Here is a 69176-nt window from a genome sequence, read left to right as displayed (position 1 = left end):
CGAGCTCCAAGTCTGTGTACTCGGTGGAAAGCCACCCTGTTTACAGTCTCTATAGGAAGTTTCAATGCGGATTTCATGAATTCTCTGATCGCGCCCTCTTGATTATTGGATGCGTCCTCAGGAATACCAGGGGAAAAATTATATTTTCACGCATGCTACGACTTTGTATGTCTAGTAGCGTCTCCTTCATCACCCTGTTTTCCCTGAGTAGACAATCCACGTTGGAATCGTGTATTTTTACCTTGGCTGTGAGTGCCTTGTTTTCTCTTTGGAGCTTGAGAATTTCACTCTGGCTGAACTCCAAACTCCCCCTCAAGTCCTGCTACCTCCTCACACAACTTTTCCACTGTTGCATGGATTCCAGCCAGAGCACTAGCCTCTACCTCAATGGTAAGTAAAATCGTCCGTGTCTGTAGATGAGTCTGTTATTATTTTTTTGTCAGGTTAAAGCTATTTTGTGAGGTGGTCAGATCTTTCCACGAAGGAGTATGTTGTTCCTGCATACATAGCTTAAAACTGTTGGTATGTCTATTTCCCTCAGGATCTGATTGGTATCCAGATTGGCTCTATACTGCAACCAGTTGTTTTACGAGAAGATAACAATGAGTCTTTCCCACGACGACGACAGGTGTCTGTAGTACTGCCAGCTAGCACTCGCAGAATTGACGCCAAAAGAAAAAGGAACACAAACTTGCAGTCTCATCCGTAAAGGCTAACCGCATTGTGGAATCCTTAGTAACAAAACTTTAGTTGGGATTAAAATCGATTTAATAAAAAATGTTTTAATGTAAACAAACCGAGTGTAGCAGTACAGTGTCCTGTTGTGCTCTCTGATGACATCTCTCTCTTGTAATGTAAAGTCTCTCTCTTGTAACGTAATCACTCCAGTGTTCCATCCACCGCTTCCGAGTATATTACTCGGTAATGTTCAATCTCTAGATAATAAAGTAGACGTGCTCAGGGCGAGGATCTCCTTCCAGAGAGACAAAAGGGATTGTAAACATACTCTGTTACATGGAAACATGGCTGCCTCTGGATATTCTTTCCCCGTCTATTCAGCTATCTGGGTTCTCAGTACATCGTGCAGACAGGAATAAAGAACTCATGCGTGCTCATGTATTGACGTACACACGTGTGTATGTGCCTATCTCCTAATTTCAATGTTATCCAATACAATGAGATCTGTAGATTCTCTGTCTTTATCAACATAAGGGCTCAAATGCAGTTATTTATCTACAGTTGTCGGAAGTTAACATACACTTAGGTTGGAGTCATTAAAACTCATTTTTCAACCACTCCACAAATTTCTTGTTAACAAACTATAGTTTTGGCATGTCGGTTAGGATATCTACTTTGTGCATGACACAAGTAATTGTTCCAACAATTCCAGTTGGTCAGAAGTTTACATACACTATGTTGACTGTGCCTTTAAACAGCTTGGAAAATTCCAGAAAATGATGTCATGGCTTTAGATGCTTCTGATAGGCTAATTGACATACTTTGAGTCAATTGGAGGTGTACCTATGGATGTATTTCAAGGCCTACCTTCAAACTCAGTTCCTCTTTGCTTAACATCATGGGAAAATAAAAAAAATCTGCCAATACCTCATAAAAATAATTGTAGACCTCCACAAGTCTGGTTCATTCTCTCGAGCAATTTCCAAATGCCTGAAGGTACCACATTCATCTGTACAAACAATAGTACGCAAGTAGTAAACACCATGGGACCACGCAGCCGTCATACCGCTCAGGAAGGAGGCGCGTTCGGTCTCCTAGAGATGAGCGTACTTTGGTGCGAAAAGTGCAATTTTTTCAGAGAAAACACATTATTTTAAAGAAATCACAGTGTTATTGTAATTTTGAGTGTGCATCTAAATATACACACCATCTCAGAGGTACACAAAATACACTCTATTTGTGGAATGACCCTCTTCACAGATGTGAGTCAGATCTGTAATCTGTGTGTGGAGAGTCAGCGAGCAAGATCTACCTAACTGCTTACAATTGTGAAATGTGATGTTATGAGACTGAAGTGGGAACAGAGAACAGTGTGCTTTCTTCATTGTTGTTCAGCAGATTCACGAGATGTCTGGTCATGAGCAGGCATGGGCTGTCTTCCTGTTGCTAGCAAGAGTGCAGCTTTTACCGTATCCTATAATCATTGGGTTATTGTGACGACACAGGAGGCGTGCCCTTTCATGACAACTTGACATTTTTTTAAAATTATATGTTAAGCGTATCTCTGCTCTCCTCCAGTTTAATGTTTAGACCTGTGAGGTGTGCCATGTGTATAAAGTCATGCTAGCCATTAATGACTTGCCTTGCTGTAACTATGAAAGTACATGTACACAGCTGTCTACGTATACATAATTAATTTAACTCTGCAAAATACTGGCATCTTTAGAGTGAGAGCAACCTTAGTGTGTGGATCTACAGTATATTGTAATAATAATTACATTATTACTTTTTAATATTACTTATTGTTGCATTATTATTTTACACATTGTAAATATGATTGTTTGTTATAATATATAGTGACAATTCTAAATCATTTGTCTAGCATTGTGTCTGATGTTGATTTTGTGAGGATGGGTTTGTTGCTCACTGGGGTGTTGCTTGGTTAAAAAACTCACAACCTGGTGGTGTGAAAGGATGTGGTGAGAAAGGTGAAAGCTGCATGGTAGGACGTACAGTTGAAGTCGGAAGTTTACATACACTTAGGTTGGAGTCATTAAAACCTGTTTTTCAACCACTCCACAAGTGTCTTGTTATGAAACTATACTTTTGGCAAGTCGGTTAGGACATCTACTTTGTGCATGACACAAGTAATTTTTCCAACAATTGTTTACAGACAGATTATTTCACTTATAATTCACTGTATCACAATTCCAGTGGGTCAGAAGTTAACATACACTAAATTGACTGTGCCTTTAAACAGCTTGGAAAATTCCCGAAAATGATGTCAATGCTTTAGAAGCTTCTGATAGGCTAATTGACATTATTTGAGTCAATTGGAGGTGTACCTGTGGATCTATTTCAAGGCCTACCTTCAAACTCAGTGGGAAAATGTGAAAATGAAAAGAAATTAGCCAAGACCTCAGAAAATAAATTGTAGACCTCCAAAAGTCTGGTTCAACTTTGGGAGCAATTTCCAAACGCCTGAAGGTACCATGTTCATCTGTACAAACAATAGTACGCAAGTTGTAAACACCTGGGGACCACACAGCCGTCATACCGCTCAGGAAGGAGACGCATTCTGTCTCTTAGAGATGAACGTACTTTGGTGCGAAAAGTGCAAATCAATCCCAGAAGAACAGCAAAGGACCTTGTGAAGATGCTGGAAGAAACAGGTACAAAAGTATCTATATCCACAGTAAAACGAGTCCTGTATAGACATAACCTTAAAGGCAGCTCAGCCAGGAAGAAGCCACTGCCCCAAAACTGCCATAAAAAAGCCAGACTACAGTTTGCAACTGCACATGGGGACAAAGATCGTACTTTTTAGAGAAATGTCCTCTGGTCTGATGAAACAGAAATAGAACTGTTTGGCCATAATGACCATCGCTATGTTTGGAGGAAAAGGGGGACGCTTGCAAGCCGAAGAACACCATCCCAACCGTGAAGCACAGGGGTGGCATTATCATGTTGTGGGGGTGCTTTGCTGCAGGAGGGGCTGGTGCACTTCACAAAATAGATGGCATCATGAGGGAAGAAAATGATGTGGATATATTGAAGCAACATCTCAAGACAGGAAGTTACAGCTTGGTCGCAAATGGGTCTTCCAAATGGACAATGACCCAAAGCATACTTCCAAAGTTGTGGCAAAATGGCTTAAGGAAAACAAAGTCAAGGTATTGGAGTGGCCATCACCAAGCCCTGACCTCAATCCTATCGACATTTTGAGGGCAGAATTGAAAAAGTGTGGGTGTGCACGGAGGCCTACAAACCTGACCCATTTACACCAGCTCTGTCAGGAGGAATGGGCCAAAATTCACCCAACTTATTGTGGGAAGCTTGTGGAAGGCTACCCAAAACATTTGACCAAGTCAAACAATTTAAAGGCAAAGCTACCAAATACTAATTGAGTGTATGTAAATCCTGACCCACTGGGAATGTGATGAAAGAAATAAAGGCTGAAATAAATAATTCTCTCTACTATTATTCTGACATTTCACATTCTTAAAATAAAGTGGTGATCCTAACTGACCTAAGACAGGGAATACTTACTAGGATTAAATGTCAGGAATTGTGAAAAACTGAGTTTAAATGTAGTTGGCCAAGGTGTATGTAAATGTCCGACTTCAACTGTATGTTAATATGCATGTTCATGTATTGATCTGCACATGTGTGTATCTCCCAATTTCAATGTTGTCCAACCCAATGAGGTCTGTAGATTCTTCTTTCTCTGTCTTTGTCACCATAAGGGCTCAAATGCAGGTCTCTATTTACCTCTCTGGGAAGAAGTTAGACTTCTAGCTTGTCATTAATATTTGTTTGTTAATGGAGAAGACCTAAATTGTTAACTAACTCAGGATATTTAACTACACTTTGGGGAAGTATTTTCCTGTATATACACATATCATAAGAAATATTTAGACAATAGCTGCCCAAATGTTAGGGATTTGCAATGTTGTCGGCAGCCATTTTTTTCTAGGTCGTTATTATAAAGGAGAATGTGTACTCAATCAATTTACCTAATAAAGGAAATGCAAATACCAAACACAAACAGAGTGCACTATGTAAACCTTGTTTATTAGTGTTACCTGCCGATGGTAGCAAAATAGTTGGATATGAAGATATTACGCACCTCCCCTTTTCTACAGTAAATTGCAACTATTTCTGACCCTCTACAGTACCAATACATCCATCCCCCAACCGCCCTTATCTGATTCGAGTATGTGTATTCTCAGACTTAAGTACTGCTCTGTCTCTTTTGCTATATCTGGGCCATATCCATTTGGTGATACATTGCTCCTGGGTCATTCTGCGAATAGTGTGCCTTATGGGTAGTGTAATTTTGCCCAAAATAACAATTTATTTCATGAATTGTAACATTGTTTCATAAAGAACACATGTTCAACTTCATAACAAACATCCCATCTCAAGAGTTAAAATGAAGAGAAATGTATATAAAAGTGAGTGATTGTGGACTGTGAAAGGGTTGACAGTTTCATCTTAAATCAACCAATATTTGAACTTGTTACAAAATGTCTAGCCTGTCTATTTATGGGTAACAGTGTTGACATGTTATTCTTGACGTGCTCAGTTTTTCACTACAAAACACAAATAGAAAATGTCCGAAAGAGTAAAACCAGCTTACCTGCTTTTACTCAATGATTTGACTATTAATTTTATGATTTGACTTTTTTTTTTATTGTGAAAATCGTGTGGTTCAATGGATAAAACATTTCCCAGAAGTTTGACATTTTCAGAGAATTATATATATATATATTTTTGAAAGAAAACAGTGCTTTGAGTGTTTCATCAGTGTTTCATCAAAATGCACACACAATCTTAGACGTACACAAAAGGCACTCTATTTGTGGAATGACCTTCTTCACAGACGTGTCAGATATGTAATCTGTGTGTGGAGAGTTGGCGAGCAAGATCTAGCTAACTGCTTACAACTGTGAAATGTGATGTTATGAGACTGAAGTGGGAACAGAGAACAGTGTGGTTTCTTCATTGTTGTTCACCAGATTCACGAGATGCCTGCTCATGGGCAGGCATGGGCTGTCTTCCTGTTGATAGCAAGAGTTCAGCTTTTACTGTATCCTATAATCATGGGGTTATTGTGACAACACAAGAAGAGTGACCTTTCATGACAACTTTAAGATGTTTGGTAAATATCTTTTATAATGTGTTAAGTATATCTCTGTTCTCCCAAGATTTCTACATGGTTCTCTTTTCATTCATAGTGTTTTTATCCACTCCTCCAGTTCAATGTTTAGACCTGTGTGCTGTCCCGTGTGTATAAAGTCATGCTAGTCATCAATTACATGCCTCACTGTAACTGGGAAAGTACATGTGTGCAGCTGTCTACTGATACATAGTTAATTTAACTCTGCAAAATACCGGCATCTTTAGAGTGAGAGCGACCTTACTTTTGAACTCTATATTGTAATAATGTTTATTACATTATTACTTATTATTTGTACTACTTGTTATTATATTATTATTTTATATACTGTAAATATAATTGTTTGTTAATATATAGTGACATTATTTCTAAATATCTTGGCTAGCATTGATGTTGTGAGGATGGGTTTGTTGCTCACTGGTCTATTGCTTGGTTAAGTCATTGACAGGCTGGAGGTGTGTTCACCCCGCTCCCATCTAGAAGGCGGTGACAGTACAGTTGTGTCAAAGCTTGGACACATGAGACTGATAAATAGATTATATCTCCAGGCCATGAGACTGTTAAACAGTCACCACAGTCCGGCCTCCACCCAATTGATAATATGCATGTCAATCTCTCCTGGCTCAGGGTGGAGGAGAGCTTGATTGCATCACTGCTTGTCTTTGTGAGAGGTATTGACATGTTGAAATCACAGAGGTGCCTGTTTAAGCAACTACCACACAGCTCAGACACCCATACCTACACCACAAGACATGCCACCAAAGGTCTCTTCACAGTCCAGAACAGACTACAGGAAACACACAGTACTACATAGAGCCATAACTACATGGAATGCTATTCCACATCATGTAACTCAGTCAAGCAGTAAAATCAGTTTTTTTTTTAGACTGATGAGTTTCAGAAGAAAGCTCTTTTGAGCCTGTAATCGAACCCATAAATGTTGGGTTTTTTTAACTGCTAAAACTGCACCTTATGGAACAGCGTGGACTGTGAAGAGACACACACACACAGCATTCGCAAACACATAGACTCTACACACATACTCTACCATTCAAAAGTTTGAAGTCATTTAGAAATGTCCTTGTTTGTGAAAGAAAAGCTCATTTTTGTACCTTAAAATAACATCAAATTGTTCAGAAATACAGTGTAGACTGTTAAAGTTGTAAATGACTATTGTAGCTGGAAATGGCAGGTATTTTTAAGGAATATCTACATAGGCATACAGAGGCCCATTATCATCACTCCTGTGTTCTAATGGCACGTCGTGTTAGCTAATCCAAGTTTATCATTTTAAAGGCTAATTTATCATTAGAAAACCATTTTTCAATTATGTTACCACAGCAGAAAACTATTGTTCTGATTAAAGAAGCAATAAAACTGGCCTTACTTAGACTAGTTGAGTATCTGGAGCATCAACATTTATGGGTTCGATTACAGGCTCAAAAGAGCTTTCTTCTGAAACTCATCAGTCTATTCTTGTTCTGAGAAATGAAGGCTATTCCATGGGAGAAATTGTCAAGAAACTGAAGATAAAATACAACGCAGTTTACTACTCCCATTCACAGAACAGCGCAAACTGTCTCTAACCAGAATAGAAACAGGAGTGGGAGGCTCCGGTGCACAACTGAGCTAGAGGGCAAGTACATGAGTGTCTAGTTTGAGAAACAGACGCCTCACAAGTCCCCAACTGCCAGCTTCATTAAATAGTACCCGAAAAACACCAGTCTCAACGTTAACAGTGAAGAGGCGACTCCGGGATGCTGGCTTTCTAGGCGGAGTAAAGAAAAATCCATATCTCAGACTGGCTAATAAAAATAAAAATGAAGATGGGCAAAAGAACACAGACACTGGACAGAGGAACTCTGCCTAGAAGGCCAGCATCCCTGAGTCACCTCTTCAATGTTGACGTTGAGACTGGTGTTTTGCGGGTACTATTTAATGAAACTGCCATTTGAGGACTTGTGAGGCGTCTGGATATGGAACTGGGCCGACATTCTGATTTTCTCGTAGAAATAAGCCCGATCTCAATACAGTTTTCTGTTCCCAAAACTACAATCTGTTATGAACACAGTGCACTAAGTTTTGTGGAAGTAACCTTTTGGCATTAAAATTAGTCCTATAAAAAAGAAATGGCGTGCAAGAGCGAATTTAATTATTGCACACGCACACTTTTTTTCCAGGTCGTTGTTGTAATGAGAATGTATCCTGAATCAATTTACCTAAAATAAAAGGAAAGCAAATACCAAACAGAAACAGAGTGCACATACATTATTACACACATTATTTTTCCTGCCTATGGCAGTTGGATATGAAGACATGACGCACTTCCCTTATTCGACAGTAACGTGCACCCGTTTCCTGAATGGTACAGTACAATGCATCCATCCCCCAACCGCCCCTCTCTGAATCAAGTCTGTGTATTCACAGAGGTAAGTACTGCTCTGTCTCTTTGCTTTACACTTTTTAAATTTTTAATTGTAACCTTTATTTAACTAGGCAAGTCAGTTAAGAACAAATTCTTATTTGAAATGACGGCCTACACTGGCCAAACCTGGATGACGCTGGGCCAACTGTGTGTCGCCCTATGGGACTCCCATTCACGACCAGTTGTGATACAGCCTGGATTCATCCAGACCACTGCGCCACTCGGGAGCCCTTAATACAAAGATACTTCAATTTGAACTGTTAATGTCCAAAATCTGAATTCGAGATTGATAAAGATTTAGCCTAAAATATGTCATTGTTCTTTGTTTCAATTCAGAGTACCTTGTCTCAGAAATAGGGATAATGTTCAGATATATTACGTTCTATATTTGAAGTTAGAATGAAGGCATTCTGTTTAGATGTATACAGTACCTGTGCTATTTACCTTTGGCAAAGCTTGTGTTTTGGTTAAATAATATAAGGTTAGAGTGCCACTTCACTTGCACATGGAGGGGGATTTACTGTGCAAGAGCCAAGATGCACTGTTGGAATTTCATGCACTTTTGGAATTTCATATTTTGTACAACACTGGAAATGTGTTCTATAGTATATAGAAAGCGCCAGCAGACACAGTCACATTTGGTATGTGGTTATTAACACCCTCAATATGTTTGGGTGAAAGTGTATTTAGTCCTTGTGGTGTGTGCTAGTGTTGTAGTATTTTACAGTGGGAAGTTCACTCCAGAGCCAAAAACACATTATTGTCACCACAAGAATAGAAAAATATCACACTCAATGCAAGAAAAACTGATTTTATAGACAATATTTTTATTCTAACAGCTATAATACATGATACAGTTCATCATACACAATAGTTGTTGTTGCCTAAAGCCCTATTTGCACAGGACTAGTATTACAAGAGATTCTCAGTTATATTATTTCACAGAATTAATGTGGTTCCAGAGGACTATTAGCACAGGCTTAGTTTTTAACTGTCCCCTTTAATACTTTTTTCACGAAGAATTGACTTTCGGGTGGAAGGCTGTTCTAGACGTGATGATATTTCAACTTATCGATGGTATAGCCTAACATTGGCTTTCAGTAAGAGAAAGTTTAAATAGTAATGCACTTCAATGAAGAAACAAACTGTATGCAGTCACATACATACATTACATACATACATACATACATACATACATACATACATACATACATTGCATTTTAGGCTTAATTTGCATGTTTGCAACTACTTATACATTTAGAGACTTTGGGTTATTTTGGTCCTTTAAAGGTGCAATATGCAGAAATCGCTCCCCCATTTCCTGGTTGCTATAATTGGAAAGGTTTGCCTTATTTCAGTTTATGTGATAAAATAAGCAATAGATGGAGTAGAGAATCATTGTACCATCTAAACCACTGTGAAATATATTTTAATTACATCAAAATATTGTATTTTTAAAGGTTTGAAACTGGTGTACAAAACCAAAAGTAAAAGACACAAAATTAAAATTAAGAACTGGAAGCATAAAAATAGAGCACATAGAACAGATTTACCACTTCTTAGACTTGCTTTCAAAAAGAATGACAATTCTATAACTTACATTTTTATGTGAATTTGGTCGTCACCAAAAAAGTTACATATTGCAAATGTAATAATAATACTTTAAAAAAGCAAACAAACATTTCAACAATTAGCTGTAAATGTATATTTTCTTTTGTTTATCATACTGCCATCATCAAAATTTAATGACTTTTTACCACATTCAAATGGACATTCATCTATAATTTCAAAGCTTACAGCATGTAATCATACATAACTTTTAAAAAAAGCCCATTTCATAGAGAATGTTAAAACGGGACTATATGGAATAACTTGCTCTGAAGAGATTGTGATTGGGTCTAAATCAGAGTTTCCCAAACTCTGTCCTGGGGCCCCCCTTGTGTGCACATTTTGTTTTTAGCCCTGGCATTACACAGGTGATTCAAATAACGAACTCATCATCAAGCTTCCCCCCAGCTGTGTTGGGGGGATGCACAGGACAGAGTTTGGGAAACCCCGGCCTAAATAAGCGTTTGGTGGACAACATTTATTGTTCTTCTCTTTGACTGCCATTTACAGAAAGTCAGACTTTTTCCGCATGCCCACACATTTTTCTCAGCTTCAGAAGCATCTGCATTCACCGATTTTGTTTGTGGTTATCCCTAGATATACAGTTCATTCTGAAATTTTCAGACCCCTTGACCTTTTCAACATTTTGTTACGTTAGAGCATTGTTCTAAAATTGATTAAATCATTTTTTCTACTCAATCTTCACACAATACACCATAATGACAAAGCAAAAACAGGTTTTAGAAATGTTTTCTAATACAGTTGAAGTCGGAAGTTTACATACACTTCGGTTGAAGTCAATAAAACTTGTTTTTCAACCACTCCACACATTTCTTGTAAACAAACTATAGTTTTAGCAAGTTGGTTCGAACAGCTATTTTGTGCATGACACAAGTAATTTTTCCAACAATTGTTTACAGACAGATTATTTCACTTATAATTCACTGTATCACAATTCCAGTGAGTCAGAAGATTACAAACACTAAGTTGACTGTGCCTTTAAACAGCTTGGAAAATTCCAGAAAATTATGTCATGGCATTAGAAGCTTCTGGTAGGCTAATTGACATCATTTGAGTCAATTGGAGGTGTACCTGTGAATGTATTTCAAGGCCTACCTTCAAACTCAGTGCCCCTTTGCTAGACATAATGGGAAAATCAAAAGAAATCAGCCAAGACCTCAGACAAAACGCCTGAAGGTCCCAAGTTCATCTGTACAAACAATAGTACGCAAGTATAAACACCATGGGACCAGGCAGCCATCATCCTGTTCAGGAAAGAGACGTGTTCTGTCTCCTAGAGATGAGCGTACTTTGGTGTGAAAAGTGAAAATCAATCCCAGGACCTTGTGAAGATGCTGGAGGAAAAAGGTACAAAAGTATCTATATCCACAGTAAAATGAGTCCTATATCGACATAACCTGAAAGGCCGCTCAGCAAGGAAGAAGCCACTACTCCCGCCATAAAAAAGCCAGACTATGGTTTGCAACTGCACATGGGACAAAGGTCATACTTTTTGGAGAAATGTCCTCTGGTCTGATGAAACAAAAATAGAACAGTTTGGCCATAAAGACCATCGTTATGTTTGGAGGAAAAAGGGGGACGCTTGCAAGCCGAAGAACACCATCCCAACCGTGAAGCACGGGGGTGGCAGCATCATGTTGTGGGGGTGCTTTGCTGCAGGAGGGACTGGTGCACTTCACAAAATAGATGGCATCATGAGGGAAGAAAATGATGTGGATATATTGAAGCAACATCTCAAGACATCAGTCAGGAAGTTAAAAGCTTGGTCGCAAATGGTTCTTCCAAATGGACAATTACCCCAAGCATACTTCCAAAGCTGTGGCAAAATGACTTACGGACAACAAAGTCAAGGTATTGGAGTGGCTATCACCAAGCCCTGACCTAAATCATATAGACATTTTGAGGGCAGAACTGAAAAAGTGTGGGCGAGCACGGAAGCCTACAAACCTGACTCAGTTACACCAGCTCTGTCAAGAGGAATGGGCCAAAATTCACCCAACTTATTGTGGGAAGCTTGTGGAAGGCTACCCAAAATGTTTAACCAAAGTTAAACAATTTAAAGGCGATGCTACCAAGAACTAATTGAGTGTATGTAAACTTCTGACCCACTGGGAATGTGAGGAAATAAATAAAAAGCTGAAATAAATCACTCTACTATTATTCTGACATTTCACATTCTTAAAATAAAGTGGTGATCCTAACTGACCTAAGATAGGGAATTTTTACTATGATTAAATGTCAGGACTTGTGAAAAACCGAGTTTGAATGTATTTGGCTAAGGTGTATGTAAACCTCTGACTTCAACCTTATATACACTACCGTTCAAAAGTCTGGGGTCACTTAGAAATGTTCTTGTTTTGAAAGAAAAGCAAATTTTTTGTCCATTTAAAAATAACATGAAATTCAGTGTAGACATTGGTAATGTCGTACATGACTATTGTAGCTGGACACAGCAGATTTTTGATGGAATATCTACATAGGCGTACAGAGGCCCTTTATCAGCAACCATCACTCCTGTGATCCAATGGCACGTTGTGTTAGCGAATACAAGTTTATCATTTTAAAAGGCTAATTGATCATTAGAAAACCCTTTTGCAATTATGTTAGCACAACTGAAAACTGTTGTCCTTATTAAAGAAGGAATAAATTACCCTATTAGGGTGTGGTGAATTTTTTTGTTGTTGTGATCTTTAATTCATTGGCACATTGTCTGCTAATTCTTGTTTTAAAAGAAAAGTTCAGATCCCACGTGACACTAGCTAGTACATTGGGCTACAGACAAGACAATTCTATCCTTTTACATAATCTAAATGTCTGTCTGATCATAGGTAGTCTGTGTGAAGCCATTGTCACCATGGCATGGAGTACCAACAGCACCAAACTGGACAACATCACATTGTCCCTGTTCCAGAACACGACAGCCAGCACTGCTATCTCCATCATCTACATCGTGGTCACCGTCATCAACCTGACAGGAAATGGCCTCTCCATGTGGCTTCTCCTCTTCCGTACCTCTCCCAAAACCCCCTCCATTATCTTCATGATAAACCTGACCCTGACTGACCTGGTCTTGGGCCTCGTCCTGCCGTTCCAGATCAAGTATCAGATGCAGGGGCATAATTGGAGCCTGGGCCCGGGCGTATGCAGGTATTCCTGTTTTTTTTTTTATCATCATTTATTTATCCTGATTAGTCTCATTGAGAAAGATGTCTTTTCCATACCCTGAGCCAACAACTTTCTTTTGTCACAGATGAATAACAATTAAATATATTCTGATCTTTCATAGGCTCCTGACCCTGGTGTTCTTTGCCAACATGTACTGCTCAATTCTAACTATGACCGCCATCAGTGGAGACCGCTACCTGGGCATCTGTTGGCCCATGCTCTTCCGTGAGACCAGGGAAAGGAAGTCATTCGCTGTTATCGGCTGTTTGGCCATGTGGACAGTCGTCCTATCTGTCCTGTACCCATTAATGACAACCGACCTGACTTTCCACGTTCCAGAACTCGGGATCACCACCTGCTTTGACGTTCTGAAGAGGGACATGCTTCCATCGATGGAGGCCTGGGCTGCTTTCCTCTTTACCCTGTTTGTCATCCTTTTCCTCATCCCGTTCTGCATCACTGTATTCTGCTACGTCGGCATCATCCGCAAGCTGGCCCGAGTTTCCAAGACCAACCAGAAAGAGAAAGCTATCCGTCTTGCCGTCACCGTCCTAACGGTCTTCACACTTTGCTTTGCTCCCAACAACATCCTCCTCCTGGCTCACACCATCCGGAGGCTCTTCTACGGAGACTCCCTCTACATGGCCTACAAGCTGACTCTTTCCCTCAGTTGCCTCAACAGCTGCCTCGACCCCTTCATCTACTACTTTGCCTCTAGGGAGTTCCGTCAAAAGCTGAGGCAGATGCTAAGGCTGAGAACACTGAGCAGTCTGGACACAGGGAAGACAGACCCGCACCGAGAGAGCCTGTACTCTGCCCAGTATGTGTCTGGGGGACAGGGCGGAGAAAACGGCAGAGTTTCGGTTAAACAACACTGTTAAAAAACTTTGCCTGTAAAGTGAAGAGAGAGGGCAGATGACAACCGAGATGACATGTCGCAATGTCTCGTGTTGGGTCAAATTACATTTCACAATAATTTCACAGGATGGAATGTTTTTGTGTGATGTATATAGATTAACAAACCAGGACAGATGGTGCTTCTGCATTTCCGAAGTTAGGGCTCTATTCAATCAGATCTGCTTTTGCCGACATCGGCATAGCTGTTGTTTTGATGCTGTCAGAGGTGGAACTGAGTTAGAGCTGACAAATCCACAAGTTGCTCCTGGCAGTAAACCTAAAGAGGACATTGCAAGTGATTTCGCATTAACATTGAAAGTGATTTCGCATTAACAGAAATCATTTGCAGCCTTGTTTAGAAGTTTGAACACTGGAATGTGAGATGTAATCGACACCTGGTTTAAGATGATAGAATTTAGTTGAATGATTTTTCAATTTGAAAGTAATTATTTATATAAAGCCTACACTCGCTCTGAACTTCTAACGGAAGTAGGGCTTGTGTGGCTTTCCTGACAGTGATTGCAAGAGCCGCTGCTCACTAATTTGACAACTCCAATGCAGTTCCACCTCCGACACTGCCAAAACCTCGGCTTAATATGATTGAATCTTGGCCTTAGTAAAAAAAAAAAAGGGTTTGTTTGTTGAATGTTTATTGATTCCCAGCAAATTATATCACCAGTAATGCATTTACTGTTAATCACCATAATTTCCCAGTAATCTAGACCGTTATGGTTTGGTTACATCGCTAATCTTTGTTCTTTCCTGAAATATATATGCATATGAATTTACCGTTCTAATTCTCAGAGGGGACACATTGTTTTCAGATCCCACAAACTATGCTACACTTGTCAGAAATACGTTTTGGTTTATTTCATGCGATGTAGAAGTTTCCAGTCATTTTCCCCAATGTCGTTAGTTTGGAGCACTCAAAGTTTGCATTTGTCTGGTTTCTTCATCCTTTCTAATGTTGAGAGCACACACATCTGAGCATGAATAGAAAGAGGCCTAGGGCTATATGGCCTCTGTGTTATGATTGAGGTCAAAACTGTGAGTTGAAAATTATGAAGTGTTCAAATTAGAAACTGTGATTAAATGTTATACTCAAGCCTTGATGGATATAGAAATTATCTTTGGAAGTGCATATGTATCTTTTTGAAGTCCTGTGATTCAGATTCGTTTTGGTTTCACAGCACAGCCGAAAGTACTTACCACCAGTCTAAACAGAGTGCCTGCTGTAATTTGCAAACCGATTTGGCAGTCAGACGCCCACTGGCGGGGTGGTCCCTAAAACACACCACGCAGTCAGCGAACGGCAGGCCATAATTCGGTGGATGTGTTTTCACCTTTAAGGGAAGGCTGTGTAGTCTTGCCCTACCTGTGTATGTTCAGATATGACAGGTTAAGCCTGATTCCTAGGTAATTTATTTTGGCTGTTGCCAGTGTATAATATATATTGAAAATCTAAACAACAATATCTAGAAAACAACTGGCTGCAACTAAACCACAAAATGGATCTTGATCCAGATGATCTGAAAAATTATAGGCCCATTTCAAACCTCCCGAGTGGCGCAGCGGTCTAAGGCACTGCATCTCAGTGCTTGAGGCATCACTACAGACACCCTGGTTCAATTCCAGGCTGTATGACAACCGGCCATGATTGGGAGTCCCATAGGGCGGTGCACAATTGGCCCAGCGTCGTCCCGTCCGGGTTTGGCCTCTGTAGGCCGTCATTGTAAATAAGAATTTGTTCTTAACTGACTTGCCTAATTAAATAAATGTTAAATAAATACAAATAATAACAAATTTTCCTTTCAAAGATTCTAGTGAAAACTGTTGCTCACCTTCTTCCAACAGCGCCACCATGAGGCCAAACACAACCATACTCTACAGGTTAGCTATACTCACATCCCTGAGCATGTGTGCCAAATTCCATGACTCTGTCAAACAGATAGATATTGTGTTCCGCTTATAGCGCCACCATGTGGTTGATCTAAGTATGTTTGCATATGAGACTTGATAGTGTTTTGAAAATGTATATTAAGATTTGTTACAGTACGAGTAATCATGTCTGATTTACAGGGTTAGGTAGGTTACTTTCTAAATGTAATCTGTTACAGTTACTAGTTACCTGCCCAAAAATTGTAATCAGTAACGTAACATTTGGATTACCCAAACTCAGTAACGGAATCAGAAGACAGCCCGCTTGGAGTTTGCCAAAAGGCATCTGAAGGACTCAGACCATGAGAAACAAGATTCTTTGATCTGATGAAACCAAGATTGAACTATTTGGCCTGAATGCCAAATACCATGTCTGGAGGAAACTTGACACTATCCCGACGGTGAGGCATGGGGGGGGTGGGGATCATGCTGTGGGGATGTTTTTCAACGGCAGGTACTGGGAGACTAGAAAGGTACAGAGAGATCCTTGATGAAAACCTGCTCCAGAGTTCTCAGGACCTCAGACTGGGGCGAAGGTTCACCTTCCAACAGGACAACGACCCTAAACACACAGACAAGATAACTCCGGCGTAGCTTCGGGACAATTCTCTTAATGTTGTTGAGTGGCCCAGCCAGAGCCCGGAATTGAACTCTGGAGAGACCTGAAAATAGCTGTGCAGCAATGCTTCCCATCCAACCTTAGAGCTTGAGAGGATCTGCAGAGAAAAATGGGAGAAACTCCCCAAATACAGGTGTGCCAAGCTTGCAGCCTCATACCCAAGAAGACTCAAGGATGTAATCGCTACTAGGTGCTTCAACAAAGTACTGAGTAAAGGGTCTGAATAATTATGTAAATTATGATATCAGTTTTTTTTTTTATACATTTAAAAAAATCTCTAATCCTGCTTTTGCTTTGTCATTTTGGGGTATTTTGTGTAGATTGATATGGGGGGGAAAAATCTATTTAATTCATTTTAGAATACGGCTGTAACGTAACAAAATGTGCAATAAGTCAAGGGGTCTGAATACTTTCCAAATGAGCTGTATAGTGTATGTTTGGTAATTTATATTTACATTTCTGACGACCAACGTAATGAGTAACTTCAATAACACTGCAATTTTTTTTTAGGACACATGGAAATTAATTTCCTTAGGTGTTAATCATGCAAACCCACTTAAAAAAAAAATTGGGACACAGCAGTCGTGAGATTCAAACCTATAATCTCTGTTCTCTATCTATGGATTTAGTTCACTGCACCATCAGAATGGAGATAGAATGCAATGTTTTTTTATGCATACAAAGCTGTTAATTTTGGTCTATTCAAATAAGTGCTTGTTTCAAAGGAAACAAGCACTTATTAAGATCAGGCGTGGCCAATTATTGGGTGAATCCAACCAACCTGAACACACTTAACAGGATAGAGGGATAAGGGATAGAGAGAGTTTTGTTGATGCTGAGAACGGAAGGTATACGTTTTTAAATTATATTATTCAAATTATTAAATGAACATTATTAAAATGTTCTCTGAACGTTACAAGTTGTCTTGTGGTTTTCTTAACATTCTGAGAAAATATAACTTATCCTACAGGTTAATATTTTCTCATGGTTCTATTTAAAACCATGTTCTCAAATATGTTTCGAGAGCGTTAAGAAAACTTTACATCGTGTTCCAGTTACTGCCAGCATCCAGCAACTTTGCACAGCCATTGAAGAGAAGTGGGACAACATTCCATAGGCCACAATCAACAGCCTGATCAACTACGCGAAGGAGTCGCGCTGTATGAGGCAAATGGTTGTCACACCAGATACTGACTGGTTTTCTGATTCACGCCCCTACCTTTTAAAAAAAAAGATATCTGTGACCAACATATGTATATCTGTTTTCATAGTCATATGAAATCCATAAATTAAGACATTATTTATTTCAATTGACTGATTTCCTAAGATGAACTGTGACAGTAAAATCTTTGAAATTGTTGTATGTTGCGTTTATATATATTTTTTCAACTGAAATAAACCACCCACATGGCAGCTTCTTATCAATGCTGCAAGCTATCTGACAGTTCGGAATTGGAACAATTCATGCATGCATCATCCCCCCCCCCCCCCCCACCCTCTTCACTGGAGCAGAGTACGACAGCCACAGTAGAGATAGATACTTTGCTTTAGAGAGAACGAGAACAAGATCACTGCAAAAAAAAAAATAGAAAAAACAAACAAGATCACTGCACTCAAATACGACTCAAATACCCCCTCTACCCAAGGTCCCAAAACTTGACTGGATCAATCAATTGTTTGCAGACATTGATTAAGTCAGGGTATTGTGCAATGATAATCAAAAACTCATCCATAAGACTAGAGAAAATACCACCACTCAGCACTGTTTGATCCTGTGGGTCTTACACATCGTACCTTTCCCCAGCAGATGGCAGTGTTCTTCTTTGTCAGACTGTAGGCTCGTACAGTTCACTTCCTGTTCCTGTTAGAATTTATTCATGATACTACATAGCTAATGTATCTACACAGAGGTGGTGCTGGACTATAAATCAATTAATATTTTTATCCTCAAACCTGACCTAACAATTGACTTAAAATCCTGTAGGAAAGCCAATAATACACACGCAAGGCTACAAGTTCAAGAGGATATTAGTATTTGTTAGGTGATGTGTCTATGGACACTTTCTGTAGTTTTTGGATACATTTTTACGAGAGTCACTGATTCCACAGTAGGAAAGTTCTAAAATAAATATGGCTATATTTAAACAAGAAAAATGTAATGGATCAAAAGAAACTACATGCACAGCTTTATTCTCAGAGAATGTCTTTTATATTGGACATTTACTTTATGTTGCATTGTGTATTGATGGTGAAGAGGAGGTATTAATAATCAATGGTTTTTGATGATAGCTTTTGATGACAACAATCTGGAATAGTCCAGATATGTCAGTAACTGCACAAGAGGGGTTTTCACATATGTTCAAACAAATGCAATATGGGACTATTGGTTTGGAACATGTAATAAAGATCTATTGTTTTATTTTATTTACCTCATGGCCGTTATAGTATAGAGTAGTCACTTTTCTATTAGGTAGTGGATTGGTGATCAGACTCAGGGCAAAGGCGTTAAGTTATGAAACAACAATGTCTTTCCGTGAGAAAATACCATTCACTTTGGTTCACCTCTGAGAGTGTCTAATTGGCTCTGTGAAGGATTGAAGCGCTGAGGGGGCACAAAGTATGTGACGATGTCTTGGGGTTGGTCTGGAAGTTATACAATTTTGCATGCTTCAAACTCCTGAAACAGCCTTTTCCTGCAATCTAGAGCCATAATCGGTATGCTTAATTCTATGTAAAAAATGTATATATTTTTCTGCATATGTAAGCATACCTCTTGAGCTGTCTGTTTTCTGACTGGTGGTAATTTTTTAAAAGAAATGTAACATGCTTCTCTGCTAAGAGTCTGGGTAAAATTATAAAGGAATGTGAGTCTTATTCAGTACATTTAATTATTGCTAACCTTGCCAACAGGCATGCCAGCTAAGAAAACACTTCAGTAAATTAGGAATACAAAGTATATTGAAAGCAGATGCTTCCACACATGGATCCTGATTCAATTAAGCAATGCACATCCCATCGTGCTTCGTGTCAAGTATAAAAATGGTAGGCAGGCCATTATTTTGGCTACCATGGCTATGCCCCCATAGGATGGCAATGCCCCCATCCGCAGGGCACAGGTGGCCACTGAAATGGTTTGATGAGCATGAACACGATGTAAGACATATGCCATGGCGGTCTTAATAACCAAATCTTAACCAAATTCAACACTTATGGGAGATTCTAGAGCAGCACATGAGACAGGGTTTTCCACCACCATCAACAAAACAATATTGTGAAGAAATAGTGTCGCATCCCTTCAACAGAGTTACAGACACTTGTAGAATAAATGCCAAGGCGCATTGAAGCTGTTCTGGCTTGTGGTGGCCCAATGCCCTATTATGGCATTTTATGTTAGTGTTTCTTTTATTTTGGCAGTTACCTGTAGCCAGTGGGGATTTTAGCGTGTACATTTTGGTGGGGCAAACTCAAACATATTTTTTAGGATGCATTCCAGCAAAGCCACAACACAACACTAAACAATACATTAATTGCACTATAACGGTGACAAACGGTGGCCACAAACTGTCAGGGCCTACATAAAGCTGTCCCAACAGCAGATATTTATTTTCAGTAGCATGGAGTGAATCCTTACCACCGCTACACCTGGCTATCAGCGGAGCCTTGTCTGGCAGCAAAACAGTTCAATTCAGCCTCTTTTACTGGCTTTTAAAAAACATTGCTTATATGGCTGACTTGCTTAAACAAATGTGTTTCCTACTTACAATTGAGATTTACAAACTATGGCACAGGGGAACGATAAGAGGAATGATAAGAGTACGTTAAGAGGCAATCTGTAATTTTGATTAAGACATCAATGAGCGAGCTAGGACGGACATAGTCAATATAACTATTTGTTAAGCACTTTTGAAATGTACAGCGACAGAATTCAGAACATGGGCCATTCTTACAGTATTCTCTCTGTTCAGAAAGTCAGAACTGTAGGATAAATAAATGGGGCATATGAGCAGACAATGAAAGCTCTTTATTTATTTATTTAATTAGGCACGTCAGTGAAGACCAAATTCTTATTTACAATGACAGCCTACCAAAAGGAAAAAGGCCTCCTGCGGGGACGGGGCTGGGATTAAAAATAAAAAATATATATAAATATAGAACAAAACACACATTACGACAAGAGAGACAACATAACACTACATAAAGAGAGACCTAAGACAACAACATAGCAAGGCAGAAACACATGACAACACAGCATGGTAGCATCACAACAAGGTTATTCAATGATTACATTTCTCTAAAACTGGCTATAGGCTACATATGCACCACCAAGTCAGAACAGTAGGCTAAGTTATGAGGGGGAAAGGGACCAAATGATTAGTGTGAGGCACATGAGCTACTTACAGCTTACTACACAACCTACACTTAGGTATACTGTACCTAAGAAAGTAATACTATCTCCCTGGCATATTACACAATTTATGCAGCAGCATACTAGACATTTTTGGACTCACGCTGTGATCACTTGAATAAGAAGGTGGCGCGGCAGTCCTTTGGGGCAAATCAAACATTGTCATCAAAGTCTGGAATTCTCTGGATTTACGGTGCTTTAAATACAACTGGGAACTTGAAAAAAGAAGGTTGAATCATGACTTCAAGAATCTTTAGGTTAGAAAAATGCCTGAGTTCCCGACTTGGAATTCCAAGTTGGATGACCGTTCAAAACGTATTTTCCAAGTCGGAGCTCGTTTTTCTCTGAGCTCCCAGTTGTCTTATAATCACTGAAGTCAGAGATTTCCCAGTTCCGAGTTTCCAGTTCTTTTGAACGAGGCAGAAGTCATACTGGATTGACTGCATAGCCAAAGTATTCAACCTTTTCTTGCCCATGGTGTTGCATGTGAATATTTATCCTTTTAAGCTTGGAAAAGAGACCCTTAAACCCAGATTTGGACCAAACACCCACTGCACTGAAAAGCAGGCTAGTAATTGCTTTGCAACGCTTGCAGGTAGCCACTGATTCCTTACAAATCACTCATTGCCAAATTTGCGAATTTCTAACTTTTTGTGTAATGTTTATGTCCAATGGCCGACGAGCATCGATATGTTTTATCTTCATATGACAAGGATCGAAAAGGATTTGCCAGTAGATTGTCGACTTGATTCATGATGATGACTGCCAATGACGGCGCAACTAGAGAACATTACCAACCCCTACGCCTCATATTTTCTCCTGGCTCCCACACCACCACAGAAAGCACTGAGCTAGGCTGTTTGTATGCAGATTTATTAAATCAATTATTATATATATTTTTTTACATTGTTTGAAAACTGATATGTAACACGTACTAATGCCAAAATAAAATGCAAAACAGGCTAAACAGGTGTCGCTAAAAACAGAACGACGGGTCGCCACTGTCTGTAGTTCGACGAGCTAGCTACTATAACTTGATTTACAGCCTGAAATGGCTTCCTGGTACCAACAGTTAATTCGGAAAGTATTCAGATCCCTTGACTTTTCCACATTTTGTGACGTTACCACTGAGATCTGTATGGGATGAATGTAAGACATGTTTGAGATAGAGCATTTCATTGTTCATATCACATTGAAATCTTTAAGTACTACTCTCATTTATCTAGTAGCTGAGACTGAGAAAAGAGACACGTGTGACAGAGTTCAGAGAACTCATACAGTGATCACTGTGAGACAGATCCATGTCAACTTCTCAGGAGTGACAATTGAGATGTATGAGAAAATGCACAGCATCTCACTTTAGTATTGACTAGTGCTCTTTTTGTCTAGGAGATGGAAAGAGGTTATAAAGGAGCTCTCATCTTGGATTTAGCTTTCCTATGGGATGTGACCAATAACATTTGATTTGATACACTACCGTTCAAAAGTTTGGGGTCACTTAGAAAGCACATGTTTTGTCCATTAAAATAACATCAAATTGATCAGAAATACAGTGTAAGCATTGTAAATGTTGTAAATGACTAATGTAGCTGGAAACGGCAGATTTTTTATGGAATATCTACAGAGGCCCATTATCAGCAACCATCACCCCTGTGTTTCAATGGCACGTTGTGTTAGCTAATCCAAGTTTATAATTTTAAAAGGCTAATTGATCATTAGAAAACCCTTTTGCTATTGTGTTAGCACAGCTGAAAACTTTGGTCCTGATTAAAGAAGCAATAAAACTGTCCTTCTTTAGACTAGTTGAGTATCTGGAGCGTCAGCATTTGTGGATTCGATTACAGGCTCAAAGAACTTTCTTCTGAAACTCATCAGTCTATACTTGTTCTGAGAAATGAAGGCTATTCCATGCTGGAAATTGCCAAGATACTGAAGATCTGGTACAACGCTGTGTACTACGCCCTTCACAGAACAGCGCAACCTGGCTCTAAGCACAATAGAATGAGGAGTGGAAGGCCACGATGCACAACTGAGCAAGAGGACAAGTACATTAGAGTGTCTAGTTTGAGTAACAGACGCCTCACAAGTCCTCAACTGGCAGCTTCATTAAATAGTACCCGAAAACACCAGTCTCAACGTCAACAGTGAAGAGGCGACTCCGGGATGCTGGCCTTCTAGGCAGAGTTGCAAAGAAAAAGCCATGTGTCAGACTGGCCAATAAAAATAAAAGATTAAGATGGGCAAAATAACACAAACACTGGACAGAGGAACTCTGCCTAGAAGGCCAGCATCCCGGAGTCCCCACTTCACTGTTGACATTGAGACTGGTGTTTTGCTTGAGTGAAATTTCACCTTACAGTGAAATGCTTACTTACAAACTCTTAACCAATAATGCGGTTAAGAAATATTCCCCCCAAAAATAAATACAATTAACCAATATTTAAAGAGCACCAGTAAAATAAAAATAGCGAGGCTATATACAGGGGGTATCGGCACAGAGTCAATGTGCTGGGGCAACGGTTAGTCGAGTTAAGGCTGTAACATAAAATGTGGAAAATGTCAAGGGGTCTGAATACTTTCCGAATTAACTGTACATGCATACACACAGTATTATTAACTGGGTGGTTTGATCCCTGAATGGTGATTGGCTGAAAGCTGTGCTATATCAGACCATATACCATGGGTCTTTTTTTATACTGTTCTAATTACATTGGTCACCTGTTTATAATAGCAACCCTAAGGAGTTTGTGGTATATGGCAAATATACCATGGCTATTGGCTGTATCCAGGCACTCTGCGTTGCGTCATGCTTAAGAACAGCCCTTAGCCGTGGTATATTGGCCATATACCACACCTCCTCGGGCCTTATTGCTTAAGTAGTTCCCTAAGGTGCAATACACATGAAGGCCAGTAGATGGGGAACTAGTCCCACTAATGACTGTGGGAACACTGGGGTGATCCTCTGTGACATTAGGAATGGCTTTCACCTGTGACAAAATATGTGAGGGTCAGACTTGGCCATTATATGTGAATGGGCTCATGTTCTGTTGAAAACAGATGTGGGCAGTAGTCCCAAGTTTTTATATAGTTGTTTGTTTCATTGATATTTGTGCCTCCAAACACTGGTACATTATTCTCAAGAACAGGGGGATTCACTATCTGGTGTTGGATATCTTGTCTATTATAGTTTACAGTGCTTTTCACAACAAGAAACAAAGAAATTCAACATTTTATATATTTTTTTACCTTTATGGCATATTTTCACTCATAAGTGTCTCAACGTTTTTGTTGTTGTTAACATTATAGTTACTGTAGCTAAAAGTTTGCTGAATCCATAGACATAAAATACTTGATGTTGCCTATTACAGAAATGTCTGTAGAAGCCAAAATGTCAAGGTAGTGAAAAAAAAGCCTTTGACTAGGGGAGATGTGATCCACAATCACACAACATAAATCAAGCTCATCGGGACGTCAAGTGAATGATTTCCATACCATAAATACAGTATGGCCAGGTCTCTCTGGTCTATGTAGAGGTCATGGTCTGCGTCGAACTCCCAGAACTTGTAGTAGATGACATAGAAATACAAGAAGAACTCAGCTGGTTCACATACTCTTCCTGCTGCTGCTCTAGCAGGGACACATTCCGTTGGACTAATCAATTCAACAACCAACCAGCCAGCCAACCAACCAGCCAAACAATCAATTAACCATTCAATTAATAGTGACTTATTTAGCACTTTTCACTATACAGTGACGAGGAAAACCTCCCTTGATGGGAAGAAACCATGGGAGGAACCAGACTCCAAACAGCCCCTCCTCATCTGACAAATTATCTGTTCCACCTCAGAACTTCCTTCCTACCTGGAGAAATCTGTTTTTCCTGAGCTCCGAACAGCTGATCCTGCCTGTCCATGACCTGTTGACATTGTAGAATATCCTCTGGACAACCTGCAAGGTACACAACACAATGATTTAACAACAGACAACCTGCGTACACAACAGACAGCATTAATAGCCTCCATTATACTCAAAAGTCCACTTCAACTCATCCTCACACACCCAAAAAATAAAGATTATGTGACACCAATGCTTCAGAGTCACTCACACAATCCAATTAAGATTGTGTGAGTGATTAAAACTTAAAACTTGTTGAGGATAGGGGGCAGTATTTTCACTTTGGATGAATTGCGTGCCCATAGTGAACTGCATCAAACTCTGTCCTAGATTGCTAATATATGCATATTATTATTACTATTGGATAGAAAACACTCTGAAGTTTCTAAAACTGTTTGAATTATGTCTGTGAGTATAACAGAACTCATAGGGCAGGCAATCTTCCAAACAAGAAGTGAAATTCTGAATGTTGGGGCAACTTTGACGTCATCGCGCCCTCCTTTCCCAACAAGATATGGATCTGGAAGCACTTCCTACGCCTTCCACTAGATATCCTCATTCAGTAGAAAGTGTAATGGAGCATTTGCTGTGAACTTTGACCTAATGGGAGGGAAAATAGTCAGTGTCCCAACAGAATGCCATTTTCCTGTGGCCCATTTCTCTGTGGGTGCTACGGCTGTTCCATTCGGCTCCAGATGAAAACGTATGATCCGGTTGGAACGTTATTGGATACATATGATAATAACATCCTGAAGATTGATTCTCTACTTAGTTTGACCAGTTTTTTCGACCTGGAATATATCTTTTGGAAGTTTTCGTGCAAGTTATCTTGGACCAGCAGTCAGTTTTTGGGCACGTGAGCTGAAAGTGATAGCAAATGCAGCTACTTGGACACTAGTATTGGACATTATGGAACAAAACAACGATTTATTGTCGAACTAGGACTCCTTGCACTACTTTCTGATGAAAGATCATCAAAGGTAAGGAATATTTATGTTGTAATTTCGCATTTCTGGTGACTCAAACATGGCGGTTACGTCTGAGCGCCGTCTCAGATTATTGCAATGTTAGGCTTTTTCCATAACGTTTAAAAACAATCTGACACAGCGGTTGCATTAAGAACCAGTGTATCTTTAATTATATGTAGAACATGTATCTTTAGTCAAAGTTTATGATGAGTATTTCTGTTATCTGGCGTAGCTTTCTATAATTCCTCCTGATATTTTGGAGGAATTTCTGAACATGGCGTCAATGTAAACGAGATTTGTGGATATAAAAATGCATATTATCGAACAAAACATAAATGTACTGTGTAACATGTCATATGACTGTCATCTGATGAAGATTTTCAAGAGGTTAGTGATTCATTTTATTTCTAATCCTGCTTTTGTGATTTTATCTTTGGCTGTGTTTTTTCTTTGGTTTGGTGGTGGTCTAACATAAATATATGTTGTGTTTTCGCTGTAAAACATTTAAACATGATGGGTAGATGAACAAGATGTTTATCTTTCATTTGAGGTATTGGACTTATTAATGTGTGAAAGTTAAATATTTCTAAAGAATATTTTTGAATTCCCTGCGCCACCTTTTCAGCCCCAACAGGTTTAGCAAAACACTTTAACCTCTTTAGACAAACTTAGTGGTATTTTGGTGTGGTATGCATGTTGACTTTCTGTGATGATGTAGCGTGAGTGAAAGTTAGACGTCTCCTTCAGGAAGGCCAGGCATGTGTGAGAGTTCACCACATCCTGAACAACACACACACAGGATGTTAGCAACAATCTGTGCAGCAGCCATTTGATGATTGGAAAGAGACATCTGTTACAAAACACCAGGGAGGGATGTATTTTCTGTTGGTCGAGATTGACAGTCTTTATTGCGGTGTTGAAAACGCAAAACATGATATTGAAGTGCCCGAAATCAGTATGCTTTGCCTGTCGTAGTCGGCAAACCCTCAACCTTCTTGCCCGTGAGGAATCGACAGTGCCACAAAAGCATGCTGAAGTGTAAAAGTTTATACCCACGTTTATAAACACAGGGTTGCTGCAGTTATTCTTATTTGTGGTCATAAACATTATGGAAGGCCATATGATTTTTTTTTTATGTTGACAACATTCAGCACTCTCTCTCCAATGTTCACCAGAGGAATGTCTTTTGTTTCAATAGACCTTTTCCCGCTGAAACTCTAACACGTTCTAAAGTGAATACTGGAACAATATTTCTAACATAGAACGTGAGGAATGGTCAGAGGCGATCTATAGAACACTAATGTCATTTAGTTTATTATTTTGTGATGTCATTAAAAATAATATAAAGGAAATAATGTAACTTGGAAAGTATGCCCACTACACACATGAAGTGTCCATCCTATGCTTTGTGCATGAAATATGAAAAATTTGGAGTGTTTTTGTTAAGAGAGGGATGTCATTTTAGGAGCCATAAGATAATTGTTTTACATAAACTTAGAAAAGTGACAAGTCACGACCCTGTGTGAGGTCAGAGAGCATGTCAGCCCGACTGAACAAATGAATTAACATATCAGCCCAGAGACTTAGAGCTGCAGCTTACATTTAAAGGGGTCTGAACTCTGAATCTCAACCATTCTACTACTATATTAAAACCATCGTATTATGCTACTCTCTTCACCCCACTGGGAATCATCGATATGGCTGGCTAGCCTATCTTCAGGAGCGAATGGAAGGAAAATCAACTCTGTAGTTCTGTTCAGGACTACACCACAAGCGGACAACTACAGAGAAGAACAACAGTAGAAGACTTGTTGGAAACATTTTTGGACAATCAGAGCCTTTCAAGCGTGCCACGAAAAGGCCCAACCCCCTTTCCACGGCAGCTCGGTTCCGAGAGAGATACACGGCGAACCAAGGCATTTCACGTAAATACATTCATAATTTCTAAATCCAAGCGGACGGCGGTTGTGTGCAAAGTATAGGAGTACTGTAAGTGAGAGGAGTTTCTAAATGTACCAACGTTAAGTGTCTCTGTCCCTCTCTCCCTCTCCATGTCTTTTGTAGCAAGCAGCCATATTGTTGTCAGTCCGCTAAAGTCCTGTTTTTAATTAATTAAGTGTGTATGTTTATTCTGTGGTACCATTTAATTAGCTAGTAAATACAGTATATAATTAAACCAATTTGTGTTGTACTGAATCATAAGTAAGGCTCTGTTTTTTGCAGATGCAAGGAGGTTACGACTGTTCAGAAGGATGATATGATATGAGGTTATGATTAATAAGTTGACTATTTATAGATGTGATAAGTAGAGACCTTGAGTAGAGTTACTTGTTACATTATTAATGTAAATCGGGTAACAGTTAAACAGTTAGTTGATTAGATAAATAACAGTCATCAGGTTAATGTTCAAGTCAAGTCACGACACTGGACCCCCTCTCTGCTGGAGGAGTAAAGGATACTAAATGTTGATCTAAATGCGAAGGGGGCAGTGAAATCAAAACAGCTTCATTTTGGGGCGGATGGCAGTGCGCCGCCCTTGACCCTTCCCATGAGAAATTAAGTTATAGAAAAACCCATAAATCACCAGGTGTGAGGAAACGGCCCAGGAAAGTCACATCTACTTGTCGCCAAACCCTTCTATATTCATCACAACGGTCAGAGCCCATTCGCTCGGCACGCAATACAAATTAAAAGGCGGATGCCAGAAGGCATCTCCTCCTGGTATGCTAACGAGTATTTTACCGAGACCCTGACGGTTCTGCCAGAAGGAATATGAATCAGCTGAATGTGGGGCACATACGCTACACACCAGACAGGCTATACAAATGGCCAGCATAGTAATACTCACTCAGGGATGTGATCGGCACAATTTCTTTTTTAATCAAGGGGATAAAATACACAATGAAGTTGTTTCTTTTCTGAAGGAAGTTTGGAAATCTTACATTTATAATACGACAGAAAATCTTCTCCAGGTTACTGTTCACACATGCCTCTTTAATTGTTAGGGTGAAATGTGTCTTCGTTATGAAAAATTGGGGTAATGAGTCCAATATTTCAGATGTCAGGGAAATAACCTACTCAGGATCAAATTAAACAGTTTTAATATAGCCAAATGAAATGTTCTTCTAGTGAATGTGTACATCTCATTTAGGATTCCATCAGGTCCGCATGCTTTTTAAAATTTGAGAGCCTGAAGTTTATTTTTCTGTTCAGTAATTGTCCTATTATAGCTTTTTCTAATCCATTCAACTTCTCATAAATTTGGCATTGTTCTGTGTTTGCATCAATTTGCATGGTGCTGAAGAGTGTATTAAAATGGGTTGACCATACAGTATCAGTCACAAGTTTAGACACCTACTCATTTAAGGGTTTTTCTTTATTTTTACTATTTTCTACATTGTAGAATAATAGTAAAGATGTCAAAACTATGTAATCATGTAGTAACCAAAAATGATTCTTCACAGTGGCTACCCTATGCCTTGATGACAGCTTTGCACACTTGACATTCTCTCAACCATCTTCATGAGAAATTCTTTGTCAACAGTCTTGAAGGAATTCACACACATGATGAGCACTTGTTAGCTGCTTTTCCTTCACTCTGCGGTCCAACTCATCCCAAACCATTTCAATTGGGTTGAGGTCGGGTGATTGTGAAGGCAGTCATCGGATGCAGCACTCCATCACTCTCCTTCTTGGTCAAATAGCCATTACACAGCCTGGCGGTGTGTTTTAGGTCATTGTCCTGTTGAAAAACAAATTATTGTCCCACTAGGCGTAAACCAGATGGGATGGCGTATCGCAGCAGAATGCTGTGACAGACATGCTGGTTAAGTGTGCCCTGAATTCTAAATAAATCACAGACAGTGTCACCAGAAAAGCATCCCCACACCATCACACCTCCTCCATGCTTCATGGTGGGAACCACACATGCGGCGATCATCCGTTCACCTACTCTGCGTCTCACAAAGACAAGGTGATTGGAAGCAAATATCTCAAATTTGGACTCTTCAGACCAAAGGACAGTTTTCCACCGGTATAATGTCCATTACTCGTGTTTCTTGCCCCAAGCATGTCTCTTCTTCTTTTTGGTGTCCTTTAGTAGTGGTTTCTTTGCAGCAATTTGATCATGAAGGCCTGATTCACGCAGTCTCCCCTTAACAGTTGATAGTGAGATGTGTCCGTTACTTGAACTCTGTGAAGCAATTAATTGGGATGCAATTTCTGAGGCTGGTAACTCCAAGGAACTTCTCCTCTGCATCAGAGGTAACTTTGGGTCTTTCTTTCCTGTGGCGGTCCTTCATCATTTCATCATAGCGCTTAATGGTTTTTACGACTGCACTTGAAGAAACTTTCAAAGTTCTTGTGTCGTGGAAATTCTCTATTTACCAAATCATGGGAGCAAACCACACACACACGTCAGCGTTAGTTATAAAAGTCCATCTTTAATTATATGAGCTCTATCACAATCCTGTGACTCTCAGATAAATTCAGTGTCTCTCAGTGAATTCTCTGAGAGCCCCCTTACAATGCAACTGAGTTCCTTTAATAGCAAAGACACACATAGTCAGACAGCATAGACATAATTCATCGTTCAGCTTTGTCTCCTTTCCCAAACCCCAGAACCATAAACCAAATCCTCCATATCAACAGGCATATATCAAATTGTCATTTAGATACAACCAACTCAAAATACAACCTCCTGGACAAACTCACGGAGAGGAGAATGAGGCTATAGGTTAAGATAGAAACAACATTAGAGGGAGCATAGAATGATTCCAGACACTGCCACCCTTCTTTCCCCACAAGAAAAAGGTAGGGAGTAAAAGATATGTTTACACATGATGACACTTTGACCTCTCCCCTCTCAGTGGCCCATGAAACTTAGTTTTGACATAGAACAGATAACTGCAACCTCGCCACAGTATTATAGAAAAATACCATTCTGATGAGAAGTAACTTACACACATTTGATGAATATTAAACATCTTACAAATGTTACCAACAAATTCTGATCCTTCCACGACACTTGAAATCTTCCGGATTGACTGACCTTCATGTCTTAATATGGACTTGGTCTTTTACCAAATAGGGAGTACAGAAGATATATCGTATACAGAAAATAGACCTTGTTACAAGACAAGTGATTGGCTCAAACACATTAAGAAGGAAAGAAATTCCACAAATTAACTTTTAACAAGGCACACCTGTTAATTGAAATGCATTCCAGGTGACTACCTCGTGAAGCTTGTTGAAAGAATGCAAAGAGTGTGCAAAGCTGTCATCAAGGCAAAGGGTGGCTACTTTGAAGAATCTCAAATATAACATATTTGGATTTGTTTAACACTTTTTGGTTTATTACATGATTCCATGTGTTATTTCATAGTTTTGATGTCTTCACTATTATTCTACAATGTAGAAAATAGTACAAGTATAGAAAAACCCTTGAATGAGTGTCCAAACTTTTGACTGGTACTGTATGTCTGTAGGAGTCTATCCTGGTATTTTGCGCCTGCCTGCCAGAATGACTCTTCGTGTAAATGGTGTGTTTTGAACACACAAAGTTCTCTACTTCCCAAGGCGTCGGCCCAAATCCAACGTTAACATCAACAGCCTCATTTTCAAGATCTAAAAAATATTTTCCAAATTCCCCAGTGAAAGGGCCACCTTTGAGGAGATGGAGCAGGTTGCCAAGGTGAGATGGTGATTTGTATCGCCGGAGCTCCACAGCCACCCAGCAAATTGTTTTCATTAGCTCAATTAGCCCCTGGTTTTACCAAATATTTTTCTCTCTTTCTCTTAACCCTTGAAAATATTATCTCTGTCCCCCCTCTTAACCTCTTAACCCCCCGGTCACAGGTATGTGACCGCTGACCTGAGTGGAACCTGAGTTGAGAAAGAAACGTCAGCCAGGTTTTGTCAGAGAGTTCTTTGAGGGAAACACGGCAATTATCAGTGGGAGATGGGCCATTCACAAAGCCAGTCATCCCGGGCAGCTCAACTGGACTCGCTGCTATATCACTCACAGCCCAGGGAAATGCTGTGTCACATTTTGACCATGTTTAACAATCTTCCTGGACTCCATTAAGCTCTTTAGGTGGGATCAGAGCAATGACTGACAACTGTTTGTTTAAGAAAGAGAGAGAGAAAAATAATCTGATATAGCTCACCCTATTGAAGGATAATGTAGAGCACTTAAGAGGGTAGCTGGACCATATTTTGTTTGACACATTTCTATTACATGTGACCTGTCAAGGATAGTAAAGTGATCTGACACTTACCCCTTCTCATCTCTCTTTCTCCAGGTGTGCGAGTGTCCTCTCTACTGGAAAGCTCCATTGTTCAGTTCTGGAGGTGACAGGACTGGCTTCGTATCCGTTCACAAGTTTGTGGCCAAGTGGAGAAAGTAAGACAATGATGCTTCTTGTACCCAACCAGCCACCCCATAGTCCCATATTCTTTTGTTAACAACTACGAATATCCACGTGATAAGCTAAGGCAAAGCCTACACAGGTGTCTTTCTCTAATGTTTTGTCTTTTTATTTATTTATTTAAGAAAACAGTTAAAAAAACAAACAGTGGGAATGGTTGCATGTATGAATGGATGTATGGTCCTTTTCTGTGTTTCTCTTGGACACTAAAGTAAGGACGCAGGGTGTGTACTATACTCTACTGGACTGTGCTCTTGATTGTGTGTTGTTGTAAACGTACTGTTATAATAACTTGTAAAGCCTCTGGAGAATTTGTCAAATGGCCTCTGACGTTACCTCGTGGCTCTGAGGGGGTTTAAACTGGAAAGAGCAATGACGATGACATAATGGATGTCACACTGAGAATGTTGCAGCATCAATTCAAAATCCTAATTTCAGAATGTATTAACCTGCACTTCCACGCCACATGTGAATGATTTCAAACTCGGTCTGAAATGTCCTCTGAACGAGAGAAACCCTGAAACCATCTGTTCCCTCTTTCCTTCCCAGAACGCTGCAGACCTGTCACGGTGATGTGTCTAAGTTTTTGGACCTCTTGGCCAAACCTGGCTGGAACAAGAGGACTTAATTCCATTCCCGCAGGTACAAGAACACCACACAGCCACCTGGGAAATGGGGGATTCTAGCTTGGGGAGAGGGAATGGGCAGTATTACTGGGAAAAGCAGAAAGGAGGGAAAGGTTTGTTTGTGGCTGGGCAGGTAGGAAATAGGTATTTTGGGGCAGGACAGAGTTATTATGACTTAACATGAGGACTTAATTCCATTCAGTGGGGTTTTTAATTTAACATTTCAAAATTGATGGAATGTCAACAATCGTGGTGACAGTAACATCTATTGCTCCTAAAAACTCGCTACAGAATGCTATGGTAGCCATGCTTGTTAACTGTACCTTGAGTTCTAAATAAATCACAGACAGTGTCACCAGCAAAGCACCCCCACACCATCACACCACCTCCTCCATGCTTCATGGTGGGAACCACACATGCAGAGATCATCCTACTCTGCATCTCACGAAGACAAATTTTGACTCATCAGACCAAATGACAGATTTCCTCCAGTCTAATGTCCATTTCTTGTCCAAGCAAGTTTCTTCTTCTTATTGGTAATCCTTTAGTAGTGGTTTCTTTGCAGGAATTCGACCATGAGGCCTGATTCACGCAGTCTCCTCTGAACAGTTGATTTCATTTTATTTTATTTATTTTTATTTAACCTTTATTTAACTAGACAAGTCAGTTAAGAACAAATTCTTATTTACAATACCAGCCTACATCGCCCAAACCCGGACGACGCTGGGCATCGTACTATGGGACTCCCAATCACGGCCGGTTCTGATTCTGGGAAGCCTTTATTTGAGCTGCAATTTCTAAGGCTGTAACTCTAATGAACTTATCCTCTGCACCAGAGGTAACTCTGGGTCTTGCTTTCCTGTGGCTGTCCACATGAGAGCCAGTTTCATCATAGCACTTGATGGTTTTTGCGACTGCAATTGCAGATGGACTGACCTTCATGTCTCAAAGTAATGATGGACTGCCCTTTCTCTTTGCTTATTCGAGCTGTTTTGCCATTATATGGACTTGGTCTTTTACCAAGTGTGTGTGTGGGGGGGGGGGGTGTCAATGTAAATAGTCAGGGAGGCCATTTGATTAGCTGTTCAGCAGTCTTATGGTCGTCAGCAAACTTAAAAAAGATGTTGGAGTCGTGGGTGAAGAGGGAGGACAGGAGGGGACTAAGTACACACCCCTGAGGGGCCCCGGTGTTGAAGATCAGCGTGGCAGATGTATTTTGTCCAGGTGGGAAAGGGCAGTGTGGGGGTGCGATTGAGATTGCGTCATCTGTGGATCTGTTGGGGCGGTATGCGAATTCGAGTGGGTGTAGGGTTTCTTGCATGGTGGTTTTGAAGTGAGCCATGACTAACCTTTCATTGCACTTCATGGCTAACCATGTGAGTGCTATGGGGCGGTAATGATTTAGGCAAGTTACCTTCGCTTTCTTGGGCACAGGGACTATGGTGGTCTGTTTGAAACATGTAGGTATTACAGACTCAGCTAGGGAGAGGTTGAAAATGACAGTGAAGACATAGGGGAATAAAGTTACTATGCATCAATAATAAACAGCAGTGCAATTTTTTTAATTTATTTTTTATTTTTTATAAACTTTATTTAACTAGGCAAGTCAAATAGTCCGGGTAGCCATTTGACTATTTGTTCAGCAGTCTTATGGTTTGTGGGTAGAAGCTGGAGCCTTTTGTACCTAGACTTTACGCTCCAGCCGTGCCGTAGCAGAGAGAACTGTGTATGACTCGGGTGGCTGAAGTCTGACAATATTATGGGCCTTCCTCTGACACCGTCAAGTATAGAGGTCGAGGATGGCAGGAACCTTGGCCCCAGTGATATACTGGGCCGTATGCACAAACCTGTGTAGTGCCTTACGGTCAGATGCAGAGCAGTTGCCATACCAGGCGGTGATGCAACCGGTCAGGATGCTCTCGATGGTGCAGCTGGAGAACTTTGAGGATCCGGGGACCCATGCCAAATCTTTTCAGTCTCTTGAGGGGTAATAGGCATTGTTGTGCCCTGTTCATGACTGTCTTGGTGTGTTTGGACCAAGTACTACAGCCCTGTCAATGTGAATGGCCCTCCTTTTCCTGTAGTCCACAATCGGTTCCATTGTCTTGCTCACGTTGAGGGAGAGGTTGTTGTCCTGGCGCCACAATGCCAGGTCTCTGACCTCCTCCCTACAGGCTGTCTCATCGTCAGTGTTTAGGTCTACCAAAGTTGTGTCGTCAGCAAACTTAATGATGGTGTTGGAGTCATGCTTGGCCACGCTGGTGAACAGGGAGTACAGGAGGGGACTAAGCACGCACCACTGAGGGACACCTGTGTTGAGGATCAGCGTGGCACATGTGTTGTTGGTTACCCTTACCACCTGGGGGTGGCCCGTCAGGAAGTCCAGGATCCATTTGTAGACGGAGGTGTTTAGTCGACACTATGCTGTTAACTTATGGCTGCAATCCCGATATCAGGATAAGTTTAATCAACAACCGCTGAATAGCATAGTGCTACATACAATAAATATTACGATAAATATTTATATTTGTGAAATCACAAGTGCAATATAGGAAAACACAGGATAGGAAAACCTGTCGCCTCAGATTTTGAAATTATGCTTTACAGGGAAAGCAATCCAAGCATTTGTGTAAGTTTATCGATCGCACGATAAACATTAAGTACACTTAGCATCAGGTCACGAAAATCTGAAAAGCAATCAAATTAATAATTTACCTTTGATGACTTTAGTGTTTCCTATCCAATACTAATAATAATATGCGTGTTTTACCAACTGAGACTGAGGAGCTGGCCGATTACAATGGGCACCTTTTGATCCAAGCTACTCAATACTGCCCCTGCAGCCATAAAAAGTTAATACATACCATAAGAAAAGTAACATAGATTATCATACTAAATGGAGTTTCTAGGATTTACGTACAGAATAATACGAAATGTTCTGAGACCACGTTGTGCTTCCTCACACCCACTGACTGAAGTAGGAAGGAAATATGGGTTGGAAGTATGCTGCAACTAAAACACTGACCACATTCTCACTCATGACAGAATGGTCTCTGACAAATGGGTCAGAATGGTCTGGATGCAGCATACTTCCAAGGGAAGGGATCATTGACACTACCTCGCTTTCCAAACAAGGTGCATGAATTGAGGAGCAAACTGAAGTAGAGAGGAGATTCAGCAACTCTAGGAGGACAATGAATTAAAGTACATTTTATTTAACAATAAAAGTTTATTTTAGTTACTTCCATCTGCCTGGTACAGTTGAAACCGGGATTTATCCATGAAGAGGACACTTCTCCAGCATGCCAGTGGCAATCGAGGGTGAGAATTTGCCAATTGAAGTTGGTTATTATGCCCGACATGCAGTCAGTTCAAGACCCTGGTGAGAACGACGAGCACACAGATGAGCTTCTCTGAGACGGTTTCTGACAAATTGTGCAGAAATTCTTTGGTTGTGCAAACCCACAGTTTCCTCAGCTGTCCGGTGGCTGGTCTCAGATGATCCTGCAGGTGAAGAAGCCGGATGTGGAGGTCCTGGGCTGGCATGGTTACATGAGTTCTGTGGTTGTGAGGCCGGTTGGACGTACTGCAAAATCCTCAAAGATGACTTGAGGGGGTTTATGGTAGAAAAATTAACAACAACTCTGGGTGACATTTTTGCAGTCAGCATGCCAATTAAACTACCTCAAAACTTGAGACATCTGTGTTGTGTTAATAAAACTGCACATTTTAGAGTGGCCTTTTGTCTCCAGCACAAGGTGCAGCTGTGTAATGATCATGATGTTCAATCAGCTTCTTGATATGCCACACCTGTCAGGTGGATTATCTTGACAAAGGAGAAATGCTCACTAACAGAGATCTACACAAATTTGTACAAAAACATTTAAAGAAATAAGATGTTTCTGTATGGAACATTTCTGCAATCTTTTATTTCAGCTCATGAAACATGGGACCAACACTTTACATGTTGATTATATTTTTTTGTTCACTGGAAATGTTGAACATTTTCATGAAATTGAGATTCCATGCATGATGAATAACTGATCCTATTCGCTGAGATGTGCAGTGTGTCAACACCAGAGAAATTGAACACAAGGCAAGTAAGAAGATGTTGTAATCAGATTCTTAAATTGTATTTATTCCTCCGCCCACCATTAAGATCAATCGAGACAGAATGAAAAGATCAACAGGACCGGTGGATATAATGGAGAATATATATGTATTTTTTTCAAATTTCTACATTTATATCAACACAAAAATACTGCTTGTCAGCATTTAGGTGTATTGTATAGTTGGAGTTGGCAGGTCAATGTGGAAGTGGTATACCTAATAAGGACACATGCACGCACACATATATTCCATAACCTTAAAGTACTTATAGTTCTTTCCATTTGTAAATATTATCACATTCCACTGCAGCTTGTTATATGTGACGCATAATCCAGATTTTAGTTACTCTAATTTCCCCTCACTGAAGTACAATTTCCAGGAAACAAGTATTTTTGCTTCTCTTTGCATGAATAACAATGCTTTATCTGTGTCTGATTCCAGGCTCTCTTATCCTTCTCCCACCTTTCATTCTCATCATACTGAAGACTCTGTGGGGTGAGCCAGGGCAGGGGAACTGGGCAGTCTTATTGATTACTGGAGAGGAGTATTTCCAGACAACATATCTCCCCTACTGCTTCACCTGCATAGGAAGCAACTCTGGGAGAGGTCAGTTCCAATAAAGGTACCATCATACACCCACACAGAAAACAAATAGACTTTTACCATCAGTACTCTCACATGAACCTTTTCTCAGCAGGAAATATAACCACATTTAGAAAGGTCTATGAGTAGCACAATAAAGGAGGTAGGATGCCATATATGTACTTCAAACTTGTTACTGTACACCTACACAAACACACAACTCTGCCCACACATACACTGACACGGTCCGCTACCAAAACTTGCGGACCCTCCTTCACTGCAGCCGACGTAAAACATTTAAAACGTGTTAACCCTCGCAAGGCTGCAGGCCCAGACGGCATCCCCAGCCTCAGAGCATGCGCAGACCAGCTGGCTGGTGTGTTTACGGACATATTAAATCAATCCTTATCCCAGTCTGCTGTTCCCACATGCTTCAAGAGGGCCACCATTGTTCCTGTTCCCAAGAAAGCTAAGGTAACTGAGCTCATGAAGTGCTTGTCAAGACAAGTCAAGGACCATATCACCTCCACCCTACTTGACACCCTAGACCGACTCCAATTTGCTTACCGCCCCAATAGGTCCACAGACGACGCAATCGCAACCACACTGCCCTAACCCATCTGGACAAGAGGAATACCTATGTGAGAATGCTGTTCATTGACTACAGCTCAGCATTTAACACCATAGTACCCTCCAAACTTGTCATCAAGCTCGAGACCCTGGGTTTCGACCCCGCCCTGTGCAACTGGGTACTGGACTTACTGACGGGCCGCCCCCCAGGTGGTGAGGGTAGGTAACAACATCTCCACCCCTCTGACCCTCACCACTGGCGCCCCATAAGGGTGCGTTCTGAGCCCTCTCCTGTACTCCCTGTTCACCCACGACTGCGTGGCCATGCACGCCTCCAACTCAATCATCAAGTTTGCGGACGACATGACAGTGGTAGGCTTGATTACAAACAGTGACGAAACGGCCTAGAGGGAGGAGGTGAGGGCCCTCGGAGTGTGGTGTCATGAAAATAACCTCACACTCAAGTCAACAAAACAAAGGAGATGATCGTGGACTTCAGGAAACAGCAGAGGGAGCACCCCCCTATACACATCGATGGGACAGTAGTGGAGAGGGTTGTAAGATTTAAGTTCCTCGGCATACACATCACGGACAAACTGAATTGATCCACCCACAGACAGCGTTGTGAAGAAGGCGCAGCAGCGCCTCTTCAACCTCAGGAGGCTGAAGAAATTCGGCTTGTCACCAAAAGCACACAAACTTCTACAGATGCACAATCGAGAGCATCCTGTCGGGCTGTATCACTGCCTGGTACGGCAACTGCTCTGCTCACAACTGTAAGGCTCTCCAGAGGGTAGTGAAGTGTGCACAACGCATCACCGGGGGCAAACTACCTGCCCTCCAGGACACCTACGCCACCCGATGTCACAGGAAGGCCATAAAGATCATCAAGGACAATAACCACCCGAGCCACTGCCTGTTCACCCCGTTATCATCCAGAAGGCGAGGTCAGTACAGGTGCATCAAAGCAGGGACCGAGTGACTGAAAAACAGCTTCTATCTCAAGGACATCAGACTGGTAAACAGCCACCACTAACATTGAGTAGCTGCTACCAACATACTGACTCAACTCCAGCCACGTTAATAATGGAAATTGATGTATCACTAGCCACTTTAAACAATGTCACTTAATATAGTGTTTACATACCCTACATTACTCATCTCATATGTATATGTACAGTAGGGAGAACAAGTATTTGATACACTGCTGATTTTGCAGGTTTTCCTACTTACAAAGCATGTAGAGGTCTGTAATTGTTATCATAGGTACACTTCAACTGTGAGAGACGGAATCTAAAACAAAAATACAGAAACTAACATTGTATGATTTTGCATTTTATTGCATGACATAAGTATTTGATCACCTACCAACCAGTAAGAATTCCAGCTCTCACAGACCTGTGTTTTTTTTAAGAAATCCTCCTGTTCTTCACTGATTACCTGTATTAACTGCACCTGTTTGAACTCGTTACCTGCAACAACAAAAAAACACCTGTCCAATCACTCAATCAAACAGACTCCAACCTCTCCACAATGGCCAAGACCAGAGAGCTGTGTAATGACATCAGGGATAAAATTGTAGACCTGCACAAGGCTGGAATGGGCTACAGGACAATAGGCAAGCAGCTTGGTGATAAGGCAACAACTGTTGGTGCAATTATTAGAAAATGGAGAGAGCTGGGACCACAGTCACAAAGAAAACCATTAGTAACACACTACGCCGTCATGGAATAAAATCCTGCAGCGCACGCAAGGTCCCCCTGCTCAAGCCAGCACATGTCCAGGCCCGTCTGAAGTTTGCCAATGACCATCTGGATGATCCAGAGGAGGAATGGGAGAGGAGGAATGATGAGACAAAAATAGAGCTTTTTAGTCTAAACTCCACTCGCCGTGTTTGGGGATGCTTTTCTGCAAAGGGGACAGGATGACTGCACCGTATTGAGGGGAGGATGGATGGGGCCATGTATCGCGAGATCTTGGCCAACAACCTCCTTCCCTCAGTAAGAGCATTGAAGATGGGTCATGGCTGGGTCTTCCAGCATGACAACGACCCGAAACACACAGCCAGGGCAACTAATGAGTGGCTCCGTAAGAAGCATCTCAAGGTCCTGAGGTGGCCAAGCCAGTCTCCAGACCTGAACCCAATAGAAAATCTTTGGAGGGAGCTGAAAGTCTGTATTGCCCAGGGACAGCCCCGAAACCTGAAGGATCTGGAGAAGGTCTGTATGGAGGAGTGGGCCAAAATCCCTGCTGCAGTGTGTGCAAACCTGGTCAAGAACAACAGGAAACATATGATCTCTGTAATTGCAAACAAAGGTTTCTGTACCAAATATTAAGTTCTGCTTTTCTGATGTATCAAATACTTATGTCATGCAATAAAATGCAAATTAATTACTTATTAAAAATCATACAATGTGATTTTCTGGATTTTTGTTTTAGATTCCGTCTCTCACAGTTGAAGTGTACCTATGATAAACATTACACACCTCTACATGCTTTGTAAGTAGGAAAACCTGCAAAATTGGCGTGCGTCAAATACTTGTTCTCCCCACTGTATATACTGTACTCTATATCATCTACTGCATCTTTATGTAATACATGTATCACTAGCCACTTTAAACTAAACTACCCATCTCATATGTATATACTGTACTCGATACCATCTACTGCATCTTGCCTATGCCGTTCTGTACCATCACTCATTCATATATCTTTATGTACATATTATTTATCCCTTTACACTTGTGTGTATAAGGTAGTAGTTGTGGAATTGTTAGGTTAGATTACTCGTTGGTTATTACTGCATTGTCGGAACTAGAAGCACAAGCATTTCGCTACACTCGCATTAACATCTGCTAACCATGTGTATGTGACAAATAAAACTTGATTTGATACACATACACAGGCCTGTTTGCTATGAGCAAATGTGTCTCACTTTTGTTAAAATTATTGCCTGAGGTCTCCTGATTGCTTCCCTTGATAACAGCAGCAACATAATCAGAAACCTCTTTGTTCTTATCAACAGAGAGCCTCATTTGCACCCTAATAAATATCAGAAATGAGGAGAAAAAGTAAAGCTTTCGAAACACAAAACTTTGCAACTTCTCAAAGTGTAATTACAGTGTACAAATAGGATTTTTACCAAAGCTGTGAACATGTTGTGTTTTCATGCCTTGAAAAGACATTTCAAAGGTTTGGCCGAGTCAGAAACCGCAGGGGGACAGCTGGTTAACGTGGAAACGTGTTAGTGAGGGGTTCATGTGTTCATCTTACCCCTACTGCTGTCAAGCTATGGACTTTCTGAAGTAGGCTAGAAAGCAATCTGCTCTAATAAAGGTTTGGTTGGATTAAATAGGAAATTCCATTGTGCAGGCGGCTAATGTTAACCAACTGCTGGGGAAATAGACAATTCTTACAGTTCAGTAAAAAAAATGCAAATAGGATAATGTCTCAAAAGTTTTACTATGCATGCCTTTAAATAACATTCATTTACAAATCTTTGTTACAAATAAACATTCTACTAAGTAGGTCTACTTTAGTCCGGCTGACCCCGGCTCTCGTAGTGACGTGGGTCGCGCATCAGCCAAGCTAGGTCTACTGGCCACATACATGTTTTATACCTTGACATTGACATCCCCTACCGTTTACTGAAAAATACAGTATTTTGCACCAATAGTGACCATTGGCATGAAAGATACATTTAGCTTTAATAATTGTTTTACACTAAAAGTATATTATGTCTGAAATAATATTAAAGACACTGGTCATTATTCCAACATTCACCCCACATATAGTAACACGTTTCTATGTGTACGGTAGTTTGGCCTTATTATAAGGTCATGTGTCATGTTTTAGAACATCAGTTCATTCTTATTTAGCAATGAGGTCACTCTGTCCTTTGTCTGATATCCCACAACCTAGTTATAAAGTATAATTTCTTTGAACAATGTTTTATTGTTTTAAACCTACGATGTTGGGGTATAGCAATCTCTGTATGTAAAACATGCGGTTGATTTGTACATGTTGACCCCCCCCCCCCCAATATACTGTACCTGTGGAGAAAAACAAGTGAATGGAGTGAGTGACTTGATTGGAACACAAGACAATGACCTGTAGAGGGCAAACTTGACCTGGTTTACAGCTCAAGGCTCTGCTGAACTCGGCTGCTCAACTCACATACATTCTGTCATTCTCTCATTCTCTGTCTTTCGCTCACACAAACATATGCATACACTCCCTTGAGAAAGTGTCACGTTCTGACCTTAGTTCCTTTGTTTTTGTCTGTGTTTTAGTATGGTCAGGGCGTGAGTTGGGGTGGGCAGTCTGTTTGTTTTTCTATGTGGGTTTTTGAGATCGGCCTAGTATGGTTCTCAATCAGAGGCAGCTGTCAATTGTTGTCCCTGATTGAGAATCATACTTAGGTAGCCTGGGTTTCACTTTTGGTTTGTGGGTGTTTGTTTCCGTGTGAGTGTTTGTTGCCACACGGTACTGTTTCGGTTTTGTAAATTCACGTTGTCATTTATTGTTTAGTGTTCTGAGATTTAATTAAACATCATCATGAACACCTACCACGCTGCGCTTTGGTCCTCCTCTCTTTCTCCCGACAACATCCGTTACAGGAAGAGGTATTTTGATCTCAGTGAGACTAACTGATTAAATAAAGGTTCAATAAAAAATGGATTAAAAACATCTTTGCCTCACTGTAAATAACTCCAATAACAATGTTGACAAAAGAGCTAACAATGTACATAAAAAAAATCTTACATTGAAATGGTCCTTACCGTCATTCGTACAGTGGTCTCTTACTAAAAGGGGAAAAAATTGAAACGGAATCCTTGGCACTTCCCAAATCTGACATCACCCCATTGAAATTGTAATTTAAAATAGTTAAGGCACGGATTAAGGTTTCTTCGCTCTGGTCTTCAATTTTGTTGCACATAAATATTTCTGCCATCGGTTCCTATGACCGAAAATAACTTCTGGACACCAGTACAACGATCACTAACCTCGATTTGGATGAAGATTTGTACTTCAGCCACACTCAAGTGCACCTCAGCCACACTCAAGGTACTCAACGATATCATAACCGCCATCGATAAAAGACAGTACTGTGCAGCCGTCTTCATCGACCTTGCCAAGGCTTTCGACTCTGTCAATCACCATATTCTTATCGGCAGACTCAGGAGCCTCGATTTTTTGGATGACTGCCTTGCCTGGTTCACCAATTACTTTGCAGACAGAGTTCAGTGCGTCAAATCGGAGGGCTGGTCTGGTCCTCTGGCAGTCTCTATGGGGGTGCCACAGGGTTCAATTCTCGGGCCGACTCTTTTCTCTGTGTATATCAATGATGTTGCTCTTGCTGCGGGCGATTCCCTGATCCACCTCTACGCAGACGACACCATTCGGCCCGTCTTTGGACACTGTGCTATCTAACCTCCAAACAAGCTTCAATGCCATACAACACTCCTTCCGTGGCCTCCAACTGCTCTTAAACGCTAGTAAAACCAAATGCATGCTTTTCAACCGGTCGCTGCCTGCACCCGCATGCCCGACTAGCATCACCACCCTGGATGGTTCCGACCTAGAATATGTGGACGTCTATAAGTACCTAGGTGTCTGGCTAGACTGCAAACTCTCCTTCCAGACTCATATCAAACATCTCCAATCGAAAATCAAATCAAATCAAGAGTCGGCTTTCTATTCCGCAACAAAGCCTCCTTCACTCACGCCGCCAAGCTTACCCTAGTAAAACTGACTATCCTACCGATCCTCGACTTCGGCGATGTCATCTACAAAATGGCTTCCAACACTCTACTCAGCAAACTGGATGCAGTCTATCACAGTGCCATCCGTTTCGTCACTAAAGCACCTTATACCACCCACCACTGCGACTTGTATGCTCTAGTCGGCTGGCCCTCGCTACATATTCGTCGCCAGACCCACTGGCTCCAGGTCATCTACAAGTCCATGCTAGGTAAAGCTCCGCCTTATCTCAGCTCACTGGTCACGATGGCAACACCCATCTGTAGCACGCGCTCCAGCAGGTGTATCTCACTGATCATCCCTAAAGCCAACACCTCATTTGGCCGCCTTTCGTTCCAGTACTCTGCTGCCTGTGACTGGAACGAATTGCAAAAATCGCTGAAGTTGGAGACTTTTATCTCCCTCACCAACTTCAAACATCAGCTATCTGAGCAGCTAACCGATCGCTGCAGCTGTACATAGTCTATTGGTAAATAGCCCACCCTTTTTCACCTACCTCAACCCCATATTGTTTTTATTTATTTACTTTTCTGCTCTTTTGCACACCAATATCTCTACCTGTACATGACCATCTGATCATTCATCACTCCAGTGTTAATCTGCAAAATTGTAATTATTTGCCTACCTCCTCATGCCTTTTGCACACATTGTATATAGACTCCCCCTTTGGTTTCTACTGTGTTATTGACTTGTTAATTGTTTACTCCATGTGTAACTCTTTGTTGTCTGCTCACACTGCTATGCTTTATCTTGGCCAGGTCGCAGTTGCAAATGAGAACTTGTTCTCAACTAGCCTACCTGGTTAAATAAAGGTGAAATAAATAAAAATAAAAATAAAAAAAAACTTCAACGAGTCGGCGGTGCAGGACATAATGCTTACCCTGGACCAGGCACTAATCCCCGACACTCGGAAGAGAAAGAGACGGCATTTATAGAGGCCGACATTCAGGCACCCTGATGAAACTAAGGCGGCAAGTAAATAAACCGCCTCTAGCCTCTGTCTATTGGCATATGTACATTCACTGGAGAAAAAACTGGACGAGCTATGTTCAAGAGTACCTTGTCAATGGGACCTGAAGAACTGTAATATCCTACGTTTGTTAGAAGCTTGTCTGAACAAGGACCTGCATAATACACATCTAGCTGGTTTTTCTATGCATCGGCAGGACAGTAAAGCAGCATCGGGTAAGTTCAAATCCTACAACACCGGCTCTGACGTGTTCTGTACCTCTTTGTTAAACAACAGCTGTTGTGCAATGTTAAGGAAGTCTGATCGACTGAGTTAGAATACCTCATGGTAGACTATACTATTTACCAAGAGAGTATTTGAGTAGCTGTCCATTTACCACCACAAACCGATGCTGGCACTAAGAATTGTGGACGTTGGGGACCTTCAAAGCTGCAGACATTCTTTGGGACCCTTCCCCAATTCTGTGCCGACAAAATCGGACAATTACTTCGAACTCATAGCTTGGTTTTTGCCCTGACATGCACTGTCAACTGTGGGACCTTATATACAGACAGGTGTTTGCCTTTCCAAATCATGTCCAATCAATTGAATTTATCACAGGTGGACTCCAATAAAGATGTAGACACATCTCAAGGATGATCAATGCAAACAGGATGCACCTGAGCTCAATTTCGAGTCTCATAGGAAAGGGTCTGAATAATAAGGTATTTCTAAAACCTGTTTTCACTTTGTAGTTATGGGGTATTGTGTGGAGATTGATGAGGATATGTTTTTATTTAATACATTTTAGGATAAGGCTGTAACGTAACAAAATGTGGAAAAAGGGAAGAGAATGCACTGTACATTTCCCAACCAGATGCCATGGATTACAGGCAACATACTCACTTAGCTAAAGGCTAGAGCTGCTAATTTCAAGGAGTGAGACACTAACCCGGACACTTATAAGAAATCACACTACGCCCTCTGACAAACCATCAACATGGCTAAACAACAATACAGGACTAAGCTCGAATCCTACTAACTGGCTCTGATGCTCATCAGATGTGGCAGGGCTTGCAAACTATCACGGATTACAATGGGAAACCCAGCTGCGAGCTGCCCAGTGGCGCGAGCCTACCAGATAAGCTAAATGCTTTTTATGCTCGCTTCGAGGCAAGCAACACTGAATATTGCATGAGAGCACGAGCTGTTCCGGACGATGATGTGAGTAAGACCATTAACTTGTTGACGCTACCCATCCCTTAAGCGGGATAATTGTCATCAGCAACTGAATAGCATAGCACCTCAGTCAAATATTATTACTAAACATATTCATATTCATGAAATCACAAGTGGAATATTGCAAAACACAGCTTAGCCTTTTGTTAATCCACCTGTCGTCTCAGATTTTTAAATTATGCTTTACAGCATAAATCAAAAGTGCAATATTGCAAAACACAGCTTAGCCTTTTGTTAATCAACCTGTTGTCTCAGATTTTGAAATGATTCTTTACAGCCGAAAGCAATCCAAGCATTTGTCGATCGCATGACAAAACATTAAATACACTTAGCATCAGGTAGCTTAGTCACGAAAATCAGAAAAGCAATCAAATTAATCGTTTACCTTTGATGATCTTCGGATGTTTTCACTCACGAGACTCCCAGTTACACAACAAATTTTCCTTTTGTTCCATAAAGATGATTTTTATATCCAAAATACCTCCGTTTGTTTGGGGCATTATGTTCAGAAATACACAGGAAAGAGCGGTCACGACAATGCAGACGAATTCCAAATAATATCCGTAATGTCCACAGAAACATGTCAAACGTTTTTTATAATCAATCCTCAGGTTGTTTTTAATATATATAATTGATAATATATCAACCGCAAATGTCTTTCACAGTAGGAGACGGGAAAACAATGGCTGTCCAAATTATGTTGCGCGGGCAAAACTCATGTGACTACTAGACGCGATGTTATCGTTCTGGCTCATTTTTCAAAATTAAAGCCTGAAACTATGTCTAAAGACTGTTGATACCTTGAGGAAGCGATAGGAAAAGGAATCTGGTTGATATCCCTTTAAATGGAGCAATGCGAGGCTATGGAACATGGAGTTTTCAAAATAGAAGCCACTTCCTGGTTTGATTTTTCTCAGGCTTTCGCCTGCAATATCAGTTCTGTTATACTCACAGACAATATTCGGACAGTTTTGGAAACTTTAGAGTGTTTTCTATCCTAATCTGTTGATTATATGCATATTCTAGTAACTGGTCCTGAGAAATAGAACGTTTACTTTGGGAACATTATTTTTCCAAACATAAAAATAGTGCCCCCTAGCTTCAAGATTAAACAGGTTAACATTCATAAGGCTGCAGGGCCAGATGGATTACCAGGACAAGTACTCAGAGCATGTGCTGACAAGTTGGCAAGTGTTTTCACTGACATTTTCAACCTCTCCCTGACCGAGTCTGTAATACCTTCATGTTTCAAGCAGACCACCATAGTCCCTGTGCCCACGAACACCAAGATAACCTGTCTTAATTACTATCGCCTCATAGCACTCACATCTGTAGCCATTAAATATTTTGAAAGGTTGGCTCACATCAACACCATCATCTCAGACACCCTTGTCCCACCCTTGACCCACTCCAATTTGCATACCGCCCCAACAGATCCACAGATGATGCAATCTCTATTGCACTCCACATTGCCCTTTCCCACTTGGATAAAAGGAACACCTAATTGAGAATACTGTTCATTGACTACAGCTCAGCATTCAACACCAAAGTGCCCTCCCCTGCAACTTAATCCTGGACTTCCTGACAGGATGCCCCCAGGTGATGAGGGTAGGCAACAAAACATCCGCCACGCTGACCCTCAACACGGGGACCCCCTCCTGTATTGTCTGTTTACCCACGAATGCATGGCCGCGCATGACTCCAACACCGTCAGGTGGTAGGCCTGATTGCCGACGATGACTAGACAGGTTGTGAAGTTGTTAAGAGGGCACGCCAAAGCCTCAGGGGGCTGAAAAGATTTGGCATTGGTCATCAGATCCTCAAAATGTTATTCAGCAGAATCATTGAGAGCATCTTGACTGGCTGCATCACAGGAAGGTGCTACAGGGTAGTGCGTACAGGCCCAGTACATTACTGGGGCCGAGGTCCCTGCCATCCAGGACCTCTGTACCAGGCGGTGTCAGAGGAAGGCCCTAAAAATTGTCAACGACACCAGCTACCCAAGTCATAGACTGTTCACTCTGCTATCTTATGTCAAAAATATAATTGCAACATGTAAATTGTTGGTCCCATGTTTCATGAGCTGAAATAAAAAATCCCAGAAGTGTTCGCACACCCGTTTACATCCCTGTTAGTGAGCATTTCACCTGACAGGTGTGGCATATCAAGAATATTGCTGGGGACAATATTCCTATGCCCTCCCAGGCCTACCCATGACTGCACCCCTGCCCAGTCATGTGAAATCGATAGATTAGGGCCTAATGAATTTCTTTTAATTGACTTATTTCCTTATGAACTGTGTAACTCAGTAAAATCTTTGAAATTGTTGCATGCTGCTTTATATTTTAGTTCAGTATAGTTAGTTAAATAGTGAACCAAATAGGTATCTGCGCTATCTGCATTGACCCTTTTTGCAGTAACCTTTTTTACTCAACACATATGCTACTGCTACTGCTACTATTTACTATCTGTCACTTTATTCCTAGTTATATGTACATATCTACTTCAATCACTTCGTACCCCTGCACATCAACTCGGTACCGGTACCCCTTGTATATAGTATATATAGTATAGAGTTATCATTACTCCTTATGTATCTATTATAAATGTTATTATTACGTTTTTATTTTTATATTATTTCTCAATATTATTTTTCTCTCCTTTGTTAGGAATGGCCCGTAAGTAAGCATTTCACTCTTGTTTACGAAGCATGTGAAAATGTTATTTCATTTACTGAGAGTGAGTGGATGAGGAGTGGGTTTGAGTGTCTATGGAATGTACCACAGCAGTGAAAATAGACCATGCTCATCTCACAACAATCACTGATAGCAGGTCAATCAGTAAACCCAATGTAACAGATTATGGAAATTGCTCAATACAGTGAAGGACAGTGACACATATTTAGTTGTTTTGGCCCTGTACTACAGCACTTTGGATTTTAAATTTACAGACGCACAAATATCATACCCCCCCCCCCCCCCATTTTTTCTGTAATGGTTAGCATGTCTTGGAGGTATGATATTGTAACTTTCTCACTTTTTCACATTATTCACAACTCATTAAGGATCATCCGTAATCATGGTAGCATCCACATTAATGTAAAAGTGTTTTGAAACATATTATTTTCTTATTTACAATAAAAGTTGTGTCACTCCAAAATGACACTACATTATTTACCATTCATTTCTATTGGCCACAAAATAATCTGGAACACAACCAAAACAAACAGCAAATGCATCCAACAAATGTGTAGTCACAAGCTTGATGTAGTCATTGTGTGCTATGAATATGGGACCAAATACTTAACTTGTTACTACTTTAATACACATAAGTGAATTTGTCCCAATACTTTTGCTGTAATTTCTAAACGGTTAACCCAAAATGGATGAAAATACCTTCAAATTAAAGCTGGCAGTCTGTACTTTACCCGCATATCAAATCCAAAGTGCAAGAGTGCAGAGCCAAAACGACATAGAATGTGTTGTCCCAACACTTTTTTTTTTAAATGTGCACTATTAGGCATATTGCTGTGTACCTTGCAAGATGCTGTTGTATTACCCATCGAAATATTACAAAGGGCATGACATGGGCAAATATAGACTTCTGATTCAGGACAGATTAGAACAGGCATGTATTTTGGAAGATCACAACAACTACTCATTATTTATTGTTGTTTTGTATTATTTTATTTTTTTGTTGCCTACTAGCTGATGTAATCTAATCATATTCTGAGGTCAGTCGCAGGTTTTCATCAACTTTATGTGGAATGAAAAGCTCTTTTGAAGACTTTGATTTTGTTGTGCTGCATTAGCAGCTCCGAAAGGTCCAAGACTAGATGCTGCTTTTGCTTTCAACATAAAAAGAAATGGACGTTACATCACTTTCTAAATAATTTCATGAATTAGGGAAATTGCTCCTAAACTGGTCACCATTAAAAAAAGAGAAAAATGTGTTTCATCTATTAATTTGCCTGGAGATTATAATCTTGGCCATGTCGACTTGAACATGGGAATAAGGGTTTGTGTTGTATTTGGGCAATTTCTTTCGGTCGGTTGCTAATGTTTGTCCAGACAAAGCTTATTTTAGCCTCTCATATGGATAGTGGAAACCATGGAAATCATGGACATCAGCAAGCCTTCATTATGCCATGGTCATTATATTAGTTATCTTTTATCCTTGGACACTGTGCTATCTAACCTCCAAACGAGCTTCAATGCCATACAACACTCCTTCCGTGGTATCCAACTGCTCTTAAACGCTAGTAAAACCAAATGCATGCTTTTCAACCTTTTGCTGCCTGCACCCGCACGCCCGACTAGCATCACCACCCTGGATGGTTCCGACCTAGAATATGTGGACATCTATAAGTACCTAGGTGTCTGGCTAGACTGTAAACTCTCCTTCCAGAATCATATCAAACATCTCCAATCTAAAATCAAATCTAGAGTCAGCTTTCTATTCCGCAACAAAGCCTCCTTCCCTCACGCCACCAAACTTACCCTAGTAAAACTGACTATCCTACCGATCCTCGACTTCGGCGATGTCATCTACAAAATAGCTTCCAATACTCTACTCAGCAAACTGGATGCAGTTTATCACAGTGCCATCCGTTTTGTTACTAAAGCACCTTATACCACCCACCACTGCGACCTGTATGCTCTAGTCGGCTGGCCCTCGCTACATATTCGTCGCCAGACCCACTGGCTCCAGGTCATCTACAAGTCCATGCTAGGTAAAGCTCCACCTTATCTCAGTTCACTGGTCATGATGGCAACACCCACCCGTAGCACGCGCTCCAGCAGGTGTATCTCACTGATCATCCCTAAAGCCAACACCTCATTTGGCTGCCTTTCGTTCCAGTTCTCTGCTGCCTGTGACTGGAACGAATTGCAAAAATCGCTGAAGTTGGAGACTTTTATCTCCCTCACCAACTTCAAACATCTGCTATCTGAGCAGCTAACCGATCGCTGCAGCTGTACATAGTCTATCGGTAAATAGCCCACCCAATTTTGCCTACCTCATCCCCATACTGTTTATATTTATTTACTTTTCTGCTCTTTTGCACACCAATATCTCTACCTGTACATGATCATTTATCACTCCAGTGTTAATCTGCAAAATTGTAATTATTTGCCTACCTCCTCATGCCTTTTGCACACAATGTATATAGACTCTCTTTTTTTCTACTGTGTTATTGACTTGTTAATTGTTTACTCCATGTGTAACTCTGTGTTGTCTGTTCACACTGCTATGCTTTATCTTGGCCAGGTCGCAGTTGCAAATGAGAACTTGTTCTCAACTAGCCTACCTGGTTAAATAAATAAAATAAAATCCTCCTCTGTGTGTATAGGAGGTAAAGGAAGCCTATGCCACGATATCACCCAAGGTCTCACCTTTGAACACGCACACATACACACACATTTTACATCACATTATCTGTGGCTTGTTCGGTGGCCGCCCTGCTCTGCTTGCTGTTGAGGAAGGCTGATGTTGCTTCGGTAACGGATTAGAGGGTATTGTTAACACACAAGATAAGGATCTGCTTATTAATTAACTGCTTATAAACTGATATTACATAGCTAATAAATTAGTAAACAGTTTGAAATATTGTTATAATTTATCAATGTGCATCACTGTATGCACACACACAAACACACACACACTAGTGTCTGATATTCTTTTACGTTTCACATAAGTGGTGTGTGTGTAACGAATCTCCTCTTGGTCTGAGGAAGAGTAAGAAGGATCGGACCAATATGCAGCGTGGTAAATGTCCGTCATAATTTATTGACTGAACGCACTAAACAAAATAACAAAGTAAAATGGAAGAAACGAAACAGTTCTGTAAGGTGACATACACTAAACAGAAAACAACCACCCACAAACAAGAGTGGGAAAACAGGCTACCTAAGTATGGTTCTCAATCAGAGACAACGATTGACAGCTGCCTCTGATTGGGAACCATACCAGGCCAAACACATAGAAATACCAAACATAGAACAAAAACATTGAATGCCCACCCCAACTCACGCCCTGACCAACCTAAAATAGAAACATACAAAAGGAACTAAGGTCAGGACATGACAGTGTGTATGAGTCTCTTAATCCTAACTTGCAGCATTTGATCGGAATAGGGGTCACATTGATGTTTCTGCTATATAGTGAGCTTATAAATGACTACCTTTCATATTGCCTGACATAATACACCTTTTAGACACACAGGAAGATATACTTCAGCACACGAGGCCTGGCTAAGTGATCGGTGAGCCAAATTGTTTTGTGAATACAATCTGTTTTGTACTGTGTCCATGAAAGCTTTGTAAAGACTGAAATACTGAACAGCAGAATCATGCTTTATTATTTTATGAAATCGCCTCACAGCTTGACATAGTGAATACTTTGTAGTCAAGGTTATACTAAAATAATACACTAAGTTACAATAATAATGCAATTACTTTCAAAGGAACTCTATCCCTCAAATTACAGCTAAAAAAACCTCTCCCCACATTTAAAGTCAATGTTTCTAATGAGCATCACAAGACAATTGGGCCTTATTTTATTGCTCCATCAAAAGCGGGAAACTGTGATCTTCTAAGGGGGAAATGTTATCTTAATCTCTGCCAGAGAATGTCTCTTCAGAGTCTCTCAGCAGCCTGGTCTGATTTTAAACCCTCACCTCTGATCTGATAGATGCTACCACCAAAAATTGGACTACATATTAACAAACCCCCTCTATGGTACATGCTCTAGTCTACACAGTGCAGGGTGTGTGCTTGTGTACGATTATGCATGTGTGTGTGTGTGTGTGCGCGCAAATGCATTTGGCAGTACCAGACTCCAGGCAAATGGCTCTAGTCCAGTTGGGTTCAGGAGTATGTTTAAAAACCCTCTTTCAGATATATTCCTGGAGGTATGCACTTGCCAGCGTTATTCAAACAAACGGAAATATCCTTAAAACTCTTCCAGCTCGGCCTGCTGCGCTGCGGCGGCAAACACACACTGGCCTGGCACACACTTCAGATGCTGACATCACATGATCTCTGGGAGGAGCTTTGAGTATCGCCCCAAATCCTTGGTCTTGCATGATACGCTTTTACAAAGTCTCCTTTTATTGTTTCTTATCTAAAACACAAAGAGACCCTCTTTCTTCCTCTTGGTTAATAAAGTATCTGTCTGTCCACAGTATGAATTGTCTCCATGTTTAGTTTAAAGTCATGAAACCCTACATACACACAAACATGGCCTTGTGGGTTGATGAGGTCATATGAGAACTGACAAATGCAAGCGCTCTCTCTCTCTCTCTCTCTCTCTCTCTCTCTCTCTCTTACTTTATTTGAATACATCAATCAAATTTACACTAAAAAAGAAGGTCCCTGTATGCTTGGTTCAAGGGTAAAGAAAGCACCTCCTTCTCCAAACACACTCTTATAAAAAATGTGCTACCTACAACTTGGTTCCACATAGAACCCTTTCCCCTTTCCCCTATTTTGGAACCCTTTTTTCTAAGAGCTCAGCTAGGCTGCCCACGACAGCTGAAACAGAGGATTACCTAGCCAATAGCTTTGCCTTAGACTTTGGCAGGCCCACAATCTGGAGAACACGCACTGCAAGCCTGTGCATGTGGCCGAGACTGCCAAATATCAGTGCCACCAGCTTGCACCTAAACCAGAGGCTGTCCAAGAGTGCCACGAGGGGCTGTTATTTAAGAAGCTTGTCGGCAAAGGCATGCTCCATGTAGCCATCAAATGAGCAGCCCACTTCCAAAATGAGCACCTCCCTCTGGCCTTCCCCCACAACAACAACATCTGGAGTACTTGGCACACGGGAAAACACATCATCAACTTCAAACCAGCTTCCTCTTACACAATAATGTTTCGGGATGTGTGCTGTTGGTGAGACCACCTATTTCACCTCGCTGGCTATCAGATCGACAAGGCGGTCATGTCTAGCAATGTACAAATGATTGCTGTTTATACAATCATTAACAACATTGGCAACAGACTCCATGACATTTGACTCTTGTAGAATACAAAATGGGACATGATTTGCAGGGTACCAGAGAGCTAGGTTATATTTGTCGGGAAGAGCTTGCATCCTTGCCTTAACAGTGAAGGTTTGAATGCCCAATGGTATCATTCTGGTACGTGGAATGGGAGACAGAGGTCAGCACATTCTCATGTCCCCACAGACAGAGGAGCTTGGCATTGGCTTCCTGTAAAAGGATGAACAGTAGTCACCTGATCAGACAGGATCAATGAAAAGCAATTACATTAACCAGGCCTAGGACTTGGCCTTTCATGGAAAGATGTGTAGTTGTGTGTGTTTGTTTGTGTGTGCATGAGTGTGTACATGTGTGTGTGTGTCTTGTGTGCATGTACAGTACATTCGGAAAGTAATCAGACCCCTTGACTTTTTCCACATTTTGTTACTTTACAGCCATATTCTGAAATTGATTAAATATTTTTTTCCCTCATCAATCTACACACAATACCCCAAAATGACAAAGTCAAAATATAGGTTTTTAGATTTTTGGCAAAACCCCCCACAAAAACCAGAAATATCACGTTTACATAAGTATTTAGACCCTTTGCTACGAGAATCGAAATTGAGCTCAGGTGCATCCTGTTTCCACCAAGACCCGATGGTCACTCTGACTGAGGTCCAGAGTTCCTCTGGAAAAAAAACCCATCTCTGCAGAACTCCACCAATCAGTCCTTTACGGTAGAGTGGCCAGACCAAAGCCACTCCTCAGTAAAAGGCACAACAGCCCGCTTGGAGTTTGCAAGATGCACCTAAAGGACTTTCAAAGATTGAACTCTTTGGCCTGAATGCCAAGCGTCACGTCTGGAGGAAACCTGGCACAATCCCTACAGTGAAGCATGGGGGTGGCAGCATCATACTGTGGGGATGTTTTTCAGCGACAGGGACTGGGAGACTAGTCAGGATCGAGGGAAAGATGAACGGAGCAAAGGACAGAGAGGTCCTTGATGAAAACCTGCTCCAGAGAGCTCAGGACCTCAGAATGGGGCGAGGGTTCTCCTTCCAACAGGACAATGACCCTAGGCACACAGCCAAGGCAACACAGGAGTGGCTCCGGGACAAGTCTCTGAATGTCCTTGAGTGATCCAGCCAGAGCCCAGACTTGAACCCCATCGAACATCTCTGGAGAGACCTGAAAATAGCTGTGCAGCGACACTCCCCATCCAACCTGACAGATCTTAAGAGGATCTGCAGAGTTGAATGGGAGAAACTCCCCAAATACAGGTGTGCCAAGCGTGTAGCTTCATACCCAAGAAGACTCAAGGATGTAAATGCTGCCAAAGGTGCTTCAACAATGTACAGAGTAAAAGGTCTGAAGACTTATGTAAATGTGATATTTCCGTGTTTAAAAAAATAAGAATTTGCAAACATTTCTAAAAACCTGTTTTTGCTTTGTCATTATGGGGTTTTGTGTGAGGGGGTATTGACGATGAAAGAAATATCCATTTTAGAATAATGCTGTAACGTAACAAAATGTGGAAAAAGTTAATGGGTCAAAATACTTTCGGAATGCACTGTATTTGCATAGTATTTTAGTGTGTTTATTAATGTGTGCATATACATACTATTTAAGTTTATTCAATGTGCAGGAATGTACAGAATGTGATTGGTTAGTTTTTCCTAATATCTATTGTCATAATTATGGCTTATCATTAAGCAAGCTAGGTTTGCACGCCAAGGAAAAGAGGTTTAGACACCCAGTTGTGTAAAGTAATGAAGTAGAAATACTTTGTTACTGTACATAAGTCGTTTTTTGGGGTATCGGTACTTTACTTTTCTATTTATATTTCTGCTGACTTTTAGTTTTACTTCACTACAGCAAAATCGAAAAAATATACTTTCCTCCGATACATTTCCTCTGACACCTTCGTTACTCGCTACGGAATCAAATCAATCTGAAGCTGGAAGGAAAAACGAATTATGTTGGAAAAAATATGCAAGCAACATCGGCGAGTTGGCACGCTGCTGGAGGAACTTGTTTTGCTAGGCAGGCCAGCATCCCGGAGTCGCCTCTTCACTGTTGACATTGAGACTGGTGTTTTTAGGGTAATAATTAATGAAGCTGCCAGTTGAGGACTTGTGAGGCGTCTGTTTCTCAAACTAGACACTCTAATGTACTTGTCCTCTTGCTCATTTGTGTTGCGGGGCCTCCCACTCCTCTTTCTATTCTGGTTAGGGCCAGTTTGCACTGTTCTGTGAACGGAGTAGTACACAGAGTTGTACGAGATCTTCAGTTTCTTGGCAATTTCTCACAAGAAATTGCCATCATTTCCCAGAACAAGAAAAGACTGACGAGTTTTAGAAGAAAGCCTTTGTTTCTGACCATGTTGAGCCAAACCCACAAATGCTGATGCTCCAGATACTCAACAGGTCTAAAGAAGGATCAGGACAAAAGTTTTCAGCTGTGCTAACATAATTACAGAAGGGGTTTCTATAGCCTTTTAAAATTATAAACTTGGATTAGCTAACACAACGTGCCATTGGAACACAGGAGTGATGGTTGCTGATAATGGGGCTCTGTATGCCTATGTAGATATTCCATAAAAAAATCAGTTTCCGGCTACAATAGTCAATTACAACATTAACAATGTCTACGCCGTATTTCTCAGCAATTTGATGTTATTTTAATGTTTTTCTTTCAAAACGAAGGACATTTCAAAGTGACCCTAAACCTTTGAACTGTAGTGTATTTATATCAAGTCAAAACTGGATTTTTTTCCTCAAAACAAAGGTTGTAAAAGTAAAAACATTTATAGATTCAATCATACCTAGTTTGATGTTTCTTTGACAAACGGTGAATTAGTTATTGATTTTTACCATTTTAAATGGTTTTTGCCGAATGTCTGATGAATGTCCGAATGTGTGAATATAAAACCAACTTTACCTCGGTGCTAAAATGTGCCCTTGTTAACAAGCTAGTTAACTGGTAGTTTCTGAATCTGGGCACATTTTAGTCAGCTAATGTTAGTCTAGACAAATATCTTTTCTCTAAAAATCTGGTCAAACTAGCTAGCTAACTAATGTTAGCTTTCAAATTTTAGCTAACACCAATGTTCAATGAACCATAAACTATTAATGAACATGCACCTGTGTGGAACGGTCGTTAAGACACTAACAGCTTACAGACGGTAGGCAATTGAGGTCACAGTTATGAAAACATAGGACACTAAAGAGGCCTTTCTACTGACTCTGAAAAACACCAAAAGAAAGATTCCCAGGGTCCTTGCTCATCTGTGTGAATGTCCCTAAGGCATACTGCAAGGAGGCATGAGGACTGCAGATGTGGCTAGGGCAATAAATGGCACTGTCCGTACTGTGAGATGCCTAAAACAGTGCTACAGGGAGACAGGACGGACAGCTGATCACCCTCGCAGTGGCAGACCACGTGTAACAACACCGGCACAGGATCGGTACATCCGAAAATCACACCTGCGTGACAGGTACAGGAGGGCAACAACAACTGCCCGAGTTACACCAGGAACACACAATCCCTCCATCAGTGCTCAGACTGTCCACTATAGGCTGAGAGAGGCTTGACTGAGGGATTGTAGGCCTGTTGTAAGGCAGGTCCTCACCAGACATCACCGGCAACAACATTGCCTATGGGCACAAACCCACCGTCGCTGGACCAGACAGGACTGGCAAAAAGTGCTCTTCACTGGAGAGTCGCAGTTTTGTCTCACCAGGGGTGATGGTCGGATTCACGTTTATTGTTGAAGGAATGAGGATTACTGTACTCTGGAGCGTGATCGATTTGGAGGTGGAGGGTCCGTCATGTTTTGGGGCAGTGTGCCACAGCATCATCGGACTGGGCTTGTTGTCATTGCAGGCAATCTCAATGCTGTGTTACAGGGAAGACATCCTCCTCCCTCATGTGGTACCCTTCCTGCAGGCTCATCCTGACATGACCCCGCAGCAAGACAATGTCACCAGCCATACTGCTCGTTCTGTGCAAGATTTCCTGTAAGACAGGAATGTCAGTGTTCTGCCACGGCCAGCGAAGAGCCTGGGTCTCAATCCCATTGAGCACGTCTGGGACCTGTTGGATCGGAGGGTGAGGGCTAGGGTCATTCCCCCCAGAAATGTCTGGGAACTTGCAGGTGCCTTGGTGGAAGAGTGGGGTAACATCTCACAGCATAAACTGGCAAATATGGTGCAGTCCATGAGGAAGAGATTCACTGCAGTACTTAATGCAGCTGGTGGCCACACCAGATACTGACTGTTACTTTTGATTTTGACCCCACTTTGTTGAGGGACACATTATTCCATTTATTTTAGTCACATGTCTGTTGGACTTAAGTTTGCTGAGTTTGCTGAAAATAAACGCAGTTGACAGTGAGAGGATATGGGATGGGGATGGATTAATGTAGGCTCATAACTGCATGATTCATATTGCCGTCTTCCTTGTAGTTCAGGAATGGACTACATCAAGGACCACCTGGAAGAACCCTTACTGCAGCTAGGTGATGGCACCAGTTCATCAGATGAGGAGGACTTCTTCTCTGCCATGAAAACGTCTCAAGCACAAGAAAGCTCCAAACAGCTGGACGGATACCTGGCCTGTTTAGCTGATCAAATTGAGTTGCTCAAGTCCTTCCCGGCAGTCTGTAAGCTGTCTCAGAGGTTAAACACACCCTTACCTGCATCAGCTGTTCAGCACTGCAGGACTTGTTTTCAGTCCCAGGAGTGCAAGGCTGGATTCCAGAAACTTTGAAAAACAATTTTTACTGATGATGAGCATTCAATTCTTCAACTTCACGTAATGACAGCTTAATGCTAGCAAGCACAAGGACATGGCTGCCTCATGCATTTTGTTAATTTATGTGTAAAATTCACAGGTTTTAGGTGTCCTTGTTAAAATGCTTGACCTGTCACACAGATTTCTGATACAGTTCCATCAGTGGTGATGTCCTCATATTCCTACAATGAGGTTGTGTGTACTTTTGACGAGTTCAATTTTTTCCCCTATGAATAGGGTTCTATTTTTTCTAAAGCAAAGTGACTGTGTTTGTAAGTGCTTAGGTTTACTGGCTATATTCCTTAATTGTTAAGGCATAATTCTATTTTGTCTGTAAGAGATGTATTTTGAAGTGCTGCCTATTTGAGAATCCACACAAGTCGTTACCTTTCAGAAAAGCTCAAACCAAATAAAAGGCCTGGCTGTTTTGCTTTTTGGATTTACTGCTCTTACATTTCATACTTTTACTTATGAAACTTATGTACTTCGACCACTGCTTAATATAAGGAATGTAATGTATAACATTTACTTTTACTTTTGACTTTTACTCAAGTATGATGAGTAAAAGTATGAAGTATGATTACTCAAGTAAGTATTGAGTACTTTTTACACCACTGTACTTAGGTATATTTAAAACCAGATACTTTTAGACTTTTAGTCAAGTAGTATTTTCCTTGGTGACTTTCACTTTTACTTCAGTATTTTTTTTATTAAGATATCTTTACTTTTACTCAAGTATGACAATTGAGTACTTTTTCCACCACTGTAGACACCAACAGGTTAAGTCTCTTTGTGTCTTTGTTTGAAGGCACTGCAAATACATATTCATGTTGATAATATGCAACAACCCATTTGTGTTTGTTGTTGGGTTTTATTTGACTTGCATTTGGTGGACCAATTTTCCAATAATTGCGCGGTACTGGGCATGGGAGGAAATCTCTGTGAATAAGTACAATATTAAAACCTCTTAAGGCTAGGGGGAAGTATTCAGAAGTTCAGATGACTGACGTGCCCAAAGTAAACTGCCTGTTACTCAGGCCCAGAAGCTAGGATATGCATATAATTATAGTATTGGATAGAAAACTCTGAAGTTTCTAAAATGGTTAAAATAATGCCTGGGAGTATAACAGAACTGATATGGCAGGTCGAAAATCTGAGGAGAATCAATCCGGAATAATTTTGAGATCACAGGCCATTCCAATGCTTGTCTATGGGATATTCAAAGGAATTCCTCCCAGATTGCAGTTCCTATGGCTTCCACTAGATGTTTTTTGAAAAATGAGCTAGTAGTTGTCATTTTTCAAGGTGTCTTTCATTGGGACTGCAGTCTTGTGGTGCACGTGGATAAGAGCGCGCACTTCGTTATTTATCTCCGGTATTGAACATACTACATTCCGTCTTAAATGTTATCGTTTATCTACATCTTAGGGTACCTGAGGATTGATAAGAAATGTTGTTTGAACTTGTTTGGACGAAGGTTACCGGTAACTTTTGGTATTCCTTTGTCTACATGTTGAATGATTGGAACGGGTGGATTACTGAATCAAACGTGCTAACTAGACTGACTTTTTTGGGGATATAAAGGACTTTATCGAACTCCCCGTACTCACCCTGAAGAGCCAGAGACCGTCAGGGAGGCGATGGAGAAGTTGGGAGAGAGAGAGATGAGAGAAATGTTATGTAGGTGTGTTCTGCATGGCATCCGACTTGAAGAGCCTTGTCAGCAGTCTGGTGAGTCCTGTGCCAGCTCTCCGCACCCTTCCTGAAGTGAGTGTCAACAGTCTGTGCCAGTTCCCCGCACTCGCCCTTGAAGTGTGTGTCACCAGTCCGGTGCCACCTGTGTCGGCTCCACGCACCAGGCCTCCAGTGTGCCTCCCCAGTCTGGCACGTCCTGTACCTGCTCCCCGCACTCGCCCTGAAGTGCGTGTCACCAGTCTGGTGCCACCTGTGCCTTCTCCACGCACCAGGCCTCCAGTGCGCCTCCCCAGTCTGGCACGTCCTGTGCCAGCTCCCCGCACTCGCGCTGAAGTGCGTGTCACCAGTCCGGTGCCACCTGTGCCGGCTCCACGCAGCAGGCCTCCAGTGCGCCTCCCCAGTCCGGTACATCCTGTGCCAGCTCCCCGCACTCTCCCCGAAGTGCGTGTCGCCAGTCCGGTGCCACCTGTGTCGTCTCCACACACCAGGCCTCCAGTGCACCTCCCCAGCCCGGTACGTCCTGTGCCAGCTCCCCGCACTCTCCCTGAAGTGCGCGTCACCTGTGCCGGCTCCATGCAGCAGGCCTCCAGTGCGCCTCCCCAGTCCGGTATGACATGAAGAGCCTGTCAGCAGTCTGGTGAGTCCTGTGCAACCTCTCCACATTCACCCTGAAGTGTGTGTCACCAGTCCGGTGCCACCTGTGCCGGCTCCACGCACCAGGCCTCCAGTGCGCCTCCCCAGTCCGGCAAGTCCTGTGCCAGCTCCCCGCACTCTCCCTGAAATGCGTGTCACCTGTCCGGGGCCACCTGTGCTGGCTCCACGCATCAGGCCTCCAGTGCGTCTCCCCAGCCCGGTACGTCTGGTCACAGCTCCCCGCACCCGGCCTCCAGTGCACCTCCCCAGTCCAGGCACCGTGTCCAGTCCAACTTCAAGGCCGGAGCCTGCCTCTGCGCTGGTGCCCAGTCCAGGCACGGTGTCCAGTCCCCCTCCATGGCAGGAGCCTTCCTCTGCGCCGGTGCCCAGTCCAGGCACGGTGGCCAGTCCCGCTCCAAGGCCGGAGCCTTCCTCTGCACCGATGCCCAGTCCAGGCACGGTGGCCAGTCCCGCTCCAAGGCCGGAGCCTTCCTCTGTGCCGGTGCCCAGTCCAGGCATGGCGGCCAACCCAGCTCTATGACCGGAGCCTTTCTCTGCGCCGGTGCCCAGTCCAGGCACAGCTTTCAGCTCAGCTCCATGGCTGGAGCCCTCTGTGCCGGTGCCCAGTCCAGGCACGGCGTCCAGGCACGGCATCCAACCCAGCTCCATGGCTGGACCCTTCCTCAGCACCGGTGCCCAGTCCGGGCGTGGCTTCTGTCCCAGATCCATGGTCGGATCCTTCCTCTGCGCCGGTGCCCAGTCCAGGCACGGCGTTCAGCCCAGCGCCGTGGTCAGATCCTGGGTCTGGGGGGGGGGGGGGACTATGACCCACACCGGAACCGCAACCGCCACTAGTCACCCCCTGTTTGCTGTACGTTTGCAGTTTATGTAGGTGGGCAGTGGACTACTAGCCTTGTAATTACCAGACTGATTACCACTGCAGCTGCAGAGCTAAACAGAATGTAAGCTTGCGAGAATTCAGGATGGTTGCATTATGTTAGTGGACTACAGGGGCACAATCTCAACACTAGATGGCAGTGTATTCTGTGTGTACTTACTGTGCTGGCAAGAGCTTCCTATTGGCACAGTCAACACTAGACAGAGCAAAATATTTGAGTTAATAATGGTTTGAGACACCAGGGTTATGAAAACACAGCAACAAACAAATTCACCCAGGACAAAATGTTTAGATGTTTGATTTCCCAACATTCCTTTTTATGCAGCTTTGAACATTGAATTAAAACAGATATTGTGATAATGAAATCAAAATCAAGTGGTATTTGTCACATGCGCCGAATACAACAGGTGTAGAAATGACCGTGAAATGCTTACTTACAAGCCCTTAACCTACACTTCACTTTTAAGAAAATAGAGTTAAGAAATGATTTACTAAATAACCGAAAGTTTAAAAAAAGTAAGTAACACAATAAAATAACAATAATGAGGCTATATACAGGCTATACCGGTACCGGGTCAATGTGCAGGGGTACAGGTTAGTCGAGGTAATTTGTACATGTAGGTAGGGGTAAAGTGACAATGCATAGATAATAAACAGTGAGTAACAGCAGTCTAAAAAGAAGGGGGGTCAGTGCAAATAGTCTGGATGGCCATTTGATGAATTGTTCAGCAGTCTTTTGGCTTGAGGGTAGAAGCTGTTAAGGAGCCTTTAAGACAAGTTAGGTATCCATCCAATTGGCGACAGATTTTGATGTGAATATTAGACAATCTGCATAAACAAAATATTTTCCCAGCAGTGGTGTGATTCCACCAAATGCTCTTGTTCCTAATAAAAAATCTGATAATGTAGTACTGTTTCACTTAAAGGTTTATGTACCGAATAAAAATCTAAAGTTTCCATTGCATTTTCAACTCTACTGTTTTGTCACAAAAACGGTTGCGTTAAATAGCAAATTTTTCAACTCAGCTCAAAGAAAAAATGTTATTTGTCACATGTGCCGAATACAATAGGTGCAGACCTTACAGTGAAATGCTTACTTACAAGCCCTTAGCCAACAATGCAGTTAAGAAAAATAACAACAACAAAAAATAAATAAAGTAACAAATAATTGAAGAGCAGCAGTAAAATAACAATAGCAAGGCTATATACAGGGGGTACCGGTACAGAGTTAATGTGCGGGGGCACCATTTAGTCAAGGTAATTGAGGAAATATATACATGTGGGCAGAGTTATTAAAGTGACTTATGCATAGATAATAACAGAGAGTAGCAGCATTGTAAAAGAGGGGGAAGGGCAATGCAAGTAGTCTGGGTAGCCATTTGATTAGATGTTCAGTAGTCTTATGGCTTGGGGGTAGACGCTGTTTAGAAGCCTCTTGGACCTCTGTAGTGCCTTGCGGTCGGAGGCTGAGCAGTTGCCATACCATTCTCTCAATGGTGCAGCTATAGAACCTTTCGAGGATCTGAGGACCCATACCAAATCTTTTCAGTCTCCTGAGAGGAAATAGGTTTTGTCATGCCCTCTTCACAACTGTCTTGGTGTGCTTGGACCATGCTAGTTTGTTGGTGATGTGGACACCAAGGAACTTGAAGCTCTCAATCTGCTCCACTACAGCCCTGTCAATGAGAATGGGGGCGTGCTCTGTCCTTCTTTTAATGTAGTCTACAATCATCTCCTTAGTCTTGATCACGTTGAAGGAGAGGTTGTTGTACTGGCACCGCACGGCCACGTCTCTGACCACCTCCCTATATTCTGTCTCGTTGTTGTTGGTGATCAGGCCTACCACATTTGTGTCACCGGCAAACTTGAGGATGGTGTTGGAGTCGTGCCTGGTGGTGAGTGAACAGTGTACAGGAGGAACTGAGCACGCACCCCTGAGGGGCCCCCGTATTTAGGATTAGCGTGGCGGATGTGTTGTTACCTACCCTTACCACCTGTGGGCGGCCAGTCAGGAAGTCCAGGATCTAGTTGCAGAGGGAGGTGTTTAGTTTCAGGGTCCTTAGCTCACTGATGAGCTTTGAGGGCACTGTTGTCTTGAACGCTAAACTGTAGTCCATGAATAGCATTCTCACATGGGTGTTCCTTTTGTCCAGGTTTGAAAGGGCAGTGTGGAGTGCAATAGAGAGTGCTTCATCTGTGGATTTGTTGGGCCGGTATGCAAATTTGAGGGGGTCTAGAGTTTCTGGGATAATGGTGTTGATGTGAGCCATGACAAGCCTTTTTAAGCACTTCATGGCTACAGATGTGAGTGCTACAGGTCGGTAGTCATTTAGGCAGGTTACCTTAGTGTTCTTGAGCACAGGGAATATGGTGGTCTGCTTGATATATAATTGGTAATAATATATAATAATAATAATATTGGTATTATAGAATCAGACAGCATGCTCGGAGTACATATCCTGGTAATCCGTCTGGCTCTGCAGCCTTGTGAATGTTGACCTGTTTAAAGCTCTTACTCACATCGGCTGCGAAGAGTGTGATTACACAGTCGTGCCTAACAGCTGGTGCTTTCATGCATGTTTCAGTGTTACTTGCCTCGAAGCGAGCATAGCAGTAATTTAGCTCATCTGGTAGGTTCGTGTCACTGGGCATCTCTTGGCTGTGCTTCCTTTTGTAGTCTGTAATAGTTTGCAAGCCCTGCCACAAAACGACGAGCGCCAGAGCCGGTGTAGTATGATTCGATCTTAGTCCTGTATTGATGCTTTGCCTGTTTGATGGTTTGTCGGAGGGCATAGCGGGATTTCTTATTCGCTTCCTGGTTAGCGTCCTGCTCCTTGAAAGCAGCAGCTCTAGCTTTTAGCTCAGTGCGGATGTTGCCTGTAATCCTAGGCTTCTGGTTGGGGTATGAACATATGGTCACAGTGGGGACGACGTCATTGATGCACTTATTGATGAAGCCAGTGACTGATTTGCTGTACTCAATGCCATCGGGAGAATCCTGGAACCTATTCCAGTCTGTACTAGCAAAACAGTCCTGTAGCGTAGCATCTGCTTCATCAGATTTTTTATTGACAACTCTATTTATCACATACGCCGAATACAACAAGTGTAGACCTTACCATGAAATGCTTACTTACAAGCTCTTAAACAACAGTGCAGTTCAAGAAGAGTTAAGAGAATATTTACCAACTTAAAAATTATAACAAGTAAATAAATAAAATAACAATAACGAGGCTATATATAGGGGGTACTGGTACGGAGTCAGTGTGTGGGGGTACAGGTTAGTCGAGGTAATTTGTACATGTAGGTATGGGTGAAGTGACTATGCATAGATAATAAACTGTGAGTAGCAGCTGTGTACAAAACAAATGGAGGGGGGGGGGGGGTAAATGTAAATAGTCCAGTGTCATGGGGATAGACTTATTGCTTGGGGGTAGAAGCTGTTAAGGAGCCTTCTGGTCCTAGACTTGACACTTTGGTACCACTTGCTGTGCGGTATCAGAGAAAACAGTCTATGACTTGGGTGACTGGAGTCTCTGACAGGAGCTTCCTGCATTAGTTTTTGTTTGTAAGCAGGAATCAGGGTTATAGAATTATGGTTATTTTTGCCAAATGGATGGCGAGGGAGAGCTTTGTACGCGTCTCTGTGTGTGGAATAAAGGTGGTCAATAGTTTATTTTTCCCTCTGGTTGCACATTTAACATGCTGATAGAAATGAGGTAAAACGGATTTAAGTTTCCCTGCATTAAAGTCCCTGGCCACTAGGAGCACCGCCTCTGGATGAGCATTTGGTGGTGTACAGCTCATTGAATGCGGTCTTAGTGCCAGCATCGGTCTGTTGTAGTATGTAGATAGCTACGAAAAATACAGATGAAAACTCTCTAGGCAGATAGTGTGGTCTACAGCTTATCATGAGATACTCTACCTCAGGCGAGCAAAACCTTGAGACTTCCTTAGATATCGTGCACCAGCTGTTGTTTACAAATCTACATAGACCTTGTCTTGGCTGTTGTTCTATCCTGCCGATGCAGTGTTTAACCGCCAGCTGTATGTTGTTCCTGTTGTCCGTCAGCCACGACTCGGTGAAACATAAGATATTACAGTTTTTAATGTCCCGTTGGTAGAATATACATGATTTTAGCTCGTCCAATTTATTCTCCAGAGACTGTATGTTGGCCAGTAGTACGGATGGCAAGGGCAGATTAGCCACTCGTCGGCGGAACCTCACAATATTTATTTTCACAACATGTTTTCCGTCTCTTTCTCCTGCGAATGATGGGATGAGGGCCTGTACGAGTGTCTAGAGTAAATCCCTCCTCGTCCGACTCATTAAAGAGACATTCTTCATCCAGTTCAAGGTAAGTAATCTCTGTTCTGATTTCCAGAAACTATTTTCGGTCATGAGAGACGGTAGCAGCAACATTATGTACAAATTAAGTTACAAAAAACAACAAAATAGCACGGTTGGTTAAAATTAAGAGCCCATGAAACGGCAGCCATCCTCTCCGGGAACCATTCTACAGTACGGGTAGGCTGTGCGGGTAGGATAGTCTACATGATGAGATTATTATGGATAATATTTTTACTTGTCAAACGGCAGTCAAGCATCGATCATCATGTCACCAGAATAAGACCCTCAATATTTATTGGAAATTAGCATCAAGCTCGTCATGTGAACTTTCACCACCCTGTGAAGTTCATCATAACTTATATGGGTAGTGCAAGTTTATTGCCTGTGAAAACAATTTAATGTCCTGTAGTTTACAGTACTCTAGCGCACTTCATTCAAAGGCCAATTTTGAAACATGTACAGTATTTTCAATGTTTTGCTATTGGATTAACTGTTTGTTAAGTGAACTAAATTGAGAAGATATCATTATGTTGTGTTTTGGTGATTAAACAAATGTACTTGTGTTTTGGATCAATTATTGTGTGGTAAAAGATGTGTACAAACAAGATTAATGCACAATGAAAGGTTTTGAATGTAAGACTGGCTGCTTCACAAGTGTTATCAGTTTGGGGTTTAAAACAATTCACCTCATAATTGTGAAAATAGTACTAAATCGATACAAATAACCGTAAATAACTATTCCTGACCTCACACCATGGACCACAATTGATGCAGCGAAAAGCAAGGGAATTGTAAAATGAAGTGTAAAAACAGAAATAAACAGGGCAACAGTAAACATGTCGTCCCCCACAAATTATGCATCACCTTTACTCCATGTCATGTACCAAAGACTCTTTGTCAATGACAAGGAGTGGCAAGGAGTGGAATGTTAGGTAAAGAGACTGGTATTCAGACGAAGGTAGTCAGGAGGAGGCAAGATCAGGTGGGAACCTTCTAGCCAATGAAACGGCAGATATGCTCAGATATAAATCATTTTTTAATCGGAGTTGACGGGAAGTCACGTGTCCAATTTATCAGCACACTCATAACAACCTAAGCACTATGAAACTTATATTTGATCAAATAAGCCACACATAGCAAATAAGCCATTCAATGTTCAACACTCTCATTTGCCTCCATGCAAAAATATTAAATAAATGCCAGTTGCTGGAGAAGACAGATTTTGGGCCCAGTTATCCCTCTCACTCTGCCTCTTCCTGTCGGTGTGACTCACAAATGTCAGTTAATTACTACAGCTCACACCTTGGGCCAATTAGTGTAATTTTGTAAATGCCAGATCTTTATGGCAAAACGCATCATTCACCCAGGTTTCGTCAAAATTGGGCCTGTGCTGTCTGAGATATCATGTGTGACTAATGTACGAACAGACAGAGACCAATCTACAGTCCGATCCCCGGATTTATCATGCGAAACAATGAGAAACCCAACAGAGGAGGAGAAGAGAAAAGAGCCATCAGGCCAGGTCTGGGTAAATGGCCTATTAAAACTCACCGCAATAACAGGTATAAATAAGAGCGTGATACTTCAAGAGTCTGGTGTTATCAAGTCAAAGCTTATTGGTCACGTGCAAAGCTGTCATCAAGGCAAATGGTGGCTATTTGAAGAATCTAAAATGTAAAATAAATTATGATTTCTTTAACACTTTTTTGGCTACTACATGTTTCCATATGTTTTATTTCGTAGTTTTGATGTTTTTACTATTATTCTACAATGTATAAAATAGCAAAAATAAAGAAAAACCCTTGAATGAGTAGGTGTGTCCAAACTTTTGACTGGTACTGTATATATACTGTACAAAAATATAAACGCAACATACAACATTTACAAAGATTATACAGAGTTACAGGTCATATAAGGAAATCAGTTCATTGAAATCAATTCATTAGGCCCTAATATATGGATTTCACATGACTGGGAATAAATATATGCATCTTTTGGTCACAGATACCTCAACAAAAAAACAGTCAGTATCTGGTGAGACCACCATTTGCAACATGCAGCGTGACAAATCTGCTTCGCATAGAGTTCATTGTGGCCTGTCAAATGTTGTCCCACTTCAATGACTGTGCCAAGTTGCTGGATATTGGCATAAACTGAAACAAGCTGTTGAACACGTCTATCCCGAGCATCCCAAACATGCTCAATGGTTGACGTGTGCTGAGTATGCAGACCATGGATGAACTGGGACATTTTCAGCTTCCAGGAATTGTATTCAGATTCTTGCAACATAGGTCTGTACAATATCATGCTGAAACATGAGGTGATTGCCGCGAATGAATGGCATGGCAATTGGCTTCAGGATCTCGTCACGGAGCATGCAAATTGCAATCGATAAAATGCTATTGTGTTCATTTTCCATAGCTTATGCCTGCCAATACCATAACCCTTCTACTACCATGGGGTACTCTGTTCACAACATTCACATCAGCAAACCGCTCACCACACGACGCCATAGACACTATCTGCCATCTGCCTGGTACAGTTGAACCTGGGATTCATCCGTGAAGGGCACACTTCTCCAGCGTGCCAGTGGCCATCGAAGGTGATTATTTGCCCACTGAAGTCGGTTACGACACCAAACTGCAGGTCAAGACCCTGGTGAGGAAGACGAGCACACAGGTGAGCTTTCCTGAGACAGTTTCTGACAGTTTATGCATACTTCCGGCGTACTTCCAGTACTTCCGGCGCCGACAT

General features: G+C 41.5%; 1 protein-coding gene and 1 long non-coding RNA gene across 2 annotated transcripts; both read left to right on the top strand.

Annotated features, from left to right (window-relative positions):
* The first annotated feature begins 8204 nt into the window (after positions 1-8204).
* On the top strand, positions 8205-16989 carry LOC109865424 (P2Y purinoceptor 8-like). Its single transcript, XM_020453593.2, has 3 exons — positions 8205-8289; positions 12743-13061; positions 13201-16989. The coding sequence occupies exons 1-3, from the start codon at positions 8223-8225 to the stop codon at positions 13958-13960; spliced, it is 1146 nt and encodes a 381-aa protein (XP_020309182.2). The 5' UTR covers positions 8205-8222; the 3' UTR covers positions 13961-16989.
* A 14967-nt stretch (positions 16990-31956) lies between these two features.
* Positions 31957-59279, top strand: LOC116354394 (uncharacterized). The gene is made up of 4 exons (XR_004203597.1): positions 31957-32203; positions 32778-32870; positions 37406-37586; positions 58518-59279. It is a non-coding gene; the product is annotated as an uncharacterized LOC116354394 (long non-coding RNA).
* Positions 59280-69176: the final 9897 nt, after the last annotated feature.

Source organism: Oncorhynchus kisutch, linkage group LG2, assembly GCF_002021735.2.
Source record: "Oncorhynchus kisutch isolate 150728-3 linkage group LG2, Okis_V2, whole genome shotgun sequence".
In the NCBI taxonomy this organism is placed as follows: Eukaryota; Metazoa; Chordata; class Actinopteri; order Salmoniformes; family Salmonidae; genus Oncorhynchus; species Oncorhynchus kisutch.
Note: the sequence above shows the minus strand (reverse complement) of the source record. Positions and strands in the feature narration are given on the sequence as shown.

Bases quoted from the DNA above. Each gene is read 5' to 3' on its own strand.
- LOC109865424 (XM_020453593.2), top strand. From the start codon at position 8,223: ATGGTACAGTACAATGCATCCATCCCCCAACCGCCCCTCTCTGAATCA. The intron at 8,290-12,742 runs GTAAGTACTGCT...GTCTGATCATAG, and splicing joins AAGTCTGTGTATTCACAGAG to GTAGTCTGTGTGAAGCCATT. The intron at 13,062-13,200 runs GTATTCCTGTTT...GATCTTTCATAG, and splicing joins CTGGGCCCGGGCGTATGCAG to GCTCCTGACCCTGGTGTTCT.